Genomic DNA, 60,494 nt, shown 5'->3' with positions numbered 1-60,494 from the left:
TCTGTACAAACTGATTAACTCTACACTCGAATGTCCTCAACAGCCTCAAAACCAACAGTTGCAATACTTCCCTCAGGCATGTCCCACATGTTCTCACCTAACCCAATGCAGCGCTGACGTGGCTGCACAGCTACAGACATGTTCTGAACCCTAGCAAGGGCCGAGAGACACACACTTGATTGAAAAATCCCTCTTTGCAGTTCAGTGTTCCTGATGTGTTGCAATGACATCCAGCTTGTGGATGGTCACTGCAAAGCACAATCAGCTGAACTGGCGTTCAAGAGGTTAAGTCCCTTCATCATCCTGGGCTGACTTCCTCTTGGAAAATGGGTACTTGTAACTGATTTAATCTTTGGCTTAGCCAGTTTGTTGTGGCATGAGGGTGTAAGGAGGGGGCTGGTAAAGTTCTGTGTGAAGATCTGCTTCTGAGGGCCTGTGTCCTGCACATCTGCAAGCCCAGAGCAGGGAACCAAGCCAAGGTCGCCATGGAGAGGAGAAGGTAAGAGACAAGAAAGAGGCCACAAAAGCAGCTGAGATGATGGTTCGTATTTAAAGGTGCGCTTTAGTTTTGCAAAAGTGGGAGTTTGTGAGGAGGGTGGGAGTGTTCCTCCCTGCTTTTTAAGCAGCAGTCCTGGGCAGGGCCTTTCCCCTCCTGCTGCCCCGAGAGGGACCTTTCCCCTCCAGCACGAGCAATAGGACTGAAATCAGGTCTGGTGTGAAAACCGCAACCTCTCGAGCTGGAGTTCCCCGCTGCAGGCCGAACGCGGAGCTCCTCCTGGAGGATTCAAGCCCAGCTGCTGATGGAGCTCATCGTGGCTGTCCGGCTCAGGCAGCAGTGCCCCAAGTGCTGCGACACTCCCGCATGCACAGGGGGCATCACAGCAGGCAGGGACAGGGTGATGGAGAGCCCCTACACCAGCCTGCCCACAGGCAGCCCCGCCTGATCTCAGTTAGCTCAGTGGCTCCAACGCCTCTGAAAGCTGAAGCCAATCACAAAAGTATATAAAATACATCTGAAATTAAATATATCTGGAGACTTACATTCCTCCTAAAGTGCACGTTTTCTTTTTTGTGGAAGGGACGCTAAACTCAGGGTGGAAGGGGGCCCACATCAATCCTGTTTGAGCCCACAAAATGCTCCTTGCCCAGCAAGAGGGAAGGTCTTTGATGGCGGGTGTCACACCAACAAGAGGTACTGAAACCCACTGCCCATGCTGGGTAAGGCCGCTGGCTCAGACCAGGGAGCCTCCTACCCATTTCATTAAAGTTATCTCACCTAAAAACTGCAGCTCCTCAGTTTAGACAGGCATTGTCGTTCCAGCCTCGGAGAGCCAGGTGCTGGTCCTCAGAGAAAGCACCTGTGTGGGCACCTACAGCCCTACCACCATAAAAACTGGTGGGACAGCACAGCAGGTGAGGGGCTGGGGGAGTGGGATACCCAAGCTGTCCGAAATGCCTCTGGGTAAAGAGGAAGAGAACAATCAACCGCATTAAATGCCAACCAGGGAAGTACCAGGAGACTTTTAACGGGGAGAAAAACCAGCCCGTGAGGCAGACATGTCAGAGAAAGCTGAAAACATGAGGATGTGCAACGTACAGGAGTGGGGTGGCACGACCCTGCCACCCACCTGGGTTACACAAGGATGTTTAGAAATTTCTAGGCACGTATTGACATTTCATAACAATATTGTCTAGCTTTATCTGTTGCACTGCAGATATCAATCCCAAGTGTATAGTTCAGTGAGAGCCAGCTAATTGCCTGTTGATAACAAAACAATAAACCACTTAAGCAGGGATCAGTCACGTGAAGCGGGCAGGTTTTCCCTACAGTACACATCTGACTGAACCGTGCTGCACTGGTGGGTCTTGCAACCATCTCTGCAATGGGGACGAACGAAATAGTGATGAAAGTGGTGATCTTTGCCATTTCTCAAGATGTTGAAGTTAGTCCCTGCTGTTAAGACAAAAGCTTCCTTCTTCTGTTTCTAAACAAAATGACATAATTAACTTAGGCTCCACATCATGAAAAACTGAGATTTTCACATCGGAAATACTCCCCACACAGGCCCATCCTCCCCAACAGCTGTACATGCAGTGGGCACATGTACCTACTGTGCACCCACCAGAACAGCACCCTGACATCTTGTGATGAAGCCTTTAGGCTTTGCAGAGAGGCAAAGATGAGCTGCCTAAGTAACAGAACACTTTCCACACCAGATAATGAATTACCGTCTTAAATCACTGTTCCAACACTTTATACACACATGTAAATATACACATGTGCACATAAAATGTGAGATACTGTACAACATGCTTACTTTAAGGAGATTCTAATGAGATGCATGAGAAGAATGCATTATTTTATTTGTTTCAATTCATCCCTACCTATAGCAATTTTATTTTTTCATCTTTAAAAGACCTGACCATTCTTCCTTTCAACTGAGGCCTGAAAAGTGAAATACATTTCTGGAACAATGAGGAGATCTGTGGCAGGGGGAAGGGAGGTGCTTTGGTGTTTTGGACACATAAAACCAGAAGAATCTCTTGCAACACAACTGGTAAGTGTGAAGGCATGCAGCCTAAACACCATAGCATACACTGGGATTTTTTTTGTTGTTTGTGTGCTTTCTTCTTCTTTTTTTTTTTTTTTTTAAAAACCACTCTTGAAGAATTTTTGTATTCTAACCTGATGCCAAAAGATTAATACATCAAAAAACGTTTCAAAATATCCTCACATACTCTAAAAAGCACTGTATCCTAACAACAGTGTAAGGAGAGTACTTAGAGTTTTGCCTGATAGGAAAATAAATTTAATACAAGCATGTAACACAAATATGACACCAAAATATTTATTTATAGCATATATATATTAATTATTTTTACTCTTTATTAATATATTTTCCCCTTTTAAAGCTATCCAGATTAAAAATGTCCAAGCCTGTTAAGAGAAAAAAAAATTTCTCAAAATAAATTAGAAACAAGAACGGAAATCAGATGGAGTACACCGTCTGCTGCCACGGTCTCTGGAAAAACACGTGCCGGCTAATAGAGAGTCCACGTACAGTAACGCGTTGACACCACTCGCTCTCCCCTGCTTACATACCGCACAAACATCATCTTGGCCTGAGAGGGAGACATCTGCTGAACAAAGGAAGGGTCGCTTGTCCCATCATCATCTGAACTTACACAGGAAGGAGCCACCTCCTCAGCTGAGTTAAATCCCTAGAACCCCTTTGCTTTTGAAGCAAACCAGTCACCTACTGCCTCCCAAACAAACGTGGCAACAAGCCCTCCAGTTCGAGGCCCGTGCTGTATTTTCGTTTGCATACACGACTACAGCATCTCCGAGCGTAGCTTCACAACCACACGTGTCCTAGCCTGCGAACTGGTACGTGCCTCTCCTTCAGGATCACCAGCCACTCAACACAAGCTTTCAGAGAAGCTCACCCGAATGACCCGTTTCGTTTCTTCACAAGTTTTGCTCCTGAAGTGCCTGCTCTGCAATCAATAAGCTGAAGGCACCTGAAGCTTCCCAGGACCAACGCTTGACCAAAACACTTCTGGAGGTCAGCAGCCAGACACTAGCTTGCAAAGGAGACGGCCTTCCCTAGGATTTCTTCTTCCCTGCAGGGTGGAAAGTTCTTGCACAAGAGCAGCAAGTCTGTATTTTCCAAAGCAGCGGGAAAATCACTTTAGTTTCAAACTGGAAGCTTAAAGACCTATTTTGGTCAAGTAGTAGAGCGTTCTAAATATGCCAAGTGCTAAGTAAGTGTCAAGTGTTGGAAAACTACTAATTCGACCACAAGCAGATGCAAGAGGCTGGCTTTTCCAAGCTAAGCATGGGACTATGTTGGCATGGCCTCACATTTAGAAACAGCAGATGTGTTCCCAAGCACACGGCCAGCCTTGCACGGCAACTCAATCCGTGTACGCCAACACGTTCTGTACACAGCTCAGAGACTGGCATAGACTGCATACCTTGAAAACAGGATTCCAGCCAAAAGGATTAGCAAGTGTATTCTAAATAACTCAGAATATCTGTTACTTTATTAAACATGCCTGCTTTCAGCTGGCATCTCACCCTGAATTTCAGCAAGGGTTACAACAGAGTAGCATTTTGTTAGTGCTTGGTTTCCTGCTGAGAGTTCAAACTGTATTTTTAACTTTAAGGCAGTTCTTTAACTTTTTTGTTTGTTTGTTTTTAAAACAAAAATTGAATAGCTCCAGGCTTTCTCTCAACAGAAAGGGACAATTTTCCTGGCACTTCCCAACTTTGGGACAGAATTAAAACACATATTTTTTCCAGTAGGAACTTTATCAAAAGTGGCAAGGCTCAATGCTCCTTTCATATGGATGCAAACCAAAAGCAACTCTACTACAGAGAATGAAAAAGTTTGGAAAAACTGAATCTCTCCACAGGGTTTGTGAACTTGGGGTTTCATCCACGGAACTCAACTTGAAAGGTTCTGAGCATGCAGGCATGCCATGTCCAGAAACAGACATTAGCTTCTGCTTAACCTAAACTCCAACGAGCTGAAGCCTATTGCTGCCTCTCAAAGCTGAGCACCCAGCAAATCGCAGGCCAAAGCGCACAGGAGAAGGGCTCAGGCTTCTGTTGCCATAGATCCACAGAAACCAAGTCTGCCACTATTCCCCAAGTGGTTCAGTCATCAGTAAATTTAAATTAATTTGAAAACAAGAAACCCAGATCAACGTGACTCTGCTTCCCACATCTCTAGGAACTCCACAGTGTTTTACTATTTCCTTGCGACAGACAGCAGGCTACCAGCATAGACTGTAAGTCTTATTTAATAAAAAAGTTGTTAGTACAAAGCAGCCTATTAATTTTTCGGTTGTATTTGAACAGTGATTTCTCTATATATGCAGTAGTTTAGCACTCAGAGTGGCATTTGTTCCTCAAGCTAAAAAGCTGTCAGCTGGATAATAACATGCCAACTTTACAAGTAATCCAGAATGGGATTTAACCAGGGTTAAAAAGGCATTTCAAATACAACACGCTGGTATTATTCCGTTCAGAAACTGAGTAAGAGAGAAGAACCGAATGCTCAGAAATTAAAACTATTTTGAAATTGTATAATTAAAAAAACGCGTTACTAATTCCTTTGAGGATGCATATTATCATGCAAAGTAAAGACTCACCCTAGAAAGACATGGTGGAGAAGAACACAGGAAGGATAAATCTCTTGTGGATTTCTGAAAGAGTTAGAGGAGATCAGTTTTGTTTGGCAGTGATCTGTAAGAACTTGGACATTTGTTTCCTCAATCACCGTAAAACTCCTTTAACCAAGTTGGAAACAGTTCAAAATACAGAATCACAGAACGGTCAGGGTTGGAAGGAACCTCTGGAGATCACCTAGTCCGACCCCCTGTTAAAGCAGGGTACCTACAGCAGGTCACACAGGATCGTGTCCAGACAGGTTTTGAATATCCCCAGAGAAGGGGACTCAGCAGCCCCCCTGGGCAGCCTGTGCCAGTGCTCTGTCACCCTCAGGGTAAGGTTTTTCCTCATGTTCGGTATGTACTGCTCAAGCTGACCTACAGAAGTGCATGGGATAGTCTGGCCAAAGTTAAAACAAAACAAAAAATCTATCCCACTTCAAAAATCCTACAGCAAAATCTCCTCTTAATGTCTAGGACACTGTCAGTTGCTCTAGGCAGACAGTTTAAATGTCCATTCCCACAACAACGGCTATTAGCTCCTGGGCTCAAAGGAACTTGCAAGTCAGGACATGCATAAAGCTGTTTTGCTAATATTCAAACAGTTTGAACCAAATAATGCTGTAGAGTAGGGTCTTCATGACTTACTTAACTTTTCAACAATGAATCCAGCTGTGGGCATAATTGAGGCACAGAGGTTTTACAAACCAGCCAGATATAGCAAGACATTACCTAAAAAACCTGATACTAATAACAAACCAAATCTCTGGCCAAGGCTGAAGAAACTTTGATGCTTGGAGGTTTTGGCAACTATTGCATTTTTTTTTTTTTTTTTTAAACTAGTTTTGTAATATGGCAGTAAGACTATTTTTAGCAAGACTGGCCATAAAAAAACCCATCCTGTATGAAACGCAGCCACACTAAATCGGTACAGTTATAAAACAGCATTACAGCTTTTTACATCTGCACTCTAATGGTCGGTGTTACAAAAAGACCGTGCTCTTATGAAGCCCAGGCAGCCAGCTGCTTCATTTCATCTTCATCCTCTGCTCTCTTCCTGGTTGATGCTGCAGAGAGAGAGAGAGAGAGATATTAACTATTACCATCAACTAATGTAACAGTCAGAACCATTTTATTTGTTAGCATGAGGACTTGCATAGTGCTTTTCAGTTTGAAGGTCTCAGATCAATTTACTGAGTGGCAAGCTAAACATAGGTAATGCAGTAACAAAGCTGATGAGATGCCGCTCCTCTGCCCCACTATTATCTCACAATATAACCCTGAGGTTAACAGTATAGGTCTGATGTAACCCCTACTGAAAGACTCCCACAACAAACACATTTAAGCTCTAAAAGCTGTCACAGAGAGCAAGGGCCCACATGAACGCTGCCAGCTCTCTCACTGCCACTTGGGTGGGCAGGAGTGACCTACCCCTGGCTGGCTGGGCATCCTGCTACCTTTCCAAGTACTGCTGAAGAGTTCTGCATGTGCATTTCCAGTCTCCAAACACTCACCCCATTTTAATGTGAGGTGTCAATTATCAAAAGGGAGAAAGAAATTCCTGAACTTATCTTTGCTCAGGTGACATCAGTTCATTGCTGTGCTCACAGCAATTCCCAGCTCTGTACCAGGTCCCACGCACACTTTCTGTCTCTCTCTTTTCACCCAACTCTCCTATCACGCACCTTTCGCACTTCATGAACTAAAGCCTCACCCAAAGAGTCTCCACTCGCTGACCTACAAGCCACAAGCCCTATGGGGTTCAGCCCCGGCCGTCTCCACCTGCGGGCCATGCACGTCAGGATTTGCATTCCTCCAGGCAGCACTGGGACACTGTTTACTGGGTGCAACACCCATGTGCGCACGCTTACAGCAGCCAGTTGGCTCCCGCCTGCGGTAGCCTTACAGCCAGGAGCCACCATCTGAAGTGAGGCTGCAGCTACTGTCTGGGCACTAGAGGTGGGGGGAGGACATGGGAGACCAGGGGTCCCGTCCCTGCTCCAGAGGCCAGCACCACTGGCTCACTGCGTGGCTGGGGAAGGTCACTATGCCTCGCTCCGCCTCACTTTCCTCATCTCTAAAACCAGGAGGTTAGCACGCTTCTCCAATTAGAAGCATTACAGAACCATTACCTGTTGTTCTTATTTTGCTGTTGCTGTGTAACGGTAAGCACCCAGTTTGGTAAAAGATACACCAGTTTTGCAAGGCCTAAAACTGCATAAATGTAACAACCTAATTTGGCCTGAAGCAGTCATACAGACAGATGAAGTAGCCAATTAAGATAGTGAGAAGCACATGGAGATGGCCTGGGTTTAATAAAAATGTCAACTGGCACAGCTGGATCTGGAACAGGCTGTACGAACAAGCCATAACTACCCAGGTTGCAATTTGCACTGGGTTCTTCTAAATCCATTTTCTTTACTGGCTGCTCTGCAATTGCCTTAAGTAGGTGAGGCAACAATCCCAATCTGAACATTTTACACTGCTTCTCAGGGTTTTAAGTGCCGTCTGCCAAAACACATAACAAGAGTCTCTGAGCTGAGCTGGTCTAGGTGTGCTGCCCTTGCCACCAAATATTTATACTCTTTTACCAGCACTAGTACACAGCAAGTCTTTCAGCTATTACAGGACAATAGGGACACGGTAAAAGGTACAATGAAAAGTTGACTGTTTCTGGCTTAATTAAAAATGAACAGGGCAGAACTACAGAAAAATAACACTACTGCTTAATGCCAGGAATAAACCTGTTCCACAGAAAGCAAGCAAACGAATGACAGTATTTCTTTAAATGCGTCCTTCCTGCTGCCTCCTTCATTTCTAATTAAAATACCACTGGCAAATATCAAACCACTACCCTACAAAGCTGGATCTTCGTGACGCAAACATTCTGAATCTAGGTCAGACTCTAATTAACAAAGACTAAGGATTTAATTGCCAACAAGAGAAAAAAGGTGTCCCCATTCCTCAGTGATCTCCCTACATTTCAGTAGGAGATGCATTATTTTATGTGCAAGGTCAAGTTCCCCGAGTTTGCCTCCCCAAACCTACTCAGAATTTGATCCTAAATGCTTTCATACAGCAAACCAGAATTCCACTCTGCTTTTTTCTGATAAACAGATACAAAAATAGGAAAAGGAACCTATAATCCTTTAAAAGTTAAAACACAGTTAAATACATATCTGGAGCTCTCTCTTCCTCTCCTCTCGCTAACAACATGCCTTACTCAGGAGAAAGGTAAAGTGGGAAGCAGTTTACCAGGGTGAGAAGGCAGTGATGTGGACGGAACGCTTGGCAGTCTGACATCTCTCATTCCCCTGTTCAATTCTTCTTGCTCCAGTTCTTCTAATTCTGCCATCAACTCATCCTAAATTCAAGGAAAACATTATTTACAAATTCATTGTCCTGACAGTGATCTCAGGCAAGGGGACATTTAATGACCATGAAGCAAAGCACTACTGAAAAAACAGTTTACACCTGAAAACAAGTATCAAAAAACAGCATATGAGTGTGGGCAATTACAGTAAACCTTAATTGAAAGTTGAAAGGACAATGGAAGTTAGAAACAGGACAAGGAATAATATCAGAAAGAAAACTGATGGCAGTGTAGTACTTGTCAAAAAGGCAAACAGAGGGAAAAAAGGTCCCTCTGCCTTCCTCAGGTTTGTTCCAAATCTAGAGCCTGTACTCTTGCACGGATTCTCATTTTAGTGTGCAATTTCTCCCATTTTAAGAAGCAAACAGCTTCCACTGGTTACAAGGTAGACTGTCATCAAACGCTGCACTTCTGTCCTATCACACAAGTCCAGGATTATGTGTGATTTCAAAGCAGCACTAGAATCAGAAGTGTCCTCCTAGGTCCTGTTACTCACTCCTGAAACATGTAACACTCTTGGGCTTTTAGCTGCAGAAGCTGATTTCGACAGATGATCTAATCCACTTGTATAATACTAAAGTGGCTGCCCACTTTTTTAAAAAGCCAAAGACTTACTCCTTGGCTGGAGTTTCCCAAAGAAAGGAAGCTAAATATTACATGTCTGCAGAGAAACTGACCTTTGCCACATTCATAAAATGGTTTAAAAGGAAACAATGAGCAGAAGCAGCTGGGCAAAAAGTGGCTGTAGCAAAGCGAGATATACCAGGTATTGAAAAGGGCTTTGCCTACCCATTTATACCTTCCTTATCACCAACGTGGAAATTAAAATAATTACATAGCCACCACAGGCCTTCCTACACTTACTTTCTCATGTTTTTCTATTTTTAAGGCTAAAAAAAGGCTACAGTTTGCCTATCTGACCCAGTGCAAATACTAGGCTATCATCTAAAAATTTCAGCATCAGGTCTGCCCCTGATCGTGTTCAACTGACAGCTGATCTCCCCAAGAAAAGTGCAAGTTGGGGCCCCATGTCTAACTTAGGCATTTAGCTGAGGCGCACACGTGTCTGTACTTTAAGTCAGTGGTGTGAACGCAAGCTTCTTGCAAAGTAAATATCCAGGTTGTTGCAAAGTCAATGGAAACAAGTATTTCTGAAGACCTCTAGATGGCCATCTAACAACACTCGCCCACATCAAATTAGTCCTTACCAACCTCTGCTGAACAAGAAAACAACTAAGAGATGTGTCAGCCACCACAGGCTCTTGGAAAAAAAAAAAAAAAGAAAAAGAAAAAGAAAAAAAGGAGACAGTGATCAGGATCCTTACATTTTAACGTAACACTGTAATGGCAGAACATTTGCTCTTGAGTGGGAAACCCAAGTTTTAAATGCTTCTAATCCTCAAGCATGGATTTAACTTACGTTTCCTACAACTTGGGCATTGCTCTACAACTAGGTTATGGAACAGCAACAACAAATCCCCCTCCTCTTCTTGAACCTAGGCCAAAAAGATTGCAGAGGGATGATTATCATCTGAACTCTCAGGTTCCAGGCTCTGTCCACTGGTACGTGCACATTTTCCATTTGATTATCAGAAACCGGCCTCCAGGCAAGGGTCACCTCTCCCACCGAGCACCTTACTCAGGTAAAGCAGAGCTTTTTTGCATTCTTCATGACATAAGCTGTGTCCACCCAGGGAGAAAGAAGCCTTATGTTTTCGTGTCTATCTGGAGCAGCAGAAATTATATGCTTCTACAATCCCCTTACACCCATGGCACACATGTGAAGAGGAAATGTGGTCAAAATGTCCTTCAAAAAACTAAAATTAAATGTCATCCTCCAACACAAACCACCTCATAACCCAGCAATTAAGTCATTGACACTAGTGCTCTTAAGCTGAAGTGACCTGTAAAAGACTTCTCAATTACTGGACACATGCTGTTAAGTATTAGACTCCTATGCAAAAGCAGGTGCTGGTACAACAATGCCCCGTGTGACTGTGGCTTATCTGCCCAGAAGAGAAAACATGCCCATCAACTTAGACTACTATCCCTTAGGAACTTCCACGTCAATCTACAACATGCTTACGAAGTCTAGACTTGTAGAAGTTAAGCACTGACAAAAGGTAAGTGACAGTGCATAGCTGTTCGGGATAGCAGTATGCTTCTCAGTTGTTCGAAGCCCAGTTTACACAGGGCAAATCCCATTCCTTGTGCCAGTGATAAAATGTTTCTTGAAAAGTCTATTTACATTCAGAGTAGAAAAGCAAAATACAAAGAATTATTTTCTACTTCCAACAAATTATAACTGTTGAAAGAAACCTCCCCTCCCCTGCAATCAAGTAGTATATGTATTTTTCTTTGAGGTCCATTGGGGTACCTAGGGACGAATCAGTTGGGGAGAGGGTGAATTGTTTAATTCTTTATCTTTAGGACATTCTTCAAAAGATCCCTAGGCTTGGTCATTTTCAAACATAGTTAAAAACCAAAACCAAACCGGTTGTGATACCGAGCCTGATCCCCAGCTCTGCATTCCACAGATTCCAGGAATTTGGGGTATGCCTGACCCTTGAGTCCTCAGCCATGGTTGGATCAGAAATAAGTAATGTCCTGCTTAGACATACAAAATCAAATCCAGCGACGCTGGACAAAACGTACTGCAACAAATTTTCCGAAGGCCCTAAGTGCCTTGTGGGGCTTCAGAAGAAAAGAGCTCAAGGAAGAAATCTCATTGCCTCCAACAGCAATTACTTCTACATAATGGATCTACTTCTTCAGAGAATCTGGAAAACAGGGAACCAACCTGCACCTCCAATCACTAAAAAAAGACCTGAAAGAGCTGGTCCAAGTATTCAGAATTGTGAGCAGCAGCCTGTCCATGGCTCAGGAACATGTGCTTAGTCAAACGGATGTCTATTTGGAGCACAAAAAATTACACGTTTCAGTGTCCACTTAGAGCACCACAAATTACACGTTTTAGTGACCTCCTCCTTCCACAGTACAAACAAGAATAACTACAGAAGTGTGGTTAAAAGTATTTTAAAAATTCATATATAAATAAAAATATTTTTCCTATTTTACATATACAGGTTATTTTATTGTATTAATTTTATTTATTTTCTACATCTATGTGTGTATATACATATATATATAAAAAAATTATAAAAATGTCCTAGACAGGGTAGCTAGAACCAAGGAATTTCATATCCACACCTTTTGAGAAACAAACCACCGGAACAAGCCATCACACCACAGAATCACTATGGAGTCATTTAACAGGTAAAACTCACAGGTTTTACTGAAGTACTAACCTCATCAAACTCATCACCAAAGGCGGCTCGGTTTGAGATAGCGTCTGAAATTTCCTGGGCAACATCTTGCTGTTCAGTGATATCCTGCATCAAATCATCAATTTTGTTCAAGTCCCTGGCAAGACAACATGGAAACATTTTTTAAAGACACATCATTCAAATGCTACAGAAGGGACTCAGAGAAACTCAAACAGACTCTATCTTCCTCTTATGCCCATGGCTGGATAGACAGCAGAACTCACAGGGAACCTTTTTCCTAACCTACATGTTCTGGCAAGCTTCTGGGTCTCTTAGCCAGTCCAATCTCTTCCGCTTTCAGATTATAGCAAAAGCCAAACTGCAGCAGACTCTGTGTGTCTCGCTCTCTGTGCTTCTCATGCCTCTGCCAGCCAACAGTCACAGTCCCATGGCAGATCCCATCTCCTTCCCGAGGTCAAAACACCTTTATAGGCAGATCTTTTTTGATGTGAAGCCTTCACCTGAACTGGGGGAATTTAACAGGATTATAGCCCATTTAAATGCTTCCCCTTATTGTTAACTTCATTATTGTTTCAGTTCATGTTTACTTCTCCCAGAACAACCTTTCTGATTTAACTCTATTTATTCAGGCAGGAAAATGCCTCATGAACCAATATAGAACATATAAAAATATAGACCATATAAAAATACTACACACACAAAAAAAAATACCCTCTCTTTAATTCAGGTCTAATTAGTACTTTGAATCACACAGTACAGCTTATGGACTTTAAGTAAAGAAGTCCACCCAGCTTCTTCAACTAAGTTTTCTTCTGGAAGAACCAAGAGCAGAGGCCAGTCTCCACTGCCAAAGCAGGCTTAAAAAAAAAAACAACAGGTACCACACGGATGTCTCTAGTTAGCTAGACTTCCTTCTAGCCTTGCTGTTAAGAAAAGATATTTTTCTGCCAAATACAACATTTCAGCACCAATAGCATTCCTGACATTAAATGCTTGAACCCAAAATGAAGTCAAAACTGCCTGACTTGATAGAATAGACTGTCATGATGAAAGAGTTTGGAAGTGGTTAGCAAGCTCAACTTGAAAGCTATTAGGAAGCACTTACATGTTCTCATGCGCTTTTTTCATAGCTTGTGCAGCATAACCCATATTCTTGAGCACTTCTGTGTTGGTGTGGGAATTTTCCAGTGCCTCTCTCTGGAACTCAATGGTCGAAAGCGTCCCATCAATTTGATTCAACTGTTTCTCATACCTCTTTTTTCTCTTCAGTGCTTGTAAGGCAGCTGGAAAGCAGAGAGGCAAAGTGCACTGTGTATTTATACAGCAAAATGTAAGGATGAGTAGTTCAGCACCAAGCCGACCTGCAGAATTTATACTTCTCACTCTCCTACCTTACTAGTAGGGAGACAAACTTTGACCACACCAGATCAGCAGCCTGTTTATCACCAACATGCAGTTGCATGAACATGCTGGGAAGCCTCTTTTAGATTAGCACCACTCCTTTTAGCACCACAGGGAAGAGCAGCTTCTTCCTCCACTGCGGGAGATCTTGAACTCCATCCTGTGCACACAGGCAAAGCAGAGAAGATGGGGAGGAAAAAGAAAAACATCAGAGAGAAGTCAGAAAGGAGGAAACGGGAAAGAAAGAAGAGGTTGCAATACGTAAGTAAAAACTACGGAAGGCAGAGTAAGAAGATCTGTCATGATAAGCATATCTCCACCAATGCTGCTTTCTAAACTCTGCCTCAGCAGCAGAAGCTGTCCAGTATGATGGAAAGCCCAAATGGCCCAAAGCAGCAGGTGGGTTATTTCAGAGGAGGACTTGCATTTCTCTGGCTTTCAGCTGCACCTATTTCTTACAATCACTTGGGAGCATGATCTTTAAACCTTAGAATTTGAGAACATACAGAATCATAGAATAGTTTGGGTTGGAAGGGACCTTTAAAGGCTGGGGGTTTTTTGATAGTCCAGCCCCAAAACACAGAACTTTGTAGACACAGCCACAGTCAAATCCAGCTACTCCCCATTACCTTTGCAAATCGTTGAGATTAATCTTTTATATTTGCTAAGTTACGAGCAGCATACTTTGCCCAGAGTAAATCATTGCCAGAATAAATGCAGGTAACAAGCAGGAGGAGAAAAAGCCTTTCTCTTGGCCTCTGGGTGTGGAACACACCCACAACCTTGCCACAAGCATTTCCTGACAACCGTCCTTTCCAAACTGCACATGTGCCAGGCAAGAAAAACACCAAACCAACTCAAGAGACTGAGTTAATCCATTGCTTTTTCAATGCTGTTAATACCCATATCCCTCCCCTTATCTCTTACATTTAATTTTAATATTAGGCTCAGAGCCAGCAAGCAAGAACAGCACTGCAAGCCCCCAAACTCAACCGATACCAGCAACTACTGTTGCTGTCCTATTCCAGTAATTGCCTTGTAACACTTAACCTTGACACTGGGGTACACAACTTTTCAAACCAAGTTAGGATCCCTCCAAGGAGGGGGCACAGATTTATGGTGTGTAACAACACACTAAAAAATCTAGTGCTTTGTTGACAAATGCTTGAATCAACGCGGCCAGAAATGCTCTTTGTTAGCTGTGCAAGGCCAAGCCTTCACACAGACTAAGGTACGCAATGCCTTCTGGCACCCGCAGTAAAATGTTTCAGGACAGCAAACTGCAATCACAATAGATTCATCACGGTATTCAAATTCAAGATTTTCCCAGGTTTTGGGGGATGGTCCAAAGATCATGCAAACTCTGAAAAAGATGCATGAACACCTGATGATGTCATGAAAATGGCAAATGTGAGAATTGTAAAATTCCCATTGGCAATTCCAAAATACCTCAGTTTGACTTAATCCCAAACAATCTTTTAACCTACTTATTATTTCCCTACTTATTCCTTCCTCAGCTTCAGCTGAATCAAAATTTGATCCTGGATTCTTAGGTCAGGCAGCCAGAGATTCCAGGTGAATTTAATGGTCTGAAACTGTGCACAGCACTGGCTGTGCCAGGGATGACTCCAAAGCCCCATGGACTGAGATGCACTAACTTGCTGATGCAGACAGGCTTCAATCGGAGCAAGCAGCTACCACAGGGCAACATTTCCAGTTGGTGTTTTTCAGAAATGGGACTCTCTAATGGTGCTGTTGCTACCGGCTGCTCAGACAGAAAATGGATTTCCTCAGTTACAGACAAAGCAGTTGTTTTCAAAATCCTGAAGGTTCCTGTGTTAATATTTAATTAAACCACACCCAAATTAAGAAACCACAGAAGCAGCTAAACTCTGTGTGACTTCACCTATTCATAAACAGTTTTTCCTAATTATTGTTGTGCAACATACTATCTTTGTTGATTCTCTTTAGTGTTACCAGTGACTTACAGAACAAAGCACTTCATGGGAAAAATCAATTCATACTCCTTCCTTATCAACCAAGGCGCAATTCCCACAGCACACTATATGATTTTTCTCATTTATATTAAATGAATGCCCTCCATTACAGTGGTTTGTAATAGTAGCTCCTACAGCTAAGATAAGGGAATTTCCTTGTTATTTGAAATCTATTTTTCTATGATTTACAGATTAAATCATGAATTTTAAGTGCTTTTTTACTGCACATACAGGCTTTTTAAAATTTGTGTGCAACTCTTACAAGAAGATTGAAATGCTTCACGGAAATGCTACTGAGTTATAATAACCAAACTGAAGAAAAAAATCTATCAAAAAATAGAGAAATTGAGCAGAGAACATAAACTTACTTCACGGAAGGTCTAAGAAAGGCACTGAAAAAGGGTGTTGCCTATTCCAAAGATGTCAGAGAAAGACAGCCCAGGGAGGAAGAGTCTAAGCAGGGGTAGAGTCTGAGGAAGCAAGTGTAATTAATACCAGTTCAACCGGGAAGAGGTAGAAGTCTTCTCCAGGAAAAAAACAATCTCCTGCACGGTCTCTGTGGTGGTCCAAAGAAGCAGATTCAACTGCATTTCATAAGGCAGTGGTTAGCAGTTGGCTGGGCTTCAGCACATTTCCTGTGCCAGCAAGCAGGACACAGCTCATAGATTAGGAACCACTGCTTTTAATCTGAGTTTTTATTTTATTTTCAAGATAAGTGGCTGGAACAACGGTAGACTATTATGTTGGCTTAAGCATGCATATTGAAGAACTACTGTTATTAACATACAGAAGGACACTTTTCTCCTATCACTACCATGCTGACACTTTATTAAGGAAGCAGAAATGGCCAGCTGGGCAATACTAATCTTGGCCACACTGAATATCCAGGTTTCTAAAGGAAAGAACAAAAGTAGTGACATAGAAAGAGTTCTGTCACCCTCCTCATGGTTTGATGACAGATCAGAAGGAAAAGAGACAGTATAGCGACAACACCACCTTTACCTGCCAAGCCCACCACCAACACCCATCAGTACAGGAATTGCCAATGACCTCATCTTCTGAAGTAAAAATAAAAGCACTGTCAAGTAATCCTTAAAATTCCCAGGGGAAAACTGGTAAAGAAGGAAGAGTGTTTTTTTCAGAAGATGTAACACCACTGTGAAAATACTAGATCTAATTCTTGGGTACAGCTCACAAACCCCCACTTCAGTCCTGCGAGGGACCGATGGATTACAATTTCTTATCTCCCTTGCATCAGGGACAACCAAAATAAATGCTGCCGAGGCCATAACAACCATACCACCCTAAGCAAGCTCATTATCAGCATTCATAATCCGTAACACCTTGCGGGGGGAAGCCACGCGCAGTTACAACTGCAGGGCTAACTCAAGACCGACAATGCACTTGATTTGTTCTAACCACTTCAGTTCATGGCAAGACACTTGGAACGTGATCAAGAAGATCAGAGAACAATGGCTGTAACTCGCAGAGCAAAGACACACCAAAGGCTTCCTTGTATCTTCCCGCCAGGAGCCCTCAGTCCCAATCTGTCATGCACCCTGCCGTAGGTATGACCACCCTGTCCACACCAACCACACCGCTGTTCGGTTTCAACACCACTCTGGTTACAACTAAGTCACTGACAAGGAATGCTACGCAGCTACATAAGCCCTCCCCAAACATATTTAGCAGCATCTGCTTGTGAAAGCCTACCTGTTACCCCAACTTTCTATACATGCTTGTCCTCAGTAGTACTATGTGGCTCTCCATGGTTAAGGTTTAATCCTATTCTGGATTTAAAATCAAAACAAAATAAAAAATGGCAGCTATAGCTTCTTTTTAACTTAATTATTTTCATTTACCTGTTTTTTAGGATCTGGAAAGATTCCAGCCTGAAACAACACTCATTCACATGTATGTTATTTTCACAGGCATAGGCCCACTTCAGAAAACACATTTCCTTTTAAACAGAGTTCTCACATTCTCAGTACCACTTTCTGTCCTTTAAACTCTCCTGTATGGACTTCAAAATAGTGAAGATGAAAGGCCAGTTTGCAGACGGCAGCTGTGCACTGGCTGAAGCTGAGATACCCCCAAAAATACAGCGAGAGATGTGAAACAAACTCAAGATTTTATTTTTTTATCTGGAATGAGGAAAGTGCCAACTGTGAAAAGAAATATTGCTTACCATGACATAACCTCTGCAGGAGGAATTCCCATACACGTCACTGTTCTGACAACCCTCAAGTGGTCTAGCTACAGTAAAGTATTAATGGGGAATGCTGGGATCCTCTCACTCCAAAAGTGTAGCTAATTTCAGATCAGGTACAGGAAGTGCAGAGCTACTCACTTCATAAAGGAGAAGCCAAAAATATTTAAGTAATGTTTCACATCTATTTGCATAGCTAACGTGTTACGGCTTTTAAATTACGTTAAGCCTGCTGTCACATGAACCCATTCAAGAATCATCTGAAGTCATGAAAAATTGCTGATGCTTGAATCTGCTCTCTCGCACGTCAGTGTAACTGACTCAAACTCACGCATCTAAAAACCAGATGAGAGAGATCATGCCAATTTGGTGCATTCTCTATACCTATATATCTTGCTCCAGTCTCAGATGCTCCTGTTTTAGTTTCCACAGGCTTCTCCACAGTTGCAATGAAGAAAAAAACAACTTTAAAAAACACCTTTCAAGGTCCCTTTGAAACATTCACTTTAACAAGGCAATGTAGAGTAAAACTTTTATTTTCTCATGTGTATGTTACATAGCGCTAGATTTCCTCTACATGTATGTTACATTACAGAGATTTCCTCTGAACTCTGCGGCACAGTATGCCAGCTAACACACTGTTACATGAGAACCGACAGCAATCAACTGTAAAGCAACTGACATACCAAATGCAGGGATATTCTTGGGGATTTAAGTTTACTCCCAGTCCGCTAAATTCAAGCACTTCAGCACAGCAGGGTTAGTTCTCTTGTTTCTCCTCTATCTGCAGTTACACTATCCCGTTTGGGTTTAGAGCCATTTTTGGCACAAAAAAAATTCCCTCTATACTTCTTGACCGACTCCTGTCTCTTTACTGTCCTTAACTGCAGGTTCCTGAGCAAATGATAGGATAAAAAGGAGTTATTTTTAACCACAACCAACTCAACAATCCCATTTGCAGCATGACTCCACAAACAATGGCGTAGACAAAAGTAGGGGAACTGCATACTGAGCATAGCACTGGAAGCAAACATCTGGCAGAGAAGCTTCCTATGTCAGAGACGCTGCGTGCCTGAAGTACAAGGCCATAGTTCGACAAACACCTGGAACCAGCATCAACCAGCCAAGTTACAGGAGAAGCAGATCCACCTTCTCCCAATAACAAGTACTCATTCCTGCCTGTGCACTGCCCACTCCTTCACAGGCACCCAGGCACTTGTGCAGCTTGTGGACTCAACTAGGCACACGGAGCATAACCTAACGCAGGTAAAAGAAATAACCTGGCCAAAAAAACCCCACAACACCTCTGCATCTGGCTTTCTGAAACATACCCTTCAGGGAGCTCTGCCAAGGAAAGGAAGGGAGCAGGATGGGGGCAAGAGCAAGGCAGGAAGCATTGCTTCCTCCTGCAACCACGCCAGTTTAAAGTCCAGCCTTGGGATGAAGTTCCACAGCAGCATGTCCAGATCTAAGCAGGAATGACTACAGTCACTGGCCTGTTTTCTCGCATCAGCCCCGTCACTCAGGCATTCGCATGATGGACCCAGGAGCTATCTGGTCACTTTGTCCCACAACAAGTTAGTTTTCAGCTAGATCACCTCCCTGAACTAGCTGACTGCACCAGCACACAGGTGCCAGTACCTGCACAAGGGGACAAGGAAGGCGCTCCAGTCTGAGCCAGGGCAGTACAAAATGTGGGGCCAGGACATCCCTGACCGCTCCCGTGCCGCAGAGCAGCAGGCTCAGTTGCATGGCTGAACCGGCTTTACTCCCAACAACTGTTTGAGCCTTCAAATCTGTCCCATCTCAACCCATGTTTTCAAATCCTTTCTAACTAAGTTAGTCTAGTTAATCTGCCTTTTGCTAATGATTATTAAATGCTAAAGTATTAAAAATACATTAAAGGGCTAACTAAAACATCTTTAACACGCAGCTCCTCACAAGTTCTAAGTTACAAGGCATTAATTTTTTTAAATTATTGAGCAGCAGAAAGAGCAGATAAAAGAGCTACTTTCTCATTACATAACAAATCTTGAATTCAAAATGGTTTTCTTCTGTTTTGAAGTCTTTAAAGAAAAACAAAGCTCAGAACAGACAAACAGGACTCCACGGGACTTTAGGAAGTAATTAACTTGTTTCTCAGAGGCCTGTATATCCCCAAGGCATTGGCTAACATCATTTGCTCCTTAGAGATGCCAGCATCAGTATAATCGGGATTCAAACCTTATTGCCCCTCTGTATCCTCTCCTTTGCAGCTAACAGCAGCCCAGACCAATAGTCACTAATACTCGGAACGATTATTGATACTTTTTAGTGATACCACGTAGTCCCTATGCGATTTGAAGCAGATCACTGAATTCCCTTGTCCCTCAGCTGCCAGCAGTACCCTCCCCAGCCCACACAGCGGGGATAATGGGAGTTCACCCATGAGCATGCAGATTCTCACATGCTTCAGCTCCTTTGCTACCTGCACAGCCGATGCTCCACACCCGAGCTGTGTCCCTGTCACTCTGGCACCAGGTCTCCAGTGGATCCCTGCATCCACTGTGCTGCACAGCGTGAGCAAAAGCATGGCACAGGGAACCACGGCCAGCAAATCCGTGAGGAGCAAAGCATCCTATTACCTGCCCACCGGAATGAATCCACAAAGCATTAAACACTAACAGACGCCGAAGACCCGAAGCCACCATGGGGTCCCAGCGCGGCTGCGCCGCGGTGACGCCGACTCGGAGCCCGCAGTGGGATCACAGAGCCCCTGCCAGCCCCCGAGGCCCCCCTCCCCTCAACAGAGCCCTGTTTGCACCCCAGGAGTTACAGCCTCGCAAGCCACCCGAGCAGCCGCCGCCCGCCCCGCAGGGCGCTCCCAGGCTTCCCCAGTGGCGGGTGGGGGGCGGCGGGGCCCGGCCCCGGCCGGCGAGGACTCACCTCGCTTGTTCTTGGTGCCGTGCTGCCGGGCTGCCGCCAGCTCCCGCTCGATCCTCGTCTCCAGGTACTCCTGCTTCTTGCTGAGCATCTCCTCCGTCTCCCGCAGCCGGGCCAGCGCCTCCTGCGGCGAGGGCCCCCCGCGGCCCTTGGAGGCGGCCGAGCCGCCCCCCTTGAAGAACTTGGAAATCTTGCTCATGGCGGCGGCCCCGGCTCGCCGCCCGCCGACGGAAGGGTCTGCCCGGCCCGGCCCGCAGGAGCCTGCCTGCCCGGCACAGGCCGCGACCGCACTTCCTGGGCTCGCGGGCGGTGGCCCCACACCTGGCGGCGGGGCGGGCCGGGCCCGGCCCCGCGCTGCCCGCCCAGGGGCGGCTCCGGCCCGGCCGAACTGCCGCTACCCGCCGCGGGCCTCACACCTGCCCTCTGCCAGCACCGGGGAGAGCGGCGGGAAGTGCGAGGAGGGGTCCCCGGCAGGGAGCGGGCAGAGCTCCGGGCGGGGCGGGGCGGGGCGGGGCGGGGCGGGGCGGGGCCCTCACGGCGGCAGAGCCCCCACGGCCCACCTCCCCTCAGGCCCCGCCCACAGCACCGCCAGCCACGCCCCGGAAGCCTTTGCGCGCTGTGGTTTCCAGCGGACAGGGGAGCAAGATGGCGGAGCTGGAGCTGGGGCAGCACTGCGGGGTGGCGGGTTGCCGCCAGCTCGGTAAGGCGGGGCGCGGCGCTGCGGGTACCCGGCAGGGGCGCGGAGACAGGGCCCGGCCTTCCACGGGAGGCCGGCGGAGGCGGGGACTCTGGGCCGGGGGCAGGGCCCGGGGCGGGGCCGTGGCCTGTGCTGGCGGTGAGCGGGCTGCAAGGTAGTGCGTCCCCCTCGGGGCGTCCTCCCCGCTGCAGCCCTCACCGTCCGTTGGCGGGGCCTGTGGTTCCAGTTGTGTCTCTGGGTGGTTCATGCCGCCCCCCGCCCTCGCTGGCCGTCATCGGCCTCGGGAAATGAGGTTGGTGAAAATGTCGCCTTTCAGAAAGAGGCGTCAGCAGCGCCCGTACTGAAAGCTTTCCGAAGGGACTGCTGAGTCCTGCGAGTGAAGGGACGGAGATCTTCGTGACTGGAGCTTTGTAGTCCAGTGCGGTGTGGTCCGTTGCGACCAAATGTGAAGGATGGAGAAATGGAGTAAGGGCCCGGAGGTGGGCACCTGCGGCCGCTGGTGCTGTGGCTGAGTCCGGCAGGCGGTGAAGTGATACTGTCTGTGAGAACTGCTGCGGTTAGGTGCAGGATGTGTGCAGAGAAGTACCTGCAATTTAAGCTATACAAGGATGGTACGTGCGATACAAAGGATAGAGAGGAAGGAGCAGGATCATCAGGACTGTCAAATGGAGGACGTGCTGGGTTTTGGAAGGGATAGCATCTCCTCCAGCTGGCAACCCATATAATAAATACATAAACTGTCCAGTGCTCTAGCAGTCAGTGACTAGTATTCTGAGTGGTCTCGCAACAAATTCAATTTTTAGCGTAACTGGTAAGTTCGATGGCTAGCCAAATGACCTAGTTTGACCATTTGATATTGAAAAACTTGAATTAAAAGCATAATTCCAGCTTCTGGAATGTATATGATTTACCTGCTCATGTGTTTTTCAGTAATACTCACTAGGGGAGTTAACAGTATAACTGTTACAAAAGCAACTTCTAGGTGCTCTCTAGATGCAGTTACTAAGTGTCCTTGTTAAAGTTACCTGGCCCGTGATACAGGTAAGCAGAAGCTAATAATGTAAAAACTAAGCTAGAAGCTGTTAGCAAAACAATGACCATGTTGTCTAACTGAAGACAAATCTCTTTGTTTCAGATTTTCTCCCCTTTGTATGCGATGGCTGTTCAGGTGTCTTTTGGTAAGCTCATAGAATCATAGAGTATGTCAGGTTGGAAGGGACCCATAAGGATCATCGAGTCCAGCTCCCTGCAGGTGGAGAATCCTGCACTTGCTCTTGTTGAATTTCATACGGTTGGTGGCTGCCCAGCTCTCTAGTCTTTCCAGATCTCTCTGTAAGGCCCCTTCACCCTTGAGGGAGTCCACAGCTCCTCCTAGTTTAGTGTTTTCGGCAAACTTACTTAATGTATGTTCGATGCCTTGCATCCAGATTGTTCATAAAACGTTAAAGAGCTCTGGCCCTAAAAGTGAGCCCTGGGGAGCCCCACTGGTGACGGGCTACCAGCCTGAAGTAACCCCATGTGCTGTGACTCTCTGAGTACGAACCGTCAGCCAGTTGCTCACCCATCGTATTACAGACTTGTCTAGCTTTGTGCTGGATGCTTTGTCTGGAAGGAGACTGTGAGAGACAGTATCAAAAGCTTTGCTAAAATCCAAACCCACCACATCTGCTGGCTTCCCTAGGTCTGCTAGATAAGTGTGCCTGTCATGAGAAGAAATTAAGTTGGGTTTCCTATAAGATCTCAGTGTGGCAGTTGTGTAGACCTAAATGTTGCATAAAACATTCTGTGACTCAGTTCAGATATGTTTAGTTAAAAATAATTGTTTCATTGAACTTTTTCCCAAGCAGCTGTTGTAGAGTTTTGAAATAAGTGGGATTATCTTTAGAATAGAGGTAGTTTATTGTGGAAATCAGCTAGCTTAGACGTGTTTTGTACTGATTTTGGGGGAGGGGCAGCAGGTATTTTTTCATGTAGAGGAAAAAAAAAAGTTTCTTCCAGGGTTCAAATCAGGGCCCGCACTTTGATTTACCCTGCAGATTAGCAGAGGGCAGCTGAGATAAACTCAGATAAACTGAGGGCAGATTTCACTTTAACATATTGGAAGCCTTCAAGGGATTTCTGCTGTGGTGGAAGGTGATTAAAAATCCATTAAAACAAAGTCCAGTTGCTTTGAGCTGAATTCTGAAGTATGCTAATGTCCTTTTTCTCTTGAAATGGTTTGCTATCTTGGGGCATAAGTTCCAAGAGCTGAATGTTTTATGTACTCGGGAAGAAGATGATCAGTCTATTCAAGATGTGAAACACATAGGTTAGAACAAGTTTTGGAGAAGATTCAGTATTTGATTGAAGTGTCCCTATTATAAAACTTGTCAGGTCACTCTCTAAGCACTAGAATGTTTTCACATGCGGTTTTCTCTTCCCGAAATGTTGATAACGGTGTGATATTTTCTTCTTTTGCCACAAAGCCTTCAGCACAGGAGCCGGGATGCTCATGGATGTTCTGAGGTAATGTAATAATATACGAGTACCTTAAAATAAAAATTCCATGCAACTTAACTCTTTTATTTTCAGAGCAGGTGTATATACACATAGTATGTAAGTGTGAATTATTTAACTGGGAATGTGACAAGCTTGAAAAAACAAATCTACTCTTTTTCTGCCTATCAGAAGTAAATTAAGTTTGAGTAGGATTGATGGTTCTTTTTCTGAAGTCTGAGCTAAACTTAGCCAGGACAAAAGTAGGACAGAACCATTGGACTAGTTTTGCCCGTGGAATGGAGAGTTAGCACAGTTCTTTTGGAAGGCTGGGGTGGTGACATGTGTATGTCATCTCTGTTTACTTACACAAAATATTTTGTACTAATGCCTAGGTGAATATAAAGAACAATCCTCTGCAACCAGATCAGCACAGGTCTTACCCATGCTCATACAAGGACTGCAACGGAAGGGAGCTTTTGCCAGTTCTGTGTCCCTACTGTGAAAAACATTTTTGTCTAAGGTGAGTGGAACAGAGAGTTTAAACATCAGTACTCATCCGTCCGTGTATGGAGGGGGTAATACAAGTTTCACACTGTTGTTTACAGACACCGGCATCAATCAGACCATGAATGTGAGAAACTGGACACACCAAAACCTCGAATGGCTGCCACCCAGCAGCTAGTTAAAGATATTATAGGCAAGTACAGTGGGATATCTATTCCACAGTTTTCTTCAGAAGTCTATTTGAGCTTGTGACCTCCTCTGAGGGTTCAGGTTTGACCAAATAAGAAGAAAGGATGGGGGCGGGGGGGAGTTGTTTAAATATCCCTAAACTCACCTGCCAGCTTGTAATGCTGTTCATCTAGACTGAGACAAGAACCGCAGTGTATGTCCATAAAGCGACTCTTTAAAGATGAAATAGGGCTCACATTTCTTTCAGAACTGCTGTCTTGTTCTCATCCTATATGTACTGTAACAAAACAAATTGTACCTAGCCATTATTATTTGCATATTAATTCATGTGCGAATAATGCAATTGTACTGTACTGGTACACATGCCAGCTTGCTGGGATTATACCTACACAACCAAGATGGCAAAAAAGTGTGAGTCTACAATGTAGTGTTCTACGATTTTTAAACAAGCTTTAGGACAGGAAAGAGAATGAGCAGCACTGCCTGACTGGACAGGGGGGTTGTGTGTAGAAAGGAGGACCTGAAACTGTTGCCTATGAATGCTGTGATGGCCACAGATGTAGAAATTTAGGAATTTGTAACGGTTTGGCTCTTGCACGCTATCTTGTGATAGTGTTCATCTGCTTTTCAGGGTAAAGGAGTTCTGCTAGAGCTGTAACAATTCCAAATATTCTTCAGTAGGAGTACCTGATTTGATGGCCTTAGGAGGACATGAAAGGGATGGGTACCTTGGAGATGTAAGGAGGCCCAATAGGCTAATTCCAAGATATATTCAGAAGACAGTCTGAATCATCACACTAACAGGAATAATATTGTTCTCAGATTCTAAAAAAAGTGAGGAAGCAAAAAGCAAAAAACGTAAAGGAGCGAAAAACAGCGAGACAGCAGCAAAAGTGGCATTAATGAAACTGAAAATGCATGCGTGTGGGGACAAGTCCTTGCCTCAGGTCAGTCATGTTTGTTTTCAGTAATGGAATTCTCAAAAGAAATGGGAAATGTTTTAAATTTCTTGTCTTCATTTAGTTCCCTCAGTTTGGTTTTGGATTTAATTGTTAGGCCCGCAGTTGTTTATACATCTGTTTCAGCCTGGTACCCAAAACCAATCACACTGGTCTTGTCTCTGTTATAAGGTGTCTGTGCCGAGTTCGGAGCAGTCATGTCAAATTCCTTCATTTTACAGCAAAAATGTGTTTGCCTGCCATACAGCAGCACTGCGGGGACAGACAGGTTCTTTTGGGCAGCCTTGGTGGAATGATGAGGCACTAAGTTTGTAGATACAATTAAAGCTTTATTACTTTAACAGTCTTTGGTGATCAGCATAGCAATCTATGATCAAATAGTACAGGATTTTTATAACCAGAACCAGCGTAGCATGGTTTTATAAGTAGCGTAGCACAGAATTTTAGAACACAGCTTAGCTCGTGGTTCCTAATCACCCAGACCCTCTGCAGATTGGGTCAGATCTTAATGCTTGCCTTGCAGCGTCAGCATCACAGTCATCATCTAGACTCGAAACAGAAAAGAATACAAGTCACTTGCTGAGTCCTTGGAGGAAGGAGATGACAGTGAGGGTGTCCCTGGCCAGTGGGGGATCACGGGTCTTGCAGTCCAGCAGCAGTTCTGGCCCAAGTCCCACTTACAGCTTGTAACAGCTTGATTTTCAGGATAGCGCTCTGTGTGCTGCTGCGCTTCCCTGTTCTGTGACGGGGTCATCACCACCAGGCCAGCTGGGTGGTGGGACTTCCAGGCCGGTAAGGAGGGGAGCAGTTGGCCTGGCACCCAGGTACCTTGAGGCCAATACAGAGGGGGAGAAGGCGTCTGCCTGGCGTGCAGGACCTTCGGGGCCACCAGGAGAGGGGAGAGAGGACTGGTAGGTGACCAGGTCGGTCACAGAGGATGTCTGTTTGCCCTACAAAATGGCAGTAGTTATGCTAACGGTATTGCAGGGGGGACTGGTCACACATGGCAAACCCATCTCAAAGGGACGCTTTTCACGCTGGGCACTGAGAGGCTTCTGACGCAGACAGGACACAGCGTGCACAGCTCGGTACCAGTCAGATGGAACCTGCCTCATAGGAAACTGTGTTCTGCAAAACTCCATTCTTATTTCTGCTACTCAGGTGTAATACACACATATTACGTTGCTGGATGAGGTATGAAGGGCCTGAGGTCAGTTATTCCTGCTTTTGGGTTGGAAAAGGGTTTTGACAGTTGCTTTATGTTTCTTTCAGCCTTTGATTTCTTTGATTCTTGAAGTATTTCACAGATTCCTTACTGTTTTTCATGACCATGGCCAGTCAAACCTGGTGGTTAAGTCTTTTCCACATACCAGGATTATGGTGGGTTTGGAAACAACTTGATTCTTTCATCTCAGGTTTCACTTTAGATGTGTACTTATGTATCCTCTTAAAAGAACTATAGATTACTTTTCACCTCATTGCTCTGTTGGAGCACACCAAGTTTAGGCCTGTTGTATTGATTTATAATTCTGAAAACCTTCTATGTGATAGTCCTAGTGTTGGTCTTGTCTTCGTAGAGTACATTTAATTATTATTTCTAAAACAGCTACAGCTATTCCATTACTCAGTCCTCTTATGAATTTCTTCTTTTATACTTTGTCATGCTTCGAAATCCGATAGCTCTGCTTAGGCAGAAGTCATAATATAAAGACTTGCTTGTAGCATTCTTCACAGATAGTACCACATTAATAAATAGGTGCTGGAGGGCAAGTGATTAATTTCAAATATTGTGGAACATAATTTTAAAAATCCACCCTCGATACATATAAGAAAATTTTAAAAGTTGTTCCCTAATTCCAAAGCCAGTAACCTCTAAAAAGTGTAGCACAAATTACTCTGTGCTAATTTCTCTTACTATTCATTTTCTCATTTGGATATTAGTTGTTTAATCATCTAGAACAGTGATAATTCTAACACTGTTAGAATTAAGCCTGTTGACCTTCAGCACCTGTCTATTTAAATTGCCTCCTAGACTCCTAGCCACCTTCTGCCCAGCTTGTTCCAGTTTGGTGACAGATTTTTTGAATATGAAGTTTCTGGAATGCCTCTTAGGCTCTTTAGTTCCCTCATCACCACACAGAGAAGATTGACACATTTTCCTTGGAGGTTCACAGCATAAGGACAGGGGGCAAGGGGCACCAGCTGCAACATGGGACATTCCAATTAAATAGTAGGAAGAAAACTCCCAATGAGGGTGGAGTTTTTGGAACAAGCTGCTCAGAAAATTTGTGGAATCTGCATCTTTGGGATGTTCAAAACTTGATTGAATATGACTTGGAGCCACCTGATGTACCTTTATAGTTAGGTCTAAATTTAAAGTTTTCCTTGCTTTGAGCATGGTTTTGGACCACGTGGCACCAGAGGTCCTTTGTGATGATCAGCAAAACTAGGCAATCTTAGAAATACCTTTTTTCTGACCTCTTTGTTCAGATTTGCCTTCTGCAGATTGCTGCTTCTTTTGGCGTCAGACCTGACATGAGTTACCCCTCTTGAGACTGACTGGCTCAGAACAGGAGGGCCATGCTGCAAAACAGCGTTGGCTGTTGTGTAGCTGACTGACTGGTGTTTCCATGGCTTGGCACAGAAATTCCAGGAGGCATATCCCATAGCAAGGGGTGCACCAGCAGAATAAGCTGATAGGTGAATTCCGTTCAGTGACCTGGGGGAGGCTGTCTCATTGTCCTTGGAACCGGAGGAGCAGCTGTAGGAAGGTGCCGGGGCACTGACAGCCGTTGAGTGATGTTAGCGTGTGTCCATACTGGGATGGCTGTGGCGTCAGCTCTTTTGCAAGTTGTGGCCATTTACGTTTTAGCAAGATTCAGGTCCTGCTTCTCATGCCCCTTTGTAATATTCCTGGACGTTAAAAATTTTCTGGTGTGTGGAGAGCACCCAGGTTTTGAGGAAAATGCACAGGTTGAAGTTTAGACTCAGTTTTATGAACATAGGTGGGGGAAGGGTAGTTGCATGTTTTTCTCGAGAAGGCATAAATAAATCCTCTAAAAAGAAGACTTCTGTCTAGTTAGGGTAGTGCCTGGCTTGGACTCAGCAAGGGTGATCTGAACTGAGGAATATACCGGTCAGGCTTGCTCTGTGTCTTCTGTTGCATGTCAACAAGAAGAAATAAACCTGGAGAAGGGATTGTCCCAATCCTGTTCAAAATCTCTCCCTCATAGGTTACTCTTGAAGTTTCTTAAACCAATGTATTTCAGTCTAGTGGATACTGAAAGAGCATTTAGTACATAGAAGGAGGGAGAGCAGGATAAAGGGTTTGCCAGCCATGAGCGGAATGTTGGTTTGTGAAGCAGGCACTTCTAGAATGGCAAATTGCAATGGCTTAACCGCCTCTGCATTGCCATTTGAGACGTTATACTGCTGCCAAAAGCCAGCGCTGCTCATTTAAACTCACCTTTTTCTCCCCAGAGCAGTCATTGTTGTCCGGCAAACCCAGGGCAGAGGCCTTTTCATGTCTGTCTGTACATAGCAGTCCAGCTGTGGGACTCTGCTGAAAGATGTCCTCTCCACCTTTCTGAACTTACTGTCCCTCATGTGTGTCACTTGTGTTCTGCAGTAGAATGGGGCCTCGGTTCTGATGGAAAAGAACATGTTTCAGTTGGTAATTTTTGGGTTGAAGTTTCAGTTTTTTACTGAAAAACTATTAATGTGTTTGACTGGGATTATGTGTTTCTTCTGTGAGTAATTTTTTGTTTATTTTTTGTTTTTTTCTAGACAGAAAGAATTTACTTTGAAGTATTTTTACCAAAGGGGAACAAAGAGAAGAGCAAGCCCATGTTCTTTTGCAGTAAGTGGAGTATTGGCAAAGTAGTAGATTTTGCAGCTTCCTTAGCAAGCCTTAAAAATGACAACAACAAATCAACATCCCAAGTAAGTCAGTAATAATAACAAACGTTTTCCAGGTGGTTGGGGTTTGATTTTTAGGGCGTTTTTTGTTGTGGGGTTTTGGGTTTTTTTATCCCTTTGTCCTTCCCCTACCCCACTTCTTGCATCTCAGATATGCAAATCTTGATGTTAATTTCTTGATGTTAATTTCTTTCAGAAACTGAGGTTATGCCATAGTGCCTCTGGAGAAGCCTTGCCATTTGAGCACACATTGGAAACGTGGCTGGCTGATAAAGACTGTCCATTGTACAATGGTGGAAATATCATTTTGGAGTATCTTGATAATGATGTTCTATTTATAGAAGATACAGAGTCGTACTGTAGTTAATCAGTAAATTATCACAAACAAAAAAAAAACCAAAGATTTTTTTACAGTTGTGGTATTCAAACCAAGTCCAGTTTTCATTGAAAATCACCAGTATGCCAGAATCCGTCCTCAGTTGTAAAGATGCAGTTCCCATTAATTTCTCAGTTGGTTGACTGACAGAAGAACTGTCCTGAAAGGAAAATTAGTTATTGTTACAGGTAACCACCTTCTAAAATGAATTCTTACTTTATTTAGCTGTATAATGTCAATAATGTTTTCTTAAATTTCGTATTTATTTTTGTGTAAATGATGAGAAGTGTGTATTAACGTCAATAAATAATGAAAATGTAAACTTGCAGTGTATCAGTTCTCTGAAGGAAAGAAACACATTACACTACTGCAGCATCTTTTCTACATCTACAAGAACAGATTTCATTGAGTTCAGAATCCAGCACTGTCCATGCCCCAGGTCCACATTTTCCTCTCTCCTCATAAAAAAGCGTACATGTGTTTAGAAGGAAAACTTCCTGAAGCAAAAGTAAATTCAAGACAAGTGTCTTTCTTGTGTTTGTAAATCTCAGCACCATTGTGTGATTAGGTGGGAGATAAAAGGACTTGAAATGATCCTTTTCTAATTCTTGTGTAAAAGAGAAAGAAATATGGTAAGAGAGGAAGAAATACAGTTCAACTAGAAGCAGCATTGAACAGCTTGCAGTTTCATCCTGGTAAATCTGTTGTTTCTCTTCAGCAGTCTGCAAGATGGATTTACTGTGTTTTAAAGTGGTTATTTGTAGTGATTGTACGTAAAGAAGTTGCCTACATACATACATACAACTCGCTCCCCCAGCTGTTGTTACAGAAGCAGGTGGAAATTGCTGCTATAGAACAGGGTAATTTTTTTTTTTTTTCAGCAGAAAATCCTCATTCTCTACTTACCCCCTTCCTTCTGCCCCTGATTTTTCTGCCCTAGCAGTTGCAGGCAAAATAATTAAAATAACATTTCTTGTGGATAGAGAGAAGATAAACTTGGGATGCAGGAAGTAAATCTTTGGGGAGATATCAAAGGTTTTACCAGGAAGGTTGCTTTCATCAGTCGCCAGTTATTGCTAAGGGCTAGCAGCCTGTGAATGACAGTGCAAACATCGCAAGTCACAGTTGATAAGACTCCAAAAAGTTTTCACACTTTCATCTTATTCCAGGAATGTGCCTGGGATTGTGTATAGAAGCTCATTCCACTGAATTTTCAGAAACTGAGAAACCAAACCAAGTTAAATGAGTCTGACAGATAAATAATTGAGGAGAGGTAAAAACTCTGTCCTAATCTTTGACTTGATGAACAAAAGCAGAAACTTTCCCAGAGCTTCAGTATCTTGCCTAGGCTAGAATTGCTGACATTTTACTGTTTAGACTCTGGCATATCTTTACTTAGCATATACAATTTTTGTTTTTCTAAAGTTTATTATCTTAGCACGTTGTCTCACAGGTGGTAAGACACTGGAACAGGTTGCCTAAGGAAGTTGTGGACACTCCATCCCTGGCAGTGTTCAAGACCAGGTTGGATGGAGCCTTGAGCAACCTGGTTTAGTGGGAGGTGTCTGTGCCATGGCAGGGGGGTGGGAACTGGATGGTCCTTGAGGTCCCTTGCAACCCAAAGCATTCTGTGATTCTATTATTTTCATAGGGCAAATGAAACAACAGGATTTGAAAAAAAAAAAACCAAACACCAAAACACTTTGGAGGAAACATTTGACTTTGAAACGATTGCTAATTTTGTGTTCAGAAGTTCCTGAACTGTTCCACTTCAAAGTTAATAAATAAAATGTTAAACTCGCTTCTATTAGAGGCAAAGAAAATGTATGCCAAGTTACTTAACTGAGGAGTTTGTCAAAATACTTAATGATTTTATAACAAACGGTGCTTTCAGCTGAACTATTAAAACAGGTGAATATCAAGCTTTTTGGTTGTTACATCTGTATAGTAATTTTAGAGAGTGCAGAAGGTCAAGGCTTTGCAAACACTTCACCACTGATAATGCTCGTGGTAGCAGCTCCTGGCCTTGTTGCTGTTCAAATACCACTACAAAATTGCCTGGCATTTATTTGTGATACACCTAAGACAGTTTGGAAAGGGTTATATCAACATTGAGAGCTCAATTTTGCTTGGATATGTGTTAGATGAACTGGGCAATGCGGTAGCAAACAAGAAACAACACATCTCACTAAGAAAGCAGGCAGTAATCTCTCATTCTTTTATTTTCATCAGTTTCCTTTTGCGTGTCTGTTTTAGCAAAGTGCCCTGGAGTGCAATCAGTCTGGTTTGAAGTCTTTTATCAATAGATCACCTCTGTTCATCTTGCTTATCAGGTGTCACATCAAAATACACCTGTTACATCAAAATACACCTCCTTGCAGCTTGGTTCTCCTCACAGTAGTCTCTTACATGAAATAGAAAATTTCCTTTCAGCTGTCTCCTGCTTTGGGCTGGGAGGGAGTTAATTTTCTTCCTAGCAGCTTGTACAGTGCTCTGTGTAACAGGAATCCTGAAAACGCATCATCTGAACTGCAAATTGTTTTCAAAAATCTTTGTTTGAAAGCTAGGGAGTTTTCTGGAAAATGTGTTAACTGTGTATTTTAATAATATCCGTTGTCTCTGGTTACCGGTTTGGTTATTATTGTAGCTAGCACAGCTCTCAGCAGGAGGGGCGAGTGAGGGGGCGAAGGAAGCCGAAGAGTTTTTGAGGAAAAAATCGAGACGTAATGAAGAACCATGTAAGAAACTTGCTCTTTTTAGCTTTTAAGCACTGTAACCTGAATTGATGGAAGTGCCGGTTTACTTCGGGGGCAACATTTTAGCTCTAATTTTGACTCCGCACGCCCTCAAGCACGTCTCCCCGACCGCCCGGAACTTCCCCCTCCCGCCCAACACACACCGCGCAGGCGCAGGTGTTAGGCAGGAGGAGGCGGTGTTAACGGCTTCGCCCCTGGCGCCTGCGCACTGGTGCGGCTGCGCGCCTCAGGCGGAGCGGGAGCGGCAGCGGCAGCGGCGGTGAGCGTCTTCTTCCTTCCTTCCTTCCTTCCTCAGCCGCCATTTCGGGATGCCGGGAGGGGGCTGCGCTGCTGCACCGGGCGCTGTGTGGCCCTGCCATCGCTCGAGCCCGGCCCGAGCGATGGTACAGCCGCGGGGCGGGAGGTGCTCTCACCCCGGCCGGGTGCCCTTCAGCCCTGGAACCATCTCCGCTGTGGGTGCGCGCCCTGAGTTTGTGGGATAAACTCATCACGGGGCATCCAGAGAGGGCAGAAGTAAGCTGGGGGGAAGGCATTTCTTACAGTGTAGGCGCTGGTATTTAACTAGAATGCGTGTTTGGAGGTACTGTTTTGGTGAGGTTTTGTATGTAAATGATTTTTTTTTCCCCTCTGCTGCCTGAGTCTGTGCCGTTGTGCTGGGTGTCAGTGTGCTTAAGGTTCCACTGGTACTGCCAGTCTTTTATGGGTAACAGAGGAGCTTTGTCTAGTGTTGTTGTACCCAGTTCCGTGTCCTGAGAAATTATTTCTGTGTTTTTATAACAGAACCTGTACTTTAAAGGCTGTGAACACTATCAGCATAATTGAAGCATATACCTTTTGCATTTTACCTAGCTTTTCTAGCCTTCTGTACCTGTTTAGGACCAAGGCTGAAGGAGGCAAAGACCATTCGGTCAGGATGATTGGACTGGGGACTCATGCATCCTGTTAATTGCACAGATTTTTTTAATACTGTTTCAGTGCTGGCTTTTTTTATAATAATTTATCTAATTTTTGTGAACCTGCAAGTGTTACAAAACTGTGACCCAGGTTGTTCACTTAAAGAGTGAATCACTTGAGTAGGAAATACCCAGAAGACTTCTGAAAGGACTAGGGCTCAAAAATGAAACACAGTTCCAAAATTGAGAATACCATTGTGACACTGAGTTAATTTGTGATCTGCTGGGGGTGTATCAGAAATAATGTCTGCTGATCAGCATTTCACATTGCTCATGGAAGTAGAGATGCATAGAAGATGACATATCTTGTATTGCTTCATAATACTTAAGAATTTGGAAGACACTTTTAAATGACCGAGGGACCTTGTAACTTTCTCATGTGGAATCAAAACAGTTTCATATTTGTGTTTGGAATAAACCCCTAGAACAAAGTATGGAGGACTAAAATACAGAAAGGATTGATTTTGGGTTTAGGATTCTAATCTTCTAATTTAAGATGTTCAAAGTCATTTAAACCATACTTTAAAATAGACTAAGCTGTATGTCAGCAGTTTTCTGCAATAAATTACTGTGAAGATTCTAGTATTTTTAAGCAAAAAGGCCCTGAGCTGTACACTGTATTTGCGAATGTGCTTGTGTGTAACCACATTATTGCTTTTCAGAGCCTTTTATGTACATTGAGGTCAGTGTCGAAATGTGGAACCTTGTATATGCATGTATCTTTCAAGACTGAGGCTCTGCACTTGTTAATGTTTCTGTATTAAGCCTTTTTGATAATCACAAAACGGGGGGAAAAAATCTGGTAATTTAGGCTAAGCTTTTAATACTTTTAAAGTTTTGTTTGGGTTTTTTTTGTTGTTTTTTTGTTTTTTTGTTTTTTTTTTAATATAAAGGATAAGACAAACTTCTGTATTCCAGCAAGGAGAAAGCAGTGCAGTCCGGAACAGGGGGAGCAGAAAATTAGGAATTGTAAAAAAAAAAAAAAAAAAAAAAAAGCTATAATAATTTTTATATTAATCTCTCCTTTTGGTAGACTGTATATCTAAGAAAAGATGACAGATCCTTGGCAAGAATGTATGGATTATGCAGTTGCTTTAGCAAGAAAAGCTGGGGAGGTAAGCATAAACATTTATAAATAATAACATTATTTATTGAATCTGATATGTGTGTATCTTTTGAAGGAGTTGGATGTTGGATAGTCTTCTAAGAAGTATTTCGTCAAAACCAGAAATTAGGAGAATCATTCAGTGTGTTCAAGATTGGAGTCTCTTTCATGTTTACAGCTTGGTTAATTTAAGAAAACAACTTTGCGCTTTCCTTTAGACCACAGTCCAATTAAAGATTAAGGAGCGTCTTTTGTTCCTTAAATTTGCTGTAAAAAAAACCGCTTTAAAATTCTGAATCGTGGTAAACAAAGAGCATCTCTGGTTTTCCCCTTAAACTACTCCTGCCTGCCTTACTGTTTTACTGCCTGAAAGCTGTTGACAGTCTTTCTTGTGAAGAAGAAGGAAATAGCAAAAGAAATAGCACATGGTGTTCTCTTCATGAAGACTGCTTCACTTCTCTCAGTAAGAAGCGCCCCTTGCAGCGGCGGTAGTTGGCCCATCTGTGATCTAGGATGGCTCAGAACAAGGAAGAGTTTGCACATCTGGGCAGAGGCTCAGCATAAGAGTGGTGACCAAGTGTTCAGTTCTTGGTAATTCTTCTTGGTGTGTTTCGATGCTGTTGCAGCCAGACCATGTGGCATGTGTACCGATTCTGTCCCCTGGAGCTGCAGAATCTGCAGGACGTTGTCCCTGCAACGACCCCATTGAAGTCTTCCCTCAGAAAATAAGTTATAGTAAAACCATTTCGTGGGCTGTGAGGCATGGATTCTTGCTTAAGCTGATGCTGATAGTTGTCAGATCAAAAAGGCAGGGTCTGACTAAAAATAGCTGACTTAAGCTCAGTGTTAAGTGTTCTGTTCAGCTCTGGTATTTAAATTTATAAATCTAAAACTTGTCCTCACAAAATAGAGCTCAGTTTTATGTACCAGTGGCTCTTTGTGTAGTACTTGGATTGAGGTGATGTAAAAGTTTGTGCTGAGTAGGGACTGGAAACAGATACAAGGGTAAGTCCCAGCTCCTGCAGGTAAATCCGGGTTTTGTCACTGCTTGTGTTTGTGTTTTGTACGTGCAATATAGAAGATTACAGTAAAAATTATGATCAGTTTTCTTTGGAAAACTAGTATTTTTCATGCTGCTAATGGAGAAAGTTTTATTACCTTTTTTTTTCTTCTTTTGGTAACAGATAATCCGTGGAGCACTCAAAGAAGAAATATCTGTTATGACTAAAAGTTCACCAGTAGATCTAGTGACAGAAACTGATCAAAAAGTAGAAAACTTCATTATTTCCTTGATAAAAGAAAAGTATCCTTCTCACAGGTATGGCTTCTTGTCAGTACCCCTTTGATAGAAGAAGGGGAGAGGTGACTGGACGAAGAAAATGTAAAGTTTATAATTTTGCTTGGTAAAATTTCATTATGATTGGCATACTGAAAAGTTACAGAATTCTGCCTTACCCTTGATATATGAAGTATTTTAGAGTAGAAGTGGGTTGAAGGTCTATAGCAACAAAACAAGGTGTCACCAGGGTCTACTGGCAGGAGTTCAGCCTTGCTTAAGACTTACGCTGGAAGTCACTTCCAGTTGAGCCACCTGTAAATAACTTATTGGTTATTTGTGTTGGAGAATCAAAGGCAGCTCCAAGGCACCCGGAACCCAAATTTCTGGTTGCTGTTGGCCGTAGAAGCTAGCATGCCTTTGCTGGCAGTGCTGGATGGGTCCCACGGTACCGAGTGTGCCTTTGATGAGTGAGTCTCATATAGTTTGAGAACATCAAACATCCTTAAAAGAAGACAGGCTCTCCTGGTTCTGCATAACTGAAAGGCTGTCATACAAAATACTGATTTATTCTGGTTTTATTGCTCTTCCTTCTTTTTTTTTTTTTTTTCCCTTCCCCCTGCCCCTCCTCTCCCCTGAAATAAATTCATTCTTGAAGAGTGAATGGAGTGTATTTTACTTACTTTTACTTACATGGGACTTTCTGTCTCGTTTTGACATAACAGCTCAAGTTTAATACAGTTTCCTTAAAGTGGGTTTGCTAATTTTTCTTGCATTTTCTTGGAGATTTTCTTATTGTAGCTGTATGTGTGAAACATAATAAATATGCATAGAATTGGAACAACTGAAGTGATGCAAAATGTCAGGAACCTACACGAATTAGTGTAAGCACACAGACTTGTGGAATGACCTTGAAATAACAGTTTCTGTAACATTGATAAACATTTTAGAATATTTTAGTTTCTTTTTATATAATTGATACCGCATTGGACTTACTGGTGTTGAATTTCTCTTTCTAACAGATTACTTGTCCACCTAAATAAATATTCAGTGTCTCTTCTCTTTGTGAAGATCTGCTGCTTTTTGGAAATTGGCTGTTTCTTTCTGAGCAATCATCTTCATTTCCATTGTTAATCATAAAACTCCTAATCAATATTAAAGCGGTCTTATTTGTTTACTCTCAGCAGTTCTCCTCATTTTACATGTTTGTGGAGGAAAGCATGTGTTTGATGCGTGCTTTTCATAGACCGAGTAATACATGATAAATTTAACAGCATGCAAAAGGCATAGAAGAGAATTCCACCTGCTTAGACTCATCCCAATAATTTTGCTGTTGGAAACATACTTTCATGAGCAGCAAAAATTGTGAAATTTGGGTTCCTGTGGCACTGTGCCTTGTGTATCCCTTGGGCGTAGTACTGAGGTTGAGCATACACTCTGCCATCTTCTTCAGGAGGAGCTCTGGTTTGGATTTCATCCCTTTACCATGTTGCCATTTTGTAAAGTTTGTAAAACAAAACAGTTCTGACACAAACAGCTTTCTGTCATATTTGAGTTGAAAGCAGACTGTAAATTTCACACTGCAGTGGTCTAACTGGATGCAGATGACCACAAAGGCTTTTTTCAGAGATAAAAGTAGTGTTTTAGAGCACAAATACACTGAAAGCTGTAAATAGCTACAGGTATTCTGACCAAAATTTGATGGTGCTGGAAAAAATTATGGAAACTTCAGTGTTCTGAATGCTAAATCCCCATAATTGGTATTAAAAGGTAAAGTTCTTTTCCCCACGTGTTGTGCTTATCTCTGACATCATATGTTGATGCAGCTTGGTCAGATGTGGTTGATGCTTTCCAGATAAATTGTGTATTTCTCATCTTTTTACATATGATCACCGGTGCTGAGAGTGCATCTCACTTTAAGATTTTTAATTTCAAGGACAGTGTTGTAATTCAGACATTTTTAACAATTTCTTTATATCTTTTAAATGTTTGCTACTCTAGCTTCATCGGAGAAGAATCTGTGGCAGCTGGAGAGGGCAGCATTTTGACAGATAACCCCACCTGGATTATAGACCCTATTGACGGAACTACCAACTTCGTACACAGGTGCACCTTTCATTTCTTATCTTTGCAACTTCAACTGATGACCTTTTTTCTTTCTCCAGTTCCATGAAAGTAAAGGTTTTTTAATTTTTAAATTGTTTTAAAAAGATACTATGAACTCGTTAATAGTTACAGATTGGTATTTGCATTTATTCAGAGCCATTGGGCAGTTTTTGTAATCATTTTAGTATTTCTGTAGGTGTTATAATAGACTCACCCTGTAACCAAAAGCAGTTGCTCCATGAGAGGCCCGTACATATAACAGGGGTCAGCAGCCTTCGTCATGGGTGCTGGAGATGGGTGGGCAGATTTTCGCAGTAAAGCAGCAGGACTCGGGATTGGGAGTTGCAGCATCTTCAGAGAGGCAGTAACAGCTCCAAGTGCTGATTTCTAAGAAATTTCAAGTTCATTGAGATCAGGAGCCACTACCATGAAAGAAAGCAGGATGTCCCCAGTAATCACTAGTGGTATTGTGCAGCAGGATGAGGAGGGGACTTTCAGGGCAGTGCTGACTACCGGTTCCTTCTGGCTTTGGAACGTGGTGGGCTTTGGCCCCGATGAGCTTTTCTGAGCGTACTTGATTCCGGTTTTGAAGTGACGGCCGCTCTGCGTGCCTTTGCGCTTCAGTATCTGTCTGTCTTGTCACGTTGGTGGACGAAGTGGAGGTGGGGGGAGAGGTGACTTGATCCTTCTGATGAGACTGTTTTGCCCAGCTTGTTCCTTCTGAGAAAGGTCGGTAGCGTAGAAGCTTGCTTGTTTGGCTGTAAAATGACAGACCCTAAGCTTGTAACAGCTGCACTGGGGATGACAGTCCTTAAGCTGTAACAGGCTTAGTTTCAGTGGGTGGAAAAGTTTTGAAGAAATTTGTTTATCATATCTAAATGATAATCGGTGTTGTTTGGTCTGTTTTCATAGTAAATTGTGCAAGTTCCAGAAAAATAGCGTTTCTTGCATAGTCCAAGCTTCTTTTTGAAATACATATTGCATCTAACTGAACATTGTTTTTATTAAGAGTAAGCATGGTAATGAAAGAAGCATAGTGTCTTGCTATAAAATAGTGAAATGTTTTGTTTTGTAGGTTTCCATTTGTGGCAGTTTCAATTGGCTTTGTTGTAAACAAAAAGGTATACTTTTTATTACTTAATATCTAATCATCCAAAACCAAATGAATTCCTTGTTGCTAGTTACAATGAAAATCGGTATTTTCACAGTAAATAGGAAGAAAGGGAAAAAGCCCATCAAGGTATCTTTACTTTATTTTGCAGATAGAGTTTGGAATTGTGTATAGTTGTATAGAAGACAAGATGTATACTGCCAGAAAAGGGAAAGGTGCATTTTGCAATGGTCAAAAACTTCAAGTGTCAGGCCAAGAAGGTAAGCTGAACGGAGTAGCTTATTTCTAGTAATCACATTTATTTTGCAAATGAGGTGTCGGCAGTTTGAAACCTGGATGTATTCCTGTTTCTTAGCTCCTAGTTCTGTTTTGCAAAGACAGGCTTTTTTTGGCCATGGGTTGTTCAGTTTTGAGAAACAGCTTTTATGTTCTCTTTGGTGCCTATAACATGCTTGTGCACAATCAGGACTCAGCAATTGAAGATTTTATTCATTGTGTGTCTGTGCTATGGGGTTTGGTTTGTTTATTTTTAATCCCCTGTTTGTGATTGTTCGTAAGTTTGTAACAAACCTGCCAAACAATTCACCTTCTTCCAGGTGTGAACTAGTGGTTTAAATCAGTGGTTTACCCTATGTAAAGTAAAATTCACACCTGAAGGGCGACCTTTAAAGATCTGAGGACTGTTCTGATTTTTGTAGCAATAGAATTTTATTTGTGAATGACATCAATTAATGTATATGCACAGTTGAACCAGGTCATGTTTTGTTACCTGTATTTTGTTTTTTCCTGCCATTTTCCGTGTAAGAACAGATTTTTATACATTCAGTATATGTAATGTTTACATTAAAATACATTCCCTCTTACTCAGTCTTGTAAGAAAGCAATGCAGTAAACTCTGTTAGTTATGGTTATTATATAAGATGTACTGTTGGAAAAGTGAGGTTTTGTTTCTTTTCCAGACATTACAAAATCCCTTTTAGTGACAGAATTGGGATCAAATCGTGATCCGGAGACTGTAAAAATAATTCTTTCTAACATGGAAAGACTGCTCAGCATTCCTATTCATGGGTAAGATGCTTCCTAGTTTTTATATTTACTGGTACTGTTAATATTGTAAGTATGAGCATTTTTAGGAAGGATTGGGTTGCATTACATTTGTCACCTGAAATGTGAAATACAGTTTAAATGTTTTTGTCTAGTAGCTTCTGCTGAGAAACTCTTAAGCGTGTCTAACTTTTTCAAGCTGGGACATGTATGTGTAAGAACCCTAAGAATTAGCATGGAGAAGTGAAACATGTTTGGTTTCTTAGGACTAAAAAGTGTTGTATTTACTAGTTAAAAAATGAAATATGGTTTTGTGCCTTTTTTTTTCAGGAACACACAAGGAATAGAACTGGATAAACAGAAGCTGTATTACTTTTCTTACTTTCCTTTCTCTGTGGTAATGAAAATCATGGGGATTTTTATATATGTCAGAAGACAAAAGTACACTTCTCTCTTTCCTCTCAGGACTGTACAATTTTTTGAATTTGTCCAAGTAGTTGAAACTGTCCATAAACGGCTTTTATTTTGGTTACATTCCCTGCTTCCTCTTTCCACATAAGCCAAAGCCCACATTTCCTCAAACCATTTTATGTCTGAAGGTGGTTTCAGCAGACAGCTTTTTTGTAACTCAACTCTACTCATGTTTCTGATCTAAAAAGGGTTGTAGTTTTATGCCGAGTTTCTCAGCATTCTTGTTTTGACACTTAACATGTAGATTTCTTCCTACTTTCAAAAAGCCTTCTGGTGTCACTATGCTAAATTGCAAGTAGGGAATACATTTTGGGTATGTTGTCAGGTCAACTTTGGTATTTTATTTGTAAACAATAAATTGAGATTGGAGTTGATTTTAGTTGCCTCTTGCAGTAACTTAGCTGACATCAGTGATGATTTAATGTACGTTTTACTGAAGATTGAAGGAACTGCAGTCATTTGTACAAGTCACCCTTACTTACTAACTGCATCAAGATTTCCAAAAGAAACTGGAATTTGAGAGACAAGGGTTTTGATGAAGTTACCCAGATCAAATCTGTGCTGTGTGATTTATTTGTCGTGACTACTGCTGTTAGGGTTTTTTTGTGAGTCAGAGCTGCTCCTGAGCATCACCAGGGAAACTGAAGTAACTGGTTTTTCAGCATTGAGAACAGGGCACAGGCCACTCGAATTCTTGTATTGAGAAAGGAAAGTAGAATATGTGTTACTGGTTCATGGGTAGATATCTTCTGCCATATCTTTTAGGTTCAGAAGTTCTTTAAGATGTGTTTTCACTGTCAACCGAAATTGTTTAACAGAATTCATAGGTAGAAGTTCTGGGAATTTGCTATATTTGGAGAGCTCTTCAGGGTACTTAAGCAAAACTTCATTCCCAAGTTTTTAGTTGTTTCAGTGCAGCATTCCATCATGTTTTCTCTCGGTCAGTTCCCTTTGCATATGATGCTTGTGTGTTCTCTGTGCAGTGTACACAGCGACTGTGACTTTCTTACAAACTGTTCTCAGTTAAAAACCCAACTCTGTCTCTTCTAGGATTAGAGCCGTTGGTACAGCAGCTGTGAACATGTGCCTTGTGGCAACGGGTGGAGCTGATGCCTATTATGAAATGGGGATTCACTGCTGGGATATGGCAGGGGCTGGAATCATCGTTACTGAAGCAGGGGGAGTACTGCTAGATGTGTCAGGTAATGCAGGGACATGCATGGTACTCTTCTGTCCTTCTGCATAGCTAATTGGGAGTAAAACACAGCCAAAATGAGAAGGCGAAGAGGTTTTTCAGTCCTTTTTCCAAGGTACCACTGCTGAACAGAGTTCCTGTCCAGTAAATAGTCAAAGAGAGAAAGAGTCAGTTGTATGTTTTTAAGCTACAAGACAACCTTTACTCCCTTGGCTGAGCACCTGGGAGAGTGAAAAAAGACAGTAAACATGCACCGAAGAGAATTTAAACGTAGCTTGTGTGAGATACCGGTTGTGTTAAATGCGTTTTTATCCTGGGGCAAAACTTGGTCCTACATAGTAATGTGTCCTTCACAGTTGATTTTGTCAAGGCTCATTTTCTTACCAACTGTTTAAAAATTTTCTCCAGATAGAAGCTAGTTACTGTGCTTGCTTTGATTTCCAGGTGGACCATTTGATCTGATGTCTCGAAGAATAATTGCAGCAAGTAGTCGAGCTATAGGAGAGAGAATAGCCAAAGCACTTCAAATAATTCCTCTGAAAAGGGATGATGCAGCTAACTGAATACCAGAACTGCACCGGAAATGTAACTGTGTAATGTTGTCCCCTACTCCATGTGGTTGTTGTTCTTCACCGTGAACCTGGTAAAAAGGTGAATAAATAGATGGTAGTCTTTCAGTTCTGGTGTGCCTGCCAAGTAGTGTTTTGGGATTGGACGAACATTCTCAGTAAGCTTTTGCTGTTAAGTATTTTATTTAACATCACGATTACATAAAGATCAATTAAAAAGAAGCAAATACATACAACTAATATTTTCAAGTTGTATACTACACTGGAAGGCATAGCAAGAGACTCTTTGATGGGTAGATAAATAAAAATCTCTAGTTCCGTAAGTGACAAAACAAAATTCACTGACTTGCATCACATTACCATATCTGCTGCTGAACCCCAAAAGATGGAGGCATTACTGTTTGTCCAGTCTTTCTCTCTCATCTGTTGTTGTCTTCGGTATCATTGGTGTATGTATTTCTGTACCTTGTTACAGTTTTTGTAGAGGTAGTTCACACATTTACAAACTTTTTTAGTTACTCGTACTTTTGGCTCTAACTTAAAGCCTTTATTATGTAGCTGTCATTGGTTCTGTAGTCATCGTTCTACCTTTCTTATGGTAGATAAACACCATCTCTTGTTTAGCCTCTTATGTGGCCAGTGCACTTGCAAATCCATTACAGTTGCAGAAATAATAGTTATTGTGCCAGAAAATACATGCATCTCCCAGAAATAAGTTCTGAGGACACCTCCTGTCACCAAATGGACTTATTTCATCTTAGGTTAGAGTATGATTTGCATTTGACCATTGGAGTCAGCTGATACTACATCCTGTATCTTCTTGGCAGTTACAATTCCTGTTAAGTTTGCTTGGGTTTTTCCGTGGCGGAGTGTGTTTCACAGTGTAAGGAATCATTAAAATCCAAGAGAGTTTTCAGTAACTCAGCTGGAAAATGTGAGCCCAAGGTCCAGATTTTTTACCTTTTTTTTTTTTTTTTTTTTTTTTTTTTTTTTTGGTAAGTTGTGAAAGCAGAGACCAGCCAGGATTTGGTTTCTGTTGTGTTGCCGAGTGTACGGGCAAAAAGAAGATACCTATCTAAACCTAAGAGGTTTGTAAATTGAAGAAATACTAGTAACTTCATTCTTGGTGTCGGTTGCTAGCAACTTTGGAAACTGTTACTGGTTCTTTGAATTTTTGTATTTTAAGATTGTTAAAAGTATTGGCATACTGTCCAATAATTAATGCACTTTAAAAAAAACAACAAACCAACCACGTTTAACTCGGATCAGTTTTTAGCCTGATTTTTCTATGTCTAAAGTCTCCTAAAGAAAGTTGTCTCACTAGTGAGTCCAGTCAAGACACGGCAATGCTTTGGAAAACCTGACTAAACCTGACTTTTTGTACTGCTGTACCACAATTTTTATTTTGGAAAATGGTGTTCTCTGTTGTGAGGTTTCAACAGATTTGTAATTATAAACTTCAGTCTTATATATTGGTTTGTGCAGATTTTTCAGAAATATTTTAATTTGAAGTGGTATCTAATGCCAGATGATTAATGTTAATAAGATCAGCCTGCTATTTTAAAGACCTTGTCAAAAAGCCAGACTTACATTAATTTTACTTTCTAAAATACCATTGACAAGAACAGAAACTTTTTGAGCATTTCACTGCAACACTATTGCTGAAAATGATGTGGGATCATCGTTACTTCATGAGAAGTATGTCTGCTGTACCATTTCTGTGGCTTTTGTATAACCAATTCAGCATAACTTTTTTAAGCAGATTTATTTAATGGAGACATGTATAAAAATACTCGAGAAGGGAGAACACATTCAAAATAAATACGCTTTAGCAGCAGTGGCTTCAGACATGCTTCCTTTCTTAGCGCTCGTCAGAGTACAACAGTGGGCCCCCATGAGCTAGGTTTGTGGGCTTCGGACTGTCCTAGAGTTGAACGTTTTCTCTTCTTGGCCACTGATATAGGTCAGTCAAACTGTTGTGCCTTTGGGTAGGTGGGTTCCTGCGTACACCTGCAGTAGGGTTTTGGAGCGGCTCTTCCAGTGCATTCCCATGAGATCCTGGGGCATTATTCACCTCCAGCCTCGGCACTCAAACCTTGCAGATTATCTGCCCTGTGATTTGTTCTGGAGCCCGTCAGCTCGAGCATGCAGCTTTCTCACTGCTAGCTTTCCTGATAATGCTTTCTGACAGGAAAAAATTACATGAATTTCCCATCTTGGCCCTCTCACTCTGTTGGTGTTGGAGACGAGCCTAATTTTTTATTTTTTACTCTGTAAACAGGAGCTTTTATCAATTGTCTGCTTTCTTTTTCAGTCTCCCTTTCAGGGGGACCAGACCTCCCTGTCATTTGCTACTTTGCCAAGCGTTGTCTTCTCAGATGACTCTTCATCTAATACGTGGCTGCTTCTTCAGTCATGTGAAAGGACACCGAAATTTAATTATTAAGTTTAAAGGCATTTTCTTTCCAGTTCTGTGCTAGCCTGCAATTTTAGTAAATTTTTGTAGTAAGTGTTTTTTATAGTAAAACAGAGAAGTCATGATTGCTGTGTAATCAAAATGCTTTTGAGAGATTATATATGAGAGGTAGTCCCTGAGCATTCAAAAGAAAACACCCACTGTTGTTCCTCTGAAAGATGGAGTGACAGAGATAATGTTCTTAGATTTATTTTTATAATTTAAGACAAAGTTATATATTTACAAGATAGCTTTTGCTGGGCAATGAGGCAATCAGAAAGGAAAACCAGTTACCACAAATTGCACAGACAGACTGTCAAATTAAGATCATGAATATTCCATGTGAAGACATCAACAGTCTGGCAGACGGGAAGCTTTCTTACGCAGCTTCTCGGTGACCAGTGCGTGACCTCAGCTGGCAGGTTCTGCCGTAGTTTGAATCTCAACTCTGAGTGAAGGACGCTCAAAACTTACAGGTGAGTGCAGAAGGGAGGAGGTCATCTTCTACAGCAACCTGCAAAGCTGTGCTGCTCCTTCAAAGCAGGGTATTCCAGTAGATTCAATCTTTCAGAGCTTTTCCCAGCTTGAAATACTGCTGAAGACAAAGTCATAAAAGGCTTCAGGCTCTTGGCCAGCCCTGCAGAAAATTCCCCCCCCCCCCCCCCCCCCCCCCCGCCCAGTGAAATATCTGTGGCCCAAAGCGCTGGTTTTCATTCTGTACGCTCTTAGGTCGCACCTAGGCGTTCTGACTAGATACAGAACGACAACTTGTGGCCTCAGTAGAAGCGATGTAAATAAGGGAGATCTCTCTCTTCCTGAGCTGCTTGCCACCCTCTCAAAGCCAGCTGCTAACTCAGCTCTGTTCATTACCTGGGAGTGACGTAATTGCTTCACAAGCATGATCCTGTTGCTGAAGTGCTGACAGGCAGCTTTCCAACAGCACGTTGGTTTTGGATCTACAGTGGTTGGCATGGCTTCCTTTGCACAAACTCCAGGCATCAGAAGGACGTTGTCAGTGATGTGTAGCCTCAAGAGTCTCTGCCAGAGCCAGTGGCAGCCAGATCTCCTGGACAACATAATCCATTTGATCTCTGGATTACTGCTGGTCCTGCACCGAAAATGGCAGTGAATGGAGACTGTCACGATGCTCTTCGGTTTGTACAATCTTCACACAAAAACCCGCTGGAGCTTCTGAAACGTCCTCTGTGCCCACCATCTGCTGGCTCCCTGCTACAGGCACAGGGCAAGCAAAATCTGACACACTTCAAAGCCACTGCAACACCTGGAACACAAATGGCAGGACTGCGCTCAGCTGAGAGCACGTTATGCTGCTGTGTTACAGAGCTACAAACGCTGGCCTGTTTGAGGAGGGTGGATTAGATCTCCCACAGCAAAGCAGGAACAGTTTCCCAGAGCAATTCAAGTTAGTAAGACGTGAAAAATAACGGTGTGTCTACATGCTGTTCCAGAAACAGATCCTGTGTTGGTGGCTGACACATTAGCTTGAGTTTGTACATTGTGTGATACTTACTCTTGGGTTGCACTGTTGCAGTGATGATCTTTACACCAAGATGGTTCTCCCTGTGCTGGTCTTGCTTCAGTTAGGGGCCAGGCCTTCTGTACACCCATTGAAGTGAAAGGGAAAGAAGCTCAAAATACAACAGCAACTCCTGTACCACAGCAGCAGGGAGGACCAGAAGCCTACCTCCTCCTTATGCAGTGGAAGATGGAGGTTTGTGTTTTGTGATGTCAGTCCCTGGCTCAGTAGATACCATGCTTACAACCATGTAAAGGACAGGGAGCGATGCTACCTCAAATACTTGAGAACTAATTTCATAGGAGCTCTCCCTCCGCTTGCTGCATTAATAAATCTTCCTCCTCTGCTGTCCCTCGGCGATGTGGGTTCATCCTGCCTGTGTACGTGGGGGGAGGAGGAGGAGGTCAATCTCCGAGAAGGTTCCCGCAACCTCCAAACCAGCCGTGCACCCACCGTACCGCGAACACTAGGTGGCAGCCGGAGCTAGGGAAACGCCCGAAGGTTCAGGGTTCCTGCTCTGTAGGTAAAATTCCTTTTTCCACTCCTCCCCCCCCCATCCTCGTCCTGCTCTCTGTAATTATTGTTGGATACAACTAAAAGCGTATCTGAGAATGACTCAAAAGAATTATACCACAAATTTTTTGAGGGCTTGGGCTTGGTGTTTCTATGACTTGACATTTGAAACGGGGCTTGTGCCAGCAGCATTCACATACCTTGCTCTCCAATGTAAGTGTATTGAACGCTGTGGTACCTATCACAAGAACACGGATCTGAATTGTTAGATAAGATAAAAGCCATGGAAAGGACCAGATTATACTGCATTTAAGGCTGTATTCATTTCCCCCAGGTTTCTGCTGTCGTAAATTAGGACATGGGTTTTATAAGCGCTTTTTTAAATGTACCAGATAATCTTCTGGGCAAGCATGTGTCAACCTGTACACAGATACAACAGCCCTGGGGCCACGAACGCAGACAGAGATGAGCAGTTCTTTATGATCTTTGAGATGAACTGCTTTCTTTTCCAAAGAGAACACAAGCCTGGTATTTTACCTCCAAATGTGCTGTGATGATGTAAAGGAACTGCATTGTCCCTATACCATACAGCATATTGAGACTAGATTTCTCAGAACCTGTTCCAGTGTGAATAGGTAACTCATCCCCTTATTTCGTTATTTCAAACCTCTGTGTGCTGCACCCTATAAAAAGTTTCTCTGTGTTTGTGGCCATGCCTGGGAAGGTGGTAGCCTGGAGATTAGGTGCCAGTGCGTTACTGACTGAGGCTCGCTCGCTGTGTCGATGTGGCTTGTTAAGGATTGCCTCAGCAGTGTTCTCAGGAAAAGTTTTCCCTGCCCTCCCGGTGATACGCCTGGAGATGCCCTGCTAGAGCACGCCGTTCCCAACCAACATGCCTAGTGTTAGCGCGCTGCCAAGCCCATCTGAGCGGGCTGCGGGGCAGGCCCTGAGGTACTCTGCTTCCTGACAGCGAGTAGCAAAAAGAGGGAGACGTCCCAGAGTGTCTGCAGGGCACTTTCAGCACGGGTCGGGGTGACTTGGAGTGCGCAAGTTACTCTAGCGTGGGCCAGCATGATGTAACTCTCTTCTCCTGTGACTTCTCTGTGGTGTTGCAGGACATCTAAATGCTCCTTCCTCCAGCTGTCCCTAGCTCCAAATTCCCCTTTGGACAGGAGAAAAGCTCCAGATGCTGTTTCTGGCAGTAGGGACTTTGGCTGAGGACAAGTAGCTGCAGAAAGAGAGCCCCAGCCGCAGAGATGTGTCAGCCTGGGGAACGTGCGGGGTGTGCGATCTTGGGGAAGGCAGGAGAGGGGCTGGCCAGAGAAGACCAATAGCAGCAGGTAGCAGCAAAAGGGACAACAGGTCCTAGTTTGGGACCAGCTTATGTTAGTAACTACAGGGAATTTCTCTAGTTTTAGACAGGCCATTCTTCTCCAGCTCTCATGATGAACAGGCAGGGTGACATCAATATTTTTTCTTTACAGCCATATAGAAAGCCTCTGCAGAAATTTCCAATTTTCTATAGCTTTTCCAGAATAAAGAAAAAAAAGTTAATTCAGGTCTATGAGTTCATCAGGATGACTTTATTTATTATTAATGTCAGAAACCTCCACGTTACTGCATGTTTGCATTGGCCTCTTGTAGGCAAACAGCTAAAAAATACTTACTATTTTCACCTCACTACTGAAAGCTAAAAACAATAAAAACTCCATTTATTTCTGCTTCATTATACTTGAAATCGTGATTACAGTTCTGAACAGTCCTCCAGCAAAACACATTAAAAAAAGAGTAATGGTTAATGTTATTAGAAATTCCTGTTTCAATATTTATCCAGGTGTAATTAGCGATGTATTAGCTGTGTAAAAGTAAATTGTATCCCACTTGATCTGTGCACGTTGTCTGGCTCGCTGTGTTGAAATGGAATTCAGAATGATAAACTGTCATAGCAGGGGCAGGTTAAAAGCTTTACTTCTGTAGGCTCTTAGATCTTAATAGCAGTTTCCACTGAAAGGAAGTGCAAACCCAGACGTGATGATTTCCATCAACAGCCATTTGTGTATCTGACACTGAAAAAACACCACTATTCAGTCAACCGACTCAATTAAGACAGAAAATAAGTTTTCCACTAGTGCGCACTGCTGTTCGGTTAATTTCCTTCTGTCTTTTATTTAAATGTCATGGAAAACGACTAACTAGTAGACTATCAGAAGTATTCCTTTCTGCCCCTTGTGTACCTGCCAACAACTAAGCCTAATACTTGACATTTTAGGAAATGTCAGCCCGACCCCATACTTGGGTTAGTTCCTCCAGTTCAGCAGGATCTGTTACTAGTACTTGGTTCTTCTTCTTCCTGAAGTTTTCATTGCAATCTTCCATGGAGCTCAGCTGAAGTCATGTTGATGATGTCTCCTTGGGAATCCAGAATAGAGGGTTAACTCTTTGTTTTCCCATGCGATAAACATGGAGAACTAGGGACTCCTCAAAACAGAGCAGTCCTCAGCTGGAAGTTCTTACAATTAATCAGCAGGCAAAGCTGAAGAATGGCAGTGTGTCTTGAATCCTATTCCTAGCAGAAATTTAAACCCAGACCTCAAAAAAGGATGTACCAGAGAGTGAAGTTGCCAGTGAGATGAGATTCGCTGGGAGTTGTTGAATACCAGCCATGTCCGTCTGAGGAAGTCCTTGAGCTGAAAGTGGCTGATAGCTGGGACTGTGCAGGGTGGGAGGTTTTTTTGGGGTTCTCCTGGTCTTATTGTGGTACTGGAGCAGAAACCGTTTTTCCACGTGGCCAAAGACAAAGGCGCCTTGTGCAGGAGGCAGAGCATGCTCACAGGAGTCCACATTTAGTTCTTTCTCTGCTTGAGGAGGCCTAGACCTCCACTCTTGGACAGCCTCCTAACTGCCAAAGAAGAATTCAAGATTCATTGGACCAGAGAGCAAGAAAGACTTTAGGGGTGTAGTTTGCTGGGTAGGCTGCCCACCTGAATATGAAATGGAGAATCTTTGATTACAGCTCCTGGTCCAAGAACTTCTATGCATTTTAAATGAAATAATTACAAACAAAATGTACAAAATACGGGAAGCGGAGAGAGAAATCACAGCCTCACAGGTAGGTGTGCTCTTCACTGGAGTGCTGATTTCTTTAGGCTAGGATACCTGCCTCTGTGTGGAGATGTTTGAGGGTTGTGGTTTATTTTTCACCTATTTCTCCATGCTCCCGTGGTTACCTGTTCACTGAGCATTAGAATGAAACCATTTCTGGAATAATCCTGACTTAACAGGGGATTTGGCATTGTCTTCAGCAGCACAGGGTCAGATCCGTCAAAGACATTTGTACATATTTAGCTGAAGAACGTGCTCCGTGATTGCAGTGAGGAGGTTCAACTGCTTGAGCATGTGCATGTGCATTTAACAGGCCATCTGTTTGAAACCTCTCAGCTATTTCTTATTTAGCTTGTATTCTGTGGTAACTAGTCTGAGGGAATACCTGGAAAACAAAATGAACGCTAAAACCAGCTACTTCCATCTCCGCATGTGGCTGTGCTCCAGGAGGGTCTGCACCTAACGGAGCCCTGCGGTTCTGATGTAATCCAGAACAAAGCTTTCAGAGAACAGTCTCTGGAAAAGAGACATTTACATCTATTAAAAGAATAACTTTATTTGAGCAGAACACCTAGGGAAAAAAGTAATTGGTCAGTTTTTCCACAAATATTTAGAAATATTATATTGACTTAACCTTCACAAAAAAGGCACCATCTGCATAGAAGATGGAACAGAAGATAAGAAAGCAGGAAAGACTCAGTTACGGTTTTAACCTATAAAGATACTGGTGATTTTCTAAAGGTGGCATCAGTTACAATAAAAACCTCCCAAATTATAGCTGTTGAGATAATTAAGCACCAAATAAAATAAAAGACGTGAGATTTGCAAATGCATTAATAATATTAGTTGGATTATGGAGGCGAGACTAGATAATACTGTGGGCAGATTAATAGTAGTCTTTCTTGTAGCCTAAGTTGTCTTGGAGAGGAAATTTTATTATATCAAATTTTCTGCTGTGTTCATCTTTACCTGAGCATGCTCATTAAAGTTTTGTTTCATTTGAAGGATTTTCCCCCCCTCACTTGCTTCATATCTTCCGAGATACTCAAGATGACATGCGGAGGCAGTGTCGCACATGTGTGACTCTTCCGTTCCAGCCTGTGAAAATTTGTCCCTAGCATTTCCAAACGCAGTACAGTAACAGCAAATCCACCCCCACCCTGCCTGCTGCAATGCCTCTGTCAAGGACTTCAGAGACAACATGAACTTAATGAACTCAGACTGCAATACCATTAACGACAGGAGGCATTTATTTTTGAAAAGGGCAGGTAAGGGAAGGCTGCCTTACAGTGCAGAGAGCTCGCAAGCTAATGGTGGAGAGGACATTTTGCAATAGCTTTCCACTAGAGAGAAGGTGTTTGGGTAAACTGAAGCTTCACGCAGCAGAGTTTGCTTGGTTTAGTTTCATTTCAGCTCTTAGTTCACTGGCTTTTCAAGGCAGACTCGTTCACAGCAGGTACGTAGGTGGGCCTGAAGAGATGTACAGCAGGCACCCGGTCATGTTAAACCAGACTGTAGCTGACGCAATTTGCACTACTCGGGTGGCTGAAAGGAGGGGAGGAAACCTAGAAGGGCAAGGTAGTACTTTGTGTAACTCTGTTGATTTCATGCTGGAACCGCACGTCGTGTATCATAAGCCACAGAAATGACTCCTGGGAGCATCAGGAGGAAGCGTTATGTTACTCTGCCAAAATAAATCCCTCTTGTATCACAGAGGCATAAGAGGGTGTAGGACATTACTACCTAGAGCAGCCAATAGATGCTGTAATTTTGATTCTTCACCTATACCAGCCAACAGATGATGCTGTTTTCTCTTCTTTTAGACCCGTTTTATTTTCCCAGACTGTTTCCACTTTTTTCAGCTGAGTGGCCAAAGATGCCTGCTGCACTTCTCAAGGGAGTTTCTGGTTCCCAGGCTAGTCCCCCGGCTCACAGTTCTGGGCTGGCAGGTCTTACTCTGTCAGTACTTTTCAGCAGAACATTTTCTTTCGCTCAGTAATTTTCACCCTTCCAACCAGGCCACCTTTGTGGCTGTTAACAACAGGACATGCAAAGACCTCAGGGTTTTGCTGGAGCAGAGCCCCACACCCCAGCAGGCACCAGCACCCAAGCCGAGCCTGAGGAGGTAACACTGACATTCCTTTTTAATAACTGCATTTGCTGGAGCTTTCTTTTGTCTTGTTCACTCATTGGAAGTATTTTCTCCGTGTTACTACTGCTTCTCTTGATAGACGCCTGCGTTTCCATTTACAACTTAGCCTCCCACAACAAACACATTCTTTTCTAGCTCTCTGCCATGAATGTACACCCTTTAATTAACAGCTCCAGAGACTGATTGCTGTCTCAGCTATGCCACTGCAAAGCAAGAAGCTTTAACATGAGCCACAACAGCAATGTTGGAATTTAAAGGTGATTCCAGCTGTTAGAAACAAAAAGATACAGATGAATAGTGATCTTCACTAACATTAATATGACCTCCTTTCCATTTTTTTTTCCCTCTTGCATTTGAGGACAGTGATGAATTGACAAAGAGGCAAGCTGCGTCCGTGTCCTGCCTGAATTTATCTGTATCTGTCCTTTATATTCCTTTCTGAGCCATTCTCCTTAGTTTAGCCTTCCCTCTCATTGGCTTCCCATGGAAGTTTAGTGATGCACTACCTGAATTTAGTCAAATCTACCTTACTGAGGTTTATTTTGTTTTGCCAGACTCCCTTTTTCTTCACCTTTTAATTTTGAATTCTGTTTCTTTTGGCCACATTCATGCAAGCTGCTTTCAATAGCAGATTCTCTCTACTGGTTAATTAGTTTTCCAGAATTAACTTAACCACATCTGAAATTAAAAGAGATAAGAAACTCTGTGGGAATTAGGCTGTAAAGTACTCCTGAATGGCTGAATTAGAAATGTGTCTCCTTAACTTATGCAGCACACCTAGCAATACTACAGTCTGAAACTCCCTTGGGAAAAGTTTGTAGTAAACTACTATAATTAGATAAAAATTCTTTGATGAATAGTAGCGAGAAGGTTATGTTAATTAATTGGTGGCCTGTTCTCTAAGATGCAGGATAACAATTGTAAAAGCAGCCAAGATCCCTTAGCACATCATTGGTGTAGTAGGACTAAGATTCATTTGGGAGCTGGGAACATGGGGAGTTTTCAAATCTGTAGTTTTCTTGCAAGTTCCTGGGAAGGCAATTTAAGTTCAAATTTAAATCCAGCTGTTGCCAGCTGGGGTTCTCAAGATCGTTGTTCGTACTTCACTGTGCAGGGAGGGGTGTTTCTGGCATGACCTCCCCCCCTGCAGCCACAGCTCCATTTCTGGGGCTGTTGGGAAGGCACTGTGCAGCTCAGGCCCTGCCCCCACTTGCCTAAATCCCCCTCCCCGGCACTCCTCTGCTTGCCTTGTGGGCAGACAAGGTCACTCTGAGCTCCCAGATTTGGGTCTGCATGAGGTCCAGTGAAAGCTGCTGCTTTCCTTCAAAACACGGTTGGATGGAAACTGCTGAATGCCCCACAACAGCCCCCAAGAAGTGGGCTGCGGGGTTCGTCCTCCTCATTGTGGGAAAGGGTCCGAGCCACCACCGCTCACCCCCCAGAGGGTGTGCAAGCGAGAGCAGGGCAGGCTGTGCTTCACCTGCTGAACTCGTTCCACTCTGTGGACAAGGGAAGCGCTCAGTGAGTCATGGAAAGTGAGCACTGTCTCTGGGAAAAGCAGTTGGGGGCGGAGGGTGCCGCCTGCTCTTTCAGCCAAAGCTTGTGTGCATACTGTGCACGAAACAAGTATTGCACAAAACTGATGCAATCCCTGTGGCCAGGCCCAACCCGCTGCTCCAGGCTTCAGCGTGAGCACCTAATTGCAAGGCTGAAAGTCAGAGTCTTGCTTTCCAGCGCAATGACTCTTTTTTCCATGCCAAGCAGGGCATCGCAACAGGGGAGAGCTGCCAGCAACCTGCAGGCAAGGAGCCTCAGTGCAAGCCAGGAACTTGGGCGCACTAAGCAAAAGAGGGCATTTATTCCCCTTGCTGTCTTTTTTTAATTAGTCTTCTTCCTTTGGTGCCCTCGCTTTGTAAATTTTCTTTCTCTATCTCCGTTTTAGTTTACTGTTTGTATTTCATGATTTTTTCCTTTATTTTGCTGATGCCTCCTGCTTTTTAAACATCACTTCTATCCCTACTTTTATTCCCTTTGCTGTCATTTAAAATTATTTCCTGCCTTTCCTTAGTGCCTTTGCTTTTTAAATTTTACTTTTTACATCTCCATTTTAGTTCTGTCACTATTCTTTAATTTTTTTCTTATTTCCTTAATCCTTGTTGCTTTTAAGATTTTCTGTCTGCTTTTATCCCATTCACTGTCTGCTTTTATGTCTTTTTTTCAGTATTTTTTTCTCATTTTTCCTTTCTGCTCTCACTTTTTAAATTTTCTTTATACTTCTCTGTGTAGACTCTGAGGTCTCTGCTTCTCCGTGCCTTTTACTTACTTCATTTCCTGACTTAGTTTTCCCATCCCTTCACCATCCATCCAGATGTGACAGTCATAGTTACTTAGAGGCATTGACTAGACACTTATTTCCAGTGCAGGTTTGGGTCGTTATCTTCCCTGAAATGTCTTGGAGAAGAGAATGTGATTGTTTGCGCTTGTAACAGTCTGCAGCCAGAGGTCTGTCTTCTGTTATAGTCCCAGGCAGGCAAGCTTTTTCTATTATTCCAGTTTTGACTCTTTCCTTAAGTATCCAATGAGGTTTGCTCTAGTGTCAGTCATGGCAGTTACGTTCTCTTGTTCTTCTTAATCTATGGTGTTTTTATTGCCAGTTTCTGTAGTCATAAGGTCTCCATTTTAGATCTTTGAGTTGCCATGTCATGCCACTGAGTTTTTTCCATTGGCTGACTGCTGCTAATGTGGCATGGGCAGTGGGATCGAATGCACCCTCAGCAAGTTTGCCAAGGACATCAAGCTGTGTGGTGTGGTCGACACGCTGAGGGAAGGGAGGCCATCCAGAGGGACCTGGACAGGCTGGAGAGGTGGGCCTGTGTGAACCTCATGGAGTTCTACAAGCCCAAGTGCAAGGTCCTGCACCCTGGTCAGGGCAATCCCCAGCACAGACACAGGCTGGGGGATGAGTGGATTGAGAGCAGCCCTGAGGAGAAGGACTTGGGGGTGCTGGCGAATGAAAAACTGAACGTGACCCACCAATGTGCGCTCGTAGCCCAGAAAGCCAATTGCATCCTGGGCTGCATCAAGTGCAGCGTAGCCAGCAGGTCAAGGGAGGGGATTCTGCCCCTCTGCTCCACTCTGATGAGACCCCACGTGCAGTGCTGTCTCCAGCTCTGGGGCCTCCAGCACAGGAAGGATATGGACCTGCTGGAGTGGGTCCAGAGGAGGCCCATAAAGATGCTCAGGGGGCTGGAGCACCTCGTTTGTGAGGACAGGCTGAGAGAGCTGGGGTTGTTCAGCCTGTAGAAGAGAAGGGAGACCTTACAGTGGCCTTCCAGTGCTTAAAGGGGCCTACAGGAAAGGTGGGGAGGGACTCTTGATTGGGGAAGGCAGTGATAGGAGGAGGGGTAACGGTTTCACACTGAAAGAGCTGAGATCTTAGGAAGAAGTTCTTTACTGTGATGGTGGTGAGGCACTGGCACAGGCTGCCCAGAGAAGCTGTGGCTGACCCCTCCCTGGCAGTGCTCAAGGCCAGGCTGGATGGGGCTTGGAGTAACCTGGTCTGGTGGAAGGTGTCCCTGCCCATGGCAGGGGGGTTGGAATGAGATGATCTTTAAGGTCCCTGCCAACCCAAACCATTCTGTGTGCCAGGCAGGGCAGTACCAGCCTGTGTCCATGCTGTTGTGTAGTCTGTCTTTTGTGCCTTAGACGTTCCTTGGGTCCTGATGTCCTCATTGCTCTTTGTACTCAAGGAGCATGCCATGTGCCTCAGGCAGCATCCTTAGGGTCTGAAATGCCTGCAAGCATAATCAGTGCCAATTGGGAGCTTATTTTCTTGCATAGCAAGCTTAAAATGTGGATAGGGCTTGTGTCTCGGAAGTTTCTGGATGGTCTTCTTTTGCGGCATTGTTTGAGGCTGCATCAGGACCTCTGTCCTTGAGCAGTCTGTTTTCACAGATAAATTTTCTGGGACTTCTTCCCTGCATCCCTACATTCATAGTTCTTTAAACAAGGCTTCTTGTGTATACTGCATCCCAGTTGCAGCCATATCTCTGTCATGGGCCACAGCATTTGACTGTTCTCAGGCTGCCATAGATTCTTCCTCACAGCCCCTAGGTCTTCTCGCCTGATGGCATCTCTGATCCAGGAGTCATCATTCTTAGAGAGCTTTCTTATGTCTCTGGGTTGTGCCATTTGTCTTGTGTGCAGTGTTGGTCTGTGCATGTTTGTGTCTGGGTTGGAGCTGCTCTGCTTGGGCCATAGCAGTGATAGTGACAATAAGATTCTATAACAACCTTGTTGATAAGCCTTTAGGCAAAGGGTGTACAGTCCATTGCGGAGCAAGTAGCCATATATGCAGCAGGCGTGGAGAGTTATTTCTGTAGCGCTGTGCAGAGACGCAGCAACTGACCAGATTTTTTTTTTTAATGGCAGGCTGCAACAGAATCTAGATGGTACACCTAAGTGGAAGCAAGACCTCTGGAATAAAGCTATCACTCTGCATCTGGGCAATTTGTTTGATATTGCACTTTCAGATGCAGAGGGACAAGCAATGTGCCAAAGGGTGATGGAGGAGAGGTGGGCAGAGCACCATAAGAAGGTGTGTTGGTGTGTGGTGTCAGAGGAAAGATGTAACTGGTGGCTATATGAGTGTCTTAGAGGGTTTGGGTTTCTTTTATTTTGAAGATGCAAAGCAACAAGTGGGATATTGGCACCAAAGACGACTTGGGCAAGGTGAGCAATGACTAGTGGGCTGAAGTAGCAGTTATTTTTCAGGTGTCTTATTGTTGGTGAAGCTACAACCATCTCTTATTGTTTGTGTTTTACAGGTGGTACCTGAGCCTCACTGTGGAAACCTGTAAATGGCAGAGGTGGATGGGTGAGTGGCCAAGGTAAAGGAGCAGGAGATGGGAATGGGGGCAGGCAGGCTGTGGTTTTGGGCAGTATCTCAGTATGTGTCTTCTCCTTTGCTTTTTTTTGTAGGTGATGTTCATAGCCTTGGAGGGATGGAGTTGCATGCCGACAAGCAGTCCAGGAAGATGAGATGGTTCTCCAGGTTGGTGTCCAAGAGTGAAGTATCCTGTGGCAGCTCAGTTAATTGTTTCTCTTTGGTTTTGCATGTGCTGTGCAGGCCACCTTTGGAATTGGATGAGCATCTGAGGTGAGCTGGGGTTGTAGTGAGGAAGGTCATGGGGCTGGCTATTCCTTGCAAGTGCAATGGTAATTTTCTCTCTATCTTGGGTACCGCAGGCAATAACGGCTGCAGCGTCTGACTCTGGAAAGAGCAGGTGAGCAGAAGACCATGTTGCTTCTGAGAAGAGGGGTGTTGTGGAAGAGGCTGGCATTGAATGATGCCACTTACTGTCAGCACTATGTGTATTGTGGTGTTGGATTTTTCTTTTGCAGACGATGAAGGTGAACCACTGACTGCAGGAACATCCCAGTTAGCTGATGTGGTTTTTGTCAAGGACAGATTCAGGGTCCTGGCCCTCTGAAAGCTAAGTTGAGGGACCAGGGCTGGGAGGAGGGGACAAGGTTGGGAATTGCAGGGAAGGGTTTTAAAGTTAGTGTAGGGGAGAGGGAGGTCCAGGAACAGTCCCCTTAGGGCAGGTAAAGGGAGCAGGTTACACTTCAGCGAAAGACCAGTGTGTGTCAGGCAGGGCAGCTTCAGCCTGTGTCTGTGTGTAGTTTGTGCAGTCTGTTTTCTGTGTCTTCGACCTTCCTTGGGTCTTGATGTCTCCATAGCTCTTTGTGATCATCAGGCACATTGGTAGCCCTCCCGAGAGTCTCGAATGCATCACCTCATCAGTGTAGCTCCTGTTGAGCCCTTGTCTTGCAATTTTAACTTAAAGCCTGGATCTGTCTGGCGTGCGTTGCGTGTATGGAGGGAATCATCGCTTCATAGCACTGAGACACCAAGGGACCAGAGAGGGAGAAACTTTAAAAAATGTCAGACCTCAGCACTTCCAGGCAGCTAATTTACATAGCTCACTGACAAGTTCACTGCTGCTGTGCTCAGATCCACATATGGATCTACACGGGTCTCTCTGGGTTAGCTTTTTCAAGACATTTAACTGTATTCCTTTTTTGGTTTTGTTTTTTGTTTTGTTTTGGTTTTTGTTTGTTTGTTTGTTTCTATTGCAGTTCTACTAGAGACAGGTAGCAAAACTACCTTTCTCTGATCATTCTGCTTTCTTGTCTAAAGATCAGTTACACATTAGTCCTGTCTAAATTATACATTAGGAAAATAAGTGAGTATGGTCAAGCACTGGAATAAATTGCCTGAGGAAATCTGTGAAAAGCTTCATGGAAGACTTTTAACAAGACATAAAACAAATATCTGCCAGGGGAGTTGTAGGCAGAGTTTATCCAGTGTTTGAGTGGGAGGTAGAATGGCTGATCCATGGAAGCCCTTTCCAGCCATAATTTTCTATGATTCATACACCTCTGACTGTAAAGATTGCTTCACACCCTGTGTGCATAATAACCTCTTGATCTTGATAGCAGTGCTAGATCCAAACCTATTATGTCACTTGCAGCTTCACACTTCATAAAAGTTTATTTAGTGAAAACAGCATCTAAAGCCTACACAGTGCAGGGATGTTAGCCCTGTGTCTAGGCAGCAGATAAGACACTTTGGAAAAGGTGACCATGTCTGCTGAGTTTTCAGCAGCAAAATCTGACAGCACCAGCAGAGGAACACAGGTGATAAGCAGATGCTTACGGGGAAGAGACACCATGATACAGAGCCTGGGGATGCTCTTAGCATTTCTCCCAGGTGATTGATTTAGTTAAGGGCTCACTCTGCATCAACCAACACCAAGTGCATCACACGTGTCAGGAGCACAGGAACGGAGCCAGTAGAAGCCTCTGCTTTGCTTTCTGGTGACAAAAGGAAATATTCTGGTTGCAGAGAAAAGGTTCCAGGTAGTGTTTCTGACCAGCTGAGGTTAAACTGAGTGTCCAGCAGTCTCTTTATACAGCTTCAAAGGAGTGCCTTGTGTGCCTTCGGGCAGCAACCCTCAAAGCTCTCTGATTAGGACCATTAATGCCTCATTTGGAAACCCATCTCTCCAAATCCTGCTCAATTCCCTCACAAGGAACCCAATTCTCCTTCTACGTGTAAATGAGTCATTATCTACCTTTCCTCCTCCTTGCAGGTCTCTACATGGAAGACTTTTGGAGCTGCTTATGGATAAGTGTTGTATTTCTGCCAGAAGGATGACTAAGAAAACAAAGCCAGAGACTGTGACTACCCTCATAAGCTGGTTTTATACATCTCAGAATAAAAGTATGTTTTTAGAAGTATGTTTTAAACTGGTTTCTGCAAAAAGACCAGCCACAAAGGCGTATTGAAGTTTTGTTTTGTTTTTTTTTGCTGGTCGTCACAGAATAGTGTGTTAAGCATTGAAAGAAATGAAGAAGCAGCAAGGTGGAGAAGGCCATCTTACGGTGTTTGTGAGTGGGAGTTCAGGAAAAGGCAATAGGAAGGATCAGGCATGTGGAAGACTTGGCTCTGAAGAAGGAAGTTTGCTAAAAAGAGATAGGAAAACTGAGGGGATACTTAGTATTACCTAAAAAACTCAGGAAGCTGCTGCAAAAAGTAGAGGAATAAACATTCAGTGGAGAAAGAACAAGAAATGATAGACTTAAACTACAGTAAGAAAGATTAATTCTTTTTAGAGGAAAAAAAAAATCTGAGATTGGGAAATACCTGCTTGCAAGCTGTCAAGAACATGCAGACACCCACCAGAAATGAGGTGTTAGTGATCATGCCTTCAAGGACAATGACCTCTCAAGGTCCTTCCCAGCCATGTTGTCTGTACTTCTATGGTAAGATACAAAATAGATGCAGATATCACAGGAGCTGTTAACAACTGGAAGAAAACCTGACTAATTAAAAACCTTAGAAGCTTGTTCTCCTTTGCTGCTCTGCCACAGGAGACTGGAAGGCTGAATATAAAAAGCAGGCAAACATGGAAACAGAAACCGAAATTTTGCTTAAATAAGTGTAAAGACACTTTGAAGATGGAAACAGAATCTATTTTCATTATACTTGGGTGTGCTGCAGAGCTGGAAGATGTATAAACATTTACAGCAACAGGTAATAGCAGTGTTCTCATTACCTGCATTGGCACCGGGAGGGAACGGAGATGTCCTCTAATAGATGCATCACTACTACAGCAGTCAAGTGAGTCCAACAGCTCTAATGGCTTCACCAGCAGGACCTTAGATATTCATTATGGAGTTAGTCAAACCTCTAACAAAATGGTAGAATGGAGGCCATATACACGAAGTCCTGATCTTTAGGACGTACGCTGCACCAAATGAAGTGATTTGGGTTTTTTCACCAGCAAAAGGTGGAAAAAATTGTTGTTATATATTAATGGCGAGAGCCAAGGGTGTCCCCTTTGTTTCTGCAGATTTCAGTCTAGAAGGTTAAATCATCCTGAGCTGTCAGAGGGGAGCCACAGGAGAAGAGCTAAGAGCAGTTACACCACTTGAGCGCTGAAGCTCTTTCTGCTTTGTCTCTGCTTGCACACTCAGCAAAAAGTCTGTAATGAATTCAACTGGCTTGTTAAAACAAGACCTGCTGATTTCTGAGCTCAGCTTTTTGGACATTTTCCCTCCACACTCAGCCACGTTTGCAGCAAAATGCAAGAG

General features: G+C 43.3%; 3 protein-coding genes across 5 annotated transcripts; 2 read left to right on the top strand and 1 right to left on the bottom strand.

Moving 5' to 3' along the window:
• Positions 1 to 6,079: 6,079 nt before the first annotated feature.
• On the bottom strand, positions 6,080 to 20,566 carry CHMP4C (charged multivesicular body protein 4C). The gene is made up of 5 exons (XM_086465312.1): positions 20,371 to 20,566; positions 12,944 to 13,121; positions 11,860 to 11,974; positions 8,434 to 8,542; positions 6,080 to 6,245 (listed from the first exon to the last, which is right to left on the bottom strand). Exons 1-5 carry the CDS (start codon positions 20,564 to 20,566, stop codon positions 6,181 to 6,183), a joined length of 663 nt encoding a protein of 220 aa, XP_086321438.1. The 3' UTR covers positions 6,080 to 6,180.
• A 430-nt stretch (positions 20,567 to 20,996) lies between these two features.
• Positions 20,997 to 29,810, top strand: ZFAND1 (zinc finger AN1-type containing 1). Of its 3 annotated transcripts, none has more exons than XM_086465183.1 (8): positions 20,997 to 21,067; positions 22,200 to 22,242; positions 23,530 to 23,569; positions 23,935 to 24,062; positions 24,148 to 24,239; positions 25,058 to 25,182; positions 28,985 to 29,053; positions 29,309 to 29,810. In XM_086465183.1, exons 1-8 carry the CDS (start codon positions 21,013 to 21,015, stop codon positions 29,477 to 29,479), a joined length of 723 nt encoding a protein of 240 aa, XP_086321309.1. In that variant the 5' UTR covers positions 20,997 to 21,012; the 3' UTR covers positions 29,480 to 29,810. The 3 variants fall into 3 exon arrangements, with proteins under 3 accessions (XP_086321309.1, XP_086321307.1, XP_086321306.1); XM_086465181.1 differs by having other exon boundaries at positions 28,981 to 29,136; XM_086465180.1 differs by having other exon boundaries at positions 24,148 to 24,248; positions 25,040 to 25,182; positions 28,981 to 29,136.
• Positions 29,811 to 34,249: 4,439 nt separating this feature from the next.
• On the top strand, positions 34,250 to 42,182 carry IMPA1 (inositol monophosphatase 1). Its single transcript, XM_009950677.2, has 8 exons — positions 34,250 to 34,312; positions 35,487 to 35,620; positions 37,580 to 37,684; positions 38,760 to 38,805; positions 38,947 to 39,055; positions 39,755 to 39,863; positions 41,361 to 41,512; positions 41,950 to 42,182. Exons 1-8 carry the CDS (start codon positions 34,250 to 34,252, stop codon positions 42,066 to 42,068), a joined length of 837 nt encoding a protein of 278 aa, XP_009948979.1. The 3' UTR covers positions 42,069 to 42,182.
• Positions 42,183 to 60,494: the final 18,312 nt, after the last annotated feature.

This window comes from Leptosomus discolor, chromosome 5, assembly GCF_034619465.1.
Source record: "Leptosomus discolor isolate bLepDis1 chromosome 5, bLepDis1.hap2, whole genome shotgun sequence".
Taxonomy (NCBI): domain Eukaryota; kingdom Metazoa; phylum Chordata; class Aves; order Leptosomiformes; family Leptosomidae; genus Leptosomus; species Leptosomus discolor.
This window is presented reverse-complemented; position numbering and strand designations above follow the sequence as displayed.

Excerpts from the sequence above, each read along its gene's own strand:
- IMPA1 (XM_009950677.2), top strand. The coding sequence starts at position 34,250 with ATGACAGATCCTTGGCAAGAATGTATGGATTATGCAGTTGCTTTAGCA. Across the intron at positions 35,621-37,579 it reads GAAAAGTATCCTTCTCACAG|CTTCATCGGAGAAGAATCTG; the intron begins GTATGGCTTCTT and ends TTGCTACTCTAG. Across the intron at positions 41,513-41,949 it reads AGTACTGCTAGATGTGTCAG|GTGGACCATTTGATCTGATG; the intron begins GTAATGCAGGGA and ends TTTGATTTCCAG.
- CHMP4C (XM_086465312.1), bottom strand. The coding sequence starts at position 20,566 with ATGAGCAAGATTTCCAAGTTCTTCAAGGGGGGCGGCTCGGCCGCCTCC. Across the intron at positions 11,975-12,943 it reads AAAAAAGCGCATGAGAACAT|GGACTTGAACAAAATTGATG; the intron begins GTAAGTGCTTCC and ends TTGTCTTGCCAG. Across the intron at positions 6,246-8,433 it reads ATCACTGCCTTCTCACCCTG|CATCAACCAGGAAGAGAGCA; the intron begins GTAAACTGCTTC and ends CTCTCTCTGCAG.
- ZFAND1 (XM_086465180.1), top strand. The coding sequence starts at position 21,013 with ATGGCGGAGCTGGAGCTGGGGCAGCACTGCGGGGTGGCGGGTTGCCGC. Across the intron at positions 23,570-23,934 it reads ATGCTCATGGATGTTCTGAG|GTGAATATAAAGAACAATCC; the intron begins GTAATGTAATAA and ends ACTAATGCCTAG. Across the intron at positions 25,183-28,980 it reads GGGACAAGTCCTTGCCTCAG|ACAGAAAGAATTTACTTTGA; the intron begins GTCAGTCATGTT and ends GTTTTTTTCTAG.